Source organism: Coregonus clupeaformis, chromosome 27 (assembly GCF_020615455.1).
Source record: "Coregonus clupeaformis isolate EN_2021a chromosome 27, ASM2061545v1, whole genome shotgun sequence".
NCBI classification, from domain to species: domain Eukaryota; kingdom Metazoa; phylum Chordata; class Actinopteri; order Salmoniformes; family Salmonidae; genus Coregonus; species Coregonus clupeaformis.
The window spans coordinates 38,483,824-38,543,498 of NC_059218.1; the positions used below are offsets into that span (position 1 = coordinate 38,483,824).

At 39.2% G+C, this 59,675-nt stretch overlaps 2 protein-coding genes across 3 annotated transcripts; one reads left to right on the forward strand and one right to left on the reverse strand.

The window, feature by feature from the left end:
* Positions 1-460: 460 nt before the first annotated feature.
* Positions 461-3,427, reverse strand: tex55 (testis expressed 55). The gene is made up of 4 exons (XM_041850234.1): positions 3,332-3,427; positions 2,890-3,030; positions 2,721-2,783; positions 461-598 (listed from the first exon to the last, which is right to left on the reverse strand). Exons 2-4 carry the CDS (start codon positions 3,028-3,030, stop codon positions 539-541), a joined length of 264 nt encoding a protein of 87 aa, XP_041706168.1. The 5' UTR covers positions 3,332-3,427; the 3' UTR covers positions 461-538.
* Positions 3,428-5,500: 2,073 nt separating this feature from the next.
* zbtb20 (zinc finger and BTB domain containing 20) lies at positions 5,501-45,719 on the forward strand. 2 transcript variants are annotated; one of them, XM_041851344.2, is made up of 5 exons: positions 5,501-5,638; positions 9,038-9,158; positions 34,723-34,908; positions 38,272-39,801; positions 45,042-45,719. In XM_041851344.2, the coding sequence occupies exons 4-5, from the start codon at positions 38,292-38,294 to the stop codon at positions 45,569-45,571; spliced, it is 2,040 nt and encodes a 679-aa protein (XP_041707278.1). In that variant the 5' UTR covers positions 5,501-5,638; positions 9,038-9,158; positions 34,723-34,908; positions 38,272-38,291; the 3' UTR covers positions 45,572-45,719. The 2 variants fall into 2 exon arrangements, with proteins under 2 accessions (XP_041707278.1, XP_041707277.1); XM_041851343.2 differs by having other exon boundaries at positions 9,052-9,158.
* The last annotated feature ends 13,956 nt before the right edge of the window (positions 45,720-59,675 follow it).

Consider the following 59,675-nt stretch of genomic DNA (forward strand, 5'->3'; position numbering starts at 1 on the left):
TGTGATGAAATAAATAAAAGCTGAAATAAATAATTCTCTCTACTATTATTCTGACATTTCACATTCTTAAAATAAAGTGGTGATCCTAACTGACCTAAGACAGGGAATTGTTACTAGGATTAAATGTCAGGAATTGTGAAAAACTGAGTTTAAATGTATTTGGCTAAGGTGTATGTAAACTTAAGACTTCAACTGTATTAGTTTTGTATATTTCTGTTGCATTGAAGTTATTCTGCATTTGCGATATCAAAATTGTATCACAAGGTTGTTTGTATGTCTGGTCTTGCTAAATTGTAATTTGGACTGTAAGATAGCTTACTTCACAATTGCCATTTTACTAAGACTTGATCTATAGATTCCTGAGGCAGTTTATAGTGTAACATAGTCTATGTGTATTCCTGTGAATGGCCTATGCTAGCTGGTGATTTGAAGTCCCCCCGGAGATATACAGACAACACTGTGAGCATTGAATTACGATTTACTCATGATTGAATGATGCGGTTGTCTTCTGCAGTGCATGGTAGAACAGGCTGCTAGCCTACTCTCTTTTCTCTGGTTTGCCGTTAGATTCTTCTCTGTTTCGAATCATCAATTGTACCTGAGCAGGAAAAAGGGGGACTTTCCATTACTGAGCAGTTATATACAGTGGGGGGAAAAAGTATTTAGTCAGCCACCAATTGTGCAAGTTCTCCCACTTAGAAAGATGAGAGAGGCCTGTAATTTTCATCATAGGTACACGTCAACTATGACAGACAAAATGAGAAGAAAAAAATCCAGAAAATTACATTGTAGGATTTGTAATGAATTTATTTGCAAATTATGGTGGAAAATAAGTATTTGGTCACCTACAAACAAGCAAGATTTCTGGCTCTCACAGACCTGTAACTTCTTCTTTAAGAGGCTCCTCTGTCCTCCACTCGTTACCTGTATTAATGGCACCTGTTTGAACTTGTTATCAGTATAAAAGACACCTGTCCACAACCTCAAACAGTCACACTCCAAACTCCACTATGGCCAAGACCAAAGAGCTGTCAAAGGACACCAGAAACAAAATTGTAGACCTGCACCAGGCTGGGAAGACTGAATCTGCAATAGGTAAGCAGCTTGGTTTGAAGAAATCAACTGTGGGAGCAATTATCAGGAAATGGAAGACATACAAGACCACTGATAATCTCCCTCGATCTGGGGGCTCCATGCAAGATCTCACCCTGTGGGGTCAAAATGATCACAAGAACGGTGAGCAAAAATCCCAGAACCACACGGGGGACCTAGTGAATGACCTGCAGAGAGCTGGGACCAAAGTAACAAAGCCTACCATCAGTAACACACTACGCCGCCAGGGACTCAAATCCTGCAGTGCCAGACGTGTCCCCCTGCTTAAGCCAGTACATGTCCAGGCCCGTCTGAAGTTTGCTAGAGTGCATTTGGATGATCCAGAAGAGGATTGGGAGAATGTCATATGGTCAGATGAAACCAAAATATAACTTTTTGGTAAAAAAGTTCGCCCGGACAACGAAGGAGTGGCTTCGTAAGAAGCATTTCATGGTCCTGGAGTGGCCTAGCCAGTCTCCAGATCTCAACCCCATAGAAAATCTTTGGAGGGAGTTGAAAGTCTGTGTTGCCCAGCGACAGCCCCAAAACATCACTGCTCTAGAGGAGATCTGCATGGAGGAATGGGCCAAAATACCAGCAACAGTGTGTGAAAACCTTGTGAAGACTTACAGAAAACGTTTGACCTGTGTCATTGCCAACAAAGGGTATATAACAAAGTATTGAGAAACTTTTGTTATTGACCAAATACTTATTTTCCACCATAATTTGCAAATAAATTCATTAAAAATCCTACAATGTGATTTTCTGGAATTTTTTTTCTCATTTTGTCTGTCATAGTTGACATGTACCTATGATGAAAATTACAGGCCTCTCATCTTTTTAAGTGGGAGAACTTGCACAATTGGTGGCTGACTAAATACTTTTTTTCCCCACTGTACTTAAGCAATAAGGCATGAGGGGGTGTGGTATATGGCCAATATACCATGGCTAAGGGCTGTTCTTAGGCACAATGCATTGTGGAGTGCCTGGATACAGCCCTTAGCCGTGGTATATTGGCCATATACCACAAATCCCCAAGGTGCCTTATTGCTATTATAAACTGGTTACCAACTTAATTAGAGCAGTAAAAATAAATGTTTTGTCATACCTGTGGTATACGGTCTGATATACCACGGCTGTCAGCCAATCAGCATTCAGGGCTCGAACCACCCAGTTTATAATGTTGGCTACATAGTGAGGCGGATTCATGGTGACATTACAGGGACCCAACAACAACCCACCACCTCTGCTAGCTCAGCTGGTAGAGCACGGCGCTTGTAACGCCAAGGTAGTGGGTTCGATCCCCGGGACCACCCATACAAAAAAAAAATGTATATGCACGCATGACTGTAAGTCGCTTTGGATAAAAGCGTCTGCTAAATGGCATATTAAATATTTAATTAAATATTAAATTTAATTAAATTTAAACAACCCATCGCTCACCCTCTGTTTATATGTGGCAATACACACAGGGTAAAAAAAAGAGCAATGAAAGGATTTTAAAGGGTTCAGATTGCCTGGGCAGTATTGCTGCCTTGTTGCCAAGAGGCTAGGCAAAACGTGCAATAGGTTATTGTATCTGTATGGTCTCTAGGCCTTTATCTAAAAACATAAAGGAGTCATCTAACCTGTTCTAACATGAACTGAAGAGGATCATCTGGCCTGTCAAAAACCAGGTTCTCAGTAATCTCCTGTAGAAAGATCACACAAAAATATGATTATACTGGAAACACTGTATGCCCATGTTTCATGATCATCAACTTTTCTTTCACTTCAGAAGTAAGGTGCTTTTCTCACCTGAAAGATCTGAAGAATTTGATGGCTTTCCATGTATTTTACAGAGCGCTCATAGGGGTCCAAGTAGGATGGCACAGAGCATGAAGACAGTTCTGAAGTCTCTGTTAAAAGCACTTTGTCTGTTGTTGCTGGGTCTGCCATCTGAGCAGGGAAATTATTACATTGTCATTTTTCAATACTGTATGATATGACACTCCAAAAACCTGTATACAGGACTAGGAGGAGTTTCAGTGATGCAATTGGCATGAACAATGACCTCTGAGGAATGAAAGAGTGAAATGGTCTGGCAAATCCATACCCTGTTTTTAAAAGTGACATGTTCTGAGAAATGAAGAAAATCGAACATAGGTTTCTCATTGCATCTGCTCTCATTAGCCTATATCAGCACAGAACTTTATGAACAGTAAAACGAAATGACTGAAATTAATTCACACACACCAACCTTTTCGTATGACAAGGGGTTGTTTTTCCTCAGTTACTACAAAATGTCAATGCCACTGATCTTTAGGCGCAGTGGTGGCTGAACGTGAACCTCCCCAGGGCGGGAGTTAGACGTTTCCCCAGCAACTGTAAACAAGAGCTTTTGTGAAGTCATTTATACACCTTTCAAAGGTATAGAAAGGCACCCAGTAGTGAATTTGAGCCAGTGCAGAAGACACAAGTCTGTCTGGTAGTAGAGAAGTGCTGGATACGGGATACCTTAGCAATATTCTCCCAATATCATATTTTCTGTGGAACAGAATCATTCATCAATCATTCATGGAACAGCTACAAATGCCACTTATTGCTGAAATAATTTTGTTCATTGCAATAATAAATGGTGCTGCGTTTAAAATAATAAATAACTGTAGAAACGATTTAGACTAGATGCATCCATAAATATGCCTGCTGTGCCTAATAATATTGATTTAAAGTGTTAGGAAATGTATTCAAAATGTTCAAAAGAATGATCGTTGTATTCAGTTGGTGTCATGTCTACAACCGAATATTGTTTTTATATGTAGGTTAATAGTCTAACAGTTAGCAGCCTCTGTGACACCGAGGGTGTCCGCCCCTGAACCTGAACCCATAATAAAATGACATACAAATATCCGCCAGATGGCGCTCGTAATCAACTAAAAGCATACGTCTCACAATATCCGTAAATCTACAAATCGGGATGAACACTTAGGCTACTGCCATGAGAAATGGCGTTTGTTTGACGCGACACCCAGCCTATACTGTACATTGGTTGTAGTTATGAGATTTGTCTTGCTGGACAAAGCGAAATAGGAAATACGCTTATTTGATTTTTACTGGGCTACACTTGCTCAATGGTTCTCTAAATTGTCTTTCATAATCTATTATTATAGTAGGCCGAAGCACGCGTATTATTGTTATTATGCTATGACACACGTAGCCTAATTATCCTACAACATAGTTTTATTCATGAAACAGAACCTCCTGATAAGCATAATTCCGTATGAGAACGTAAATGATACTTGGGATTTTGCAGATACGTTCAACATCTCGTGGTGTTGCCTGCAACGAATAGCCCACGATGTTTAGAATATACAATAAACATTAACTTCAGCTCAGTCTAAGGCTGATTATTGCAGTCTAGACATCAGACAAGCGCGCGCACGCGCGCACACACACACCTGTCACTGTCTAGACAAGGAGGGGGCACGAGGAAGGGGGGTCCCACACGATGCACTATTTCTTTATTTCTTGCCAGTCAGAACATACTGTACGTCTATATGTGAACGCATTGGAGAACAACATTTTTTAATATTGCTTTACTCAATCTGATTGGCCAGCTAAACCGTCAGCATTTTTTCCCCACTTGGCTTGAGGTCAGCTAGGGACGTTGAAAAATAAATAAATGAGAAAATAGAAATGCGTAGAAAGTAAAAGACACGGCAGGCAATCTAGCTTGTTGGTACAAAAAATGATAGGCAGCTACGTCATCCAATATAAAGCTGCAAACCAATCGGTAGCGGTTACTGACAACGACTTTGTCCAATGCAAAGTACAGACACATGATCGACATAATTCTCAATTGACTGCCCTTTTGATCGAGAATGGAATATTGAGACTTGAGAGAGTACTTCTGTTTAAATTATAGACCAAGAGCCATACTTCCAATATAGGCCTGTTTCATTATATTTTCGGATAAAAGGTTTTAAAATGAAATTAATACTTGATGACCTGTATAAAAATGATTTGCTTAAAGAACATTGTGCGAACAAGACATACATTCTGCATGGATGAACATTTGAAGACCCAGAGAGCAGAATTTAATTATGAAACTACAGCCTTCGGTTGTCCATATTGGATCAAACAACTTCCCCGTCTGCGTAGGAGGAACATTTACTATTTCAGAGCCACAATGGAGCCAGTTTCACCGTCCCACTGCGCTCCGTAGAGAGGGTGTACGACTCAATGATTGGGGCAAAACCACGCTGACCAATATATCTTCCAACCTACACCGCTCAAGAGATGGCTCTCTGTTCCAATCGTAAGTAAAAAGGCGTGTCTGTCCAAAATATTCAACGTATAGTTAAAAAATGGGTGGGTACATTTGAACTCGTTGAGGTCCTCTATGAAGGTAGGCTGCAGCGTGTGTTTATTGATGAGATGAAAGAAGATGGAAGTGAGAAATGAAACAAAGTAAGGGAAAATATTAAAAAACTCGAAGCCTTGCCGGGGAAAAACCGGGGAAGCTGCGAAACGCTGTCGCCACTGGAGAACAAGCTTAGGACAGCAGGTAAGAAATAGGAAAAGTGAGGGAAGGGGCGGGTGTTAATTGTATCTATGTTAGGCTATTTATGAGAAGAGAAACGACAGTTATGCTCAATATATGAGATATACAAAACTTAATAGTAAGTGAAGCTTAGAACATAGCCTACGGAACATTTTACGCTGAGTTCCATTGCCTCCATTTCTTGATTTCCCACCTAAATATACAGCAGAATCAAAAACTTTATTTAATTCCAGCATTCCAGAGGCTCGTTGAATTAGAACTTAAATGCAGAATGACATATGATATTGTGGGGTTTATTGATTGCAGACAGTCTGGTTTTACAATAGCCTAGTCCATTTACATTACACCCGACAAAAAAGACGCGCTGCACACTGTCATGACGTCCCAGGTTGTCATCTGTCATTATTCTCAACATCAATGCTTATTTCCTTAGTTTCACTCCTTCCGATTTTTGACAGAAATATGAATTGTGTTGACTCAGTTCTACTTCTGTCTGTTTGAAAACGTCATTATGAATGAGACGCCATGGTTAAAAATGGATGAGACAAATTAGACAAAATAAGGATAATTTGCTTGAAACATCTGGAGTCCAGTGCAGGCGGTGTAGTAAGTAAAGCGGGAATAAACACATTTATAAGGGTGTTTAATTTGTGAATGAGAAGGAGCGGGCATGCAACTTAAAACCATCATGTAACTCAGTCTGTTGGCTATTTTCTCGAACTATGCCCAAATTTGTCCAACCTTTATCAAGTCAACACTTGTTGGCACGAAATAGAAGTAACATTGCAATAAAACCCTCAAAAAAATGTTTTGGCACATGCTGTACCAGAAGTTAAAATTAGGATGCATGGTGTCTGACATTTGTCAAATTAAATTATACATTAACATCTGCCTGACACAGAAAGGTAGCCTACATTTTGAGCCATTATCCTCCGCTAAAAGTATGAAAGACAGTGCTGATTTAGTTCACCGATAAAAGAAAGACTGTCCATCTGCTCTGGATTTTGGTGCCATGTTTTACAAAATGAATGCCCTCTTTTATTGTCACGATCTGTGTTGCGCAATTCCAGCTAGGCTACTATATTAACGCACATGACTGTATAGGAAATTAGAAGAGGGACCATTTAAAAAATATTTTCATCTAGAAAGAAGATATCAATAGATATGAGTAGTTTATAATCTACTTCTCACCATTTCACCCATAAATTTGGCCTTTTGAGACACCGTCCGATTTGTATAATAAATGACAGCACATGGGTGCTTGAGACAGTGAATTGGCTCATCAAGAGGTTGTCTTATCCACTGAGATGTGTGCCTACCCTCGAAAACACAGTTTGATTAATTTTAACAATTTTAGTGACGGTTGATTAGACAGTTGATCAGGCAAAACATCCAGTCCATCTCTCAAAGTTGTTGAGACTATTGCCTCTGCGCCGCATGTGGATTTCAGCACCAGACTTGGTCAACAAGGTTAGGAGTATAGCCTATTAGAATGAAACGCAGAGAAACGTCATTCTTCAAATCTTTTGAGGTGATTGCAAAAGATAGGACTCACACAGCACCGGTTAGGGAGTTGACTGCACATTTGAAACACTCAAAGAGATGACCTTGGAGGCATGATTGACTCAGTATGAGCCCCCTCGGTAGGCCTATGTGTTGACTTGCTCAATATTAGACCAAACTCGGACTAAACTATATGATCATATCTAACATCTACATTTTTTGCGCTGAAATATCAGATTTTCCATAATGGTGCAAATGTTGCAGGTTGGAGGGTTTTTGGGGTGAAGAATAGGCTACTGTACGGCTATATCACGTCGTTCATTATGTCAAACTTTATTAAATCAGTTACGAGATTGTTCACGATGTCATTTTCGGATAATTAAATTTTTAAGTAGAACTGTTTCGGTTTGTCTTGTATCCCATTCACCCCCTTGCAACAGCCTACTAATGGTCATAAACTACTATTGAGGCTTTTCTGTCCTATAGGCTATATAATAGGCCTACTTTATATAGCTTGATATACCGGTAACTCCACAACAGAAACTTTGCTTGGCACTGTGAGTTGTGATGGATGACCGGCCACATGTTTTGACCGCACATGTTCACCGGCTGCTACTGACATGTGTGTTGCGTGTCGCATCTCCTCCTAAGTACATGTAATTTGGTCGTTCTTGTGACGTCATAGACCACACCCAATGAACGTTAAATTGCGATTAGATGTTTTGTGGATATAAGAAAAAAATTGGGCCCAGAAGTAGCGTATCACTATGGATGTTCAATAATTATTATTATTGAGGGTGCCATAAATTGCTCATATGCGGTCTGTGCTTTCAGAGAGGTGTTAAGTACTAAGCACCTATAACTCTGTGATTCTCATGTGGTTAATGTAGTCGACAGGTGTAACCTAAATCTTACACAGGCCTTTATGAAGTGAAAACGTATTCTAAATAAATTCACAGCCTTTGGACTGATGCCATCATGTCTCACTGTTGGGCCTATACTGTAAACTTTGGATAACAATCCCTTCACAAAATCCTGAAATTGGTATAGCCTTCCATATGGCTAATAGATCTTCACTAAATGATGGTGTGAATCATAGGCTGTTTTCTATATACGTCATGAAGAATAGTATTATGTGTGTTGAATTGTAGTATTGCAAACATACATTGAGGTATCCTTTGTTTGAAATGCCTGTTGACAAGGAGTCTACTGAGCAATACACATCTTGAGCTAAAATAAAACTCATAACTGAAATGTACATTATAAAGAATAATTGTTCCCTCCAATTTTTCTGTATCATGCTCCATTTTCCTTTTGATGATGAGATAGAGAGATGCTGTTTTTTGTTAACTTTTGGTTTGATATGGCAAGTTTGAACTGAAAACATCCACTATTGTAGTGATTGAGGGTGTGTGCAGAGTATGCTATGATGGATGAAATTGTAATTGTTGTAATAAGTGCCAGTATCGTGAAGTATTGCAATTGAAGCCTGTTTGCTGGGACATTTAGGCCTATTCTTTAGAGAGAGAGTTTGGCATCCAACATCCATCTCTGCTGTTCCATTTCAGTTCAATCTGATTTTCATACAAAGTTCATTAATTGAACCACAACAGATAGTAAACAGGCCCAGTTGTCCATAATTGTCAAATTGTCATTGTAATAACAATAACAGTGTAACTACATGCACATCGTTACATAGTACCTACAACTATTAAAACTTATTTTCAGGTTGTGAAGGAAAAACCTGGTTATTCAGGCTACAATTCAGAGAGACTAGCAGAGTTGAAGGAGTTTGTTTGCAAACCCATGTCTTACAAGAACTCTTCATATGAGCAATCACAAAACAAAAACGATTAAATGCAAGATGTCAAGCTTTCATTCATATAATAATTGATTCAGTATTTTGTCCATAGCGATAGGTCTGGATTGACTCATGAAGGCACTGCCAGGACATCAAATGTGATCTGGGATGTCATTGCCAGGTGGGGAGGTTTCGGAGGTATCCAGTTTAAATTGAAAGGTAAGCCATGTAGCCTATTTGTGCTAACAGAACAAAAGTATGATGAAAATGTAATGGTATACCCTTCAGCTCTCAAGGGTACGACTGCTTTATTTGTGTGGTTAATTCCATAATCAAGCAATGGGTTCCTTGTTCAGAGATGTATTTGTTAATGGATTGTAACTATTACAAAGCTAGAGGAAAAACAATATTTGCAGTTTTAATATGACTTCCTCTCCTCTTTTGCTCAAGCACATAGAAAGGTTTCAGCCTCTCTGTTTTCATAGTTCCAACGTCCAACCAATTTAGGCCTGATGTTCAATCAAAGCTGCCCCCTTTGCAGAGAGTGTGATCTACAGGGTTAGCAAGCCCAGCTGTCAGCTCTCTGGCAACTGGTCACTCAAATATTTACATATTGAGACATTTGTAAATGGAGGACCCACTCTTATAGTGCCTCCCCTCCGCAGAACGCTAGGGCCTCCCCTTCTCTTCAGCACAGCAAGCCTTTAAACTGAAGACATAAAAAAACCCTCAATTAGCTAAACAACAGCCGTGTTGTTCTCATTGGCTGAGTAAATCAGTAAGTGTGAAACTGAGGCTCCCCGACACATTATGTAATGATATTTGAACATTAGGCTATAATCAACTAAGAAACGTATAATGGTGTGTAATCTGGGGCACGGATGACAATATTGCAACATTTTTTGAAAGCCCATTATAGGCCTTTCAGGAGCACGCTGTAAGATGTCATGCTGCAAACAGCTCATTTTATTGCTGAAATATATCCTGACAATTTGAAGAAGATGTGTAAAATGGAGTAACAAGTTAACATTACCATATCATGTCCTCTTAATGATACTTCTAAAATAAAATTGTATTTGTCACATGCGCCCGAATACAACTGGTGTAGACTTTACAGTGAAATGCTTGATTACGAGCCCTTCCCAACGATGCAGAGTTAAAAAAATAAAAAATAAAATAGTAACACAAGAAGAATAAAATAAAATACACGAGAGTGGAGCTATATACAGGGAGTACCAGTACCAGATCAATGTGCAGATGTACTAGGTATTTGAGGTAGATATGTATATGAAGGCAGGGTAAAGTGACTAGGCATCAGGATAGATAATAATAAGAGTAAAATAAAGAACAGAGCAGCCCTTTGGTATATGAACATGTAAAGAGTAGCCTATGCCTAAAGTTCAAACAGAGGGGGGAAAGTGAGCTTAATATATCTTATTCAGTAGTAATTGTCTGAGCATATCCTCAATGTGACACGATTTAAGCTTTTCCCTAGATTGTGTGACACAGATTTCTCTTACATACCTAGCCTACATGCAGAAATGTGGCCACACTCTGCTACATATAAGTTGGTGGACTTGTATTTTGGCTGTTGATATGATTTGTAATTATTTGAACATTCCTAGTTTTGTATTTGCTGTTTTAGAACTTTGGTACTTAGCGTATTGTAGCGTCGTTGCCACTAGCAACCATTCTTTGACTACTGCCAAGGACGTATACCTAGTAGGCCAAGGAGGTAGCAAGGCCATCCTACCGTGTGTGCCTACGTCATGTGAAAGTATTGGAAAGAAAGTTGAGGGGTATGTGCCTTCCATTGCTAAGTGTACTACAACCACTGCTAAGTGGATTACTCTATTTTCACAGGAAGAAGAGTTGTTAACGCATGTTACTGATGGAAAATGTAGAGGAGGGTAAAACCACAACACTATTTGATCACTAGGCTTGATCATTTATTTGACAAACTATTAAACTTCACAATAGTGACAAGCTTGTAAACTACCAAACTCTGGTAGTTGACTGGTTAGTTGGCGAGCAAGCTATCTGAGCAGATCGCCGGCATGCTGTTAACATTCTTACCCTGTGACAGTCACTTAGGCATCTAAACCTGACTTGAGAAATGTTCATATAACTCAAATAGTAATTGAGATGGCAAAACCCAACTGGTTCATCAAGGATAGGTTTTAGCACAAAGGTACACAGTGTATGCCTATAGGCCTACCTCTAACAGTCATGATGAACTGTGTGATTAGATTGCCACTCCCTTTCCAATGAACTAGTTTAGATTGCAGTTATATAAAAAACAGGTAGGCAGTATAATCTCTCTTGGTTTATTTATTTGCCAGTACTCTGTCAGTCAGTTTTCTGTGCCAGATCTAACGTGACTGCTTCTTACAATGTATAGTGAATCAGCTTGATCGTCAGAAAGTTAGGGTGAATTTAATCAAACCCACACTGCAGCCAAGCTGCACCATGGAAAATAAAATGTCATTTTTAATGTAATGTGATTTGTTAAATACCTCAGTGGGGGTATGATAGGAGTAGCTAACATAGCACTAACACTTGTTAAAATATTTAGTGAACTTTAAGGTAGATTGTCATTTCTCTCATGTGTAGATCTAAGGACTTTGTAACCTACAGCCGTTTGTTCTTTCAGAATCTCTTTTAGCCTGTACAGTAGTCTCTGTACTTTCTTTGTCAAACGTATTGTGCTGTGCTTGAATTCCTTGAACATATATTTTATTTGGGCAAAAGACAGAGGCATGTAAATACTTTAGTCTCCATCTTACTCTTTAAACATACACGAGCGCTCAGGCATTTCACTGATGCGAAAAATGTATCTTGGTTTCTAATAGGGAAGTTGTATGTTTGCCAAGGTGCATGTGTGTCCTCAGCTAACCCTGCTACCCATATGGTTTTCTACAAGTCATGGTTAAATCACTGTGTATTCAAAAGGAAAAGTATCTGGAGATGGTTGAAGAAAATAAATAAAAGAGTCTCTTCTGTAACTTTTTGTGGATAATGCCAGAGTAAGTTTATATTCTATTTGTTTACACCTAGGCCTCCTGAAAAGCCTTTTAGGCCCCATGCTAGTGAAAAACACTTTTAGTACAGTGGCCAAAACTGTATGATGGACTAGCCTACATCCCATTAAAAAAGGCACAGTGACATTGGTGTGCAATGGAAAAACCTGAGACGTATTATCTACACAATGGCATTTGTGTTATAAAGCCAGAGTTGACCCACAAAAGTAAAGGCTATTAGGACTTTCCACACCTCATTGTTACTTTATTATTAATAGGGTAGCAATTCGTTTTTAGGAAATAGCTGGCAGTCATATCTTTAGATGTTTTGTTTTACCCATGAAAACAGTTAGACCTGCTTTTATTATGAAATCCTTTTGGTTTATGCTCAAACAAATCTATCTTTGCCTAATGAATATCCACTGAAGAAACAGACGCTCTCCGATTTTTGCATTATTGCTCTTTACAAACACTTCCTGCATGAAATGGATCACGATTATCAAATTATACTGATCATAGACTCTTTATAGAAGCTAGCTTCCCGGTATTATTTTTAGAAGGTGTGCTGACTGATTCAGACAATTTAACATCTAGGTAGCTAACATTTTAGGGAGATATTGACAAGTGTGCTTTCTTGTAAAGGTAAGAGAAAACAGGTAACAATGGGGATATGGCCTAGCGATCCAGACACACTGTTATTCTTCTTTCAAGTAAAACAGATTTGTTTGTTTCTAAGAATTTCTGGTCTCTACTTGCCTTTACATGTTGTATCAGCTTGCATGTCAATCACAGTAAAAGTAGCTTGTCTTACGTGTTGTTTAATCTTGGTTGGATTGTTATGCTGTGTGGGATAATACATGGCTATATGTTTATTCAAGCTATGGTGGCCTACTGTACGACATTTTACATTGAAAAGGACAATTATCAAGGTATCAGAATTACATTTTGCCCAAGGAAATATTTGGCAGAATGACATATACAGTTCCTTCAGAAAGTACTCACACCCCTTTACTTTATTGTTTTGGAATTTCTTTACAAATTCATAAAAAATGAAAAGCCGAAATGTCTTGAGTCAATAAGTATTCAATCCCTTTGTTATGGCAAGCCTAAATGAATTCAGAAGTAAACATTTAGATTATTGTGATTTTGCTCTCCATTGTAAATGTTTGTAGACTTATGTAGCCAAATTGTATCTATGATCTTATGCTATCCATTCATGCTTTTTATATGTTCTATTTACACTACCGGTCAAAAGTTCTACATTGTAGAATAATAGGGAAGACATCATAACTATGAAATAACACATATGGAATCATGTAGTAACCAAAAAAGCGTTAAATCAAAATATATTTTATACTTGAGATTCTTCAAATAGCCACCCTTTGCCTTTATGACAGCTTTGCACACTCTTGGCATTCTCTCAACCAGCTTCATGAGGTAGTCACCTGTAATACATTTCAATTAACAGGTGTGCCTTCTTAAAATTTAATTTGTGGAATTTCTTTCCTTCTTAATGCATTTGAACCAATCAATTGTGTTCTGACAAAGTGGGGGGAGTATACAGAAGATAGCCCTATTTGGTAAAAGACCAAGTGGCAAGAACAGCTCAAATAAGCAAAGAGAAATGACAGTCCATCATTACTTTAAGACATGAAGGTCAGTCAATACAGAACATTTCAAAAAATGTTGAACGTTTCTTCAAGTGCAGTCGCAAAAACCATCAAGCGCTATGATGAAACTGGCTCTCATGAGGACCGCCACTGGAATGGAAGACCCAGAGTTACCTCTGCTGCAGAGGATAAGTTCATTAGCGTTACCAGCCTCAGAAATTGCAGGCCAAATAAATGCTTCACAGAGTTCAAGTAACAGACACATCTCAACATCAACTGTTCAGAGGAGACTGTGTGAATCAGGCCTTCATGGTTGAATTGCTGCAAAGAAACCAATACTAAAGGATATCAATAAGAAGAAGAGACTTGCTTGAGCCAAGAAACACGAGCAATGGACATTATACCGGTGGAAATGTGTCCTTTGGTCTGTAGTCCAAATTTGAGATTTCTGGTTCCAACCGACGTGTCTTTGTGAGACGCGTTGTAGGTGAACGGATGATCTCCGCATGTGTATTTTCCCACCGTAAAGCATGGAGGAGGAGGTGTTATGGTGTGGGGGTGCTTTGCTGGTGACACTGTCTGTGATTTATTTAGAATTCAAGGCACACTTAACCAGCATGGCTACCACAGCATTCTGCAGCGATACGCCATCCCATTTGGTTTGGGCTTAGTGGGACAATAATTTGTTTTTCAACAGGACATTGACCCAACACACCTCCAGGCTGTGTAAGGGCTATTTTACCAAGAAGGAGAGTGATGGAGTGCTGCATCAGATGACCTGGCCTCCACAATCCTCCGACCTCAAACCAATTGAGATAGTTTGGAATGAGTCAGACCGCAGAGTGAAGGAAAAGCAGCCAACAAGTGCTCAGCATATGTGGGAACTCCTTCAAGACTGTTGGAAAAGCATTCCAGGTGAAGCTGGTTGAGAGAATGCCAAGAGTGTGCAAAGCTCTCAAGGCAAATGGTGGCTATTTGAAGAATCTCAAATAAAAAATATATTTTGATTTGTTTAACACTTTTGTGGTTACTACATGATTCTATATGTGTTATTTCATAGTTTTGATGTCTTCACAATTATTGTACAATGTAGAAAATAGTAAAAATAAAGAAAAACCCTTGAATGTTCTAAAACTTTTGACCGGTAGTGTATATCTGTAAATTAACCAATGAAATCAAGCAACACCCGGCCATGATTACAGACACCTGTGTGTCCTTTGAAACTATATAAACTAGTGACCCGCAGTGTTTGTCATTATACCCTGATAAAGACAGCTTGTCTGTCGAAACGTTATTAAATTATTGCATCTGAGCTCCTTTTCTTTTTCACTAGCCAGCACCTCACCTAAACATGTGTGCGTTTCTTTCGCCTCCAGTAAGAATTTGCTTAACAAGTCACATAATAAGTTCCATGGACTCACTCTGTGTGCAATAATAGTGTTGAACATGATTTTTGAATGACTACCTCATCTCTGTACCCCACACATACAATTATCTGTAAGGTCCCTCAGTCGAGCAGTACATTTCAAACACAGATTCAACCACAAAGACCAGGGAGGTTTTCCAATGCCTCACAAAGAAGGGCACCTATTGGTAGATGGGTAAAAAAAAAAAAAAAGCAGACATTGAATATCCCTTTGAGCATGGGGAATTTTTTTATAATACTTTGGATGGTATATCAATATACCCAGTCACTACAAAGATACAGGCGTCCTTCCTAACTCAGTTGCCGGAGAGGAATGAAACCGCTCAGGGATTTCCAGATGAGGCCAAAGGTAACTTTAGAACAGTTAGAGTTTAATGGTTGTGATAAGAGAGAACTGAGGATTGATCAGCAACATTGTAGTTACTCCACAATACTAACCTAATTGACAGAATGAAAAGAAGGAAGCCTGTACAGAATAAAAATATTCTAAAACATGCATCTGTTTGCAACAAGGCACTAAAGTAATACTGCAAATACTGTGGCAAAGCATTTCACTTTTTGTCCTGAATACAAAGTGTTATGTTTGGGGCAAATCCAATACAACACAGTACTGAGTACCACTCTCCATATTTTCAAGCATGGTGGTGGCTGCATGTTATGGGTATGCTTGCAATCGTTAAGGACTGGGGAGTTTTTCAGGATAAAAAAGAAACGTAATGGAGTGTGACAGAAATATTAACATGTAACATGTTTACCTGCTTTGTTTAATATTAATAGTTAACAATTCTAGACTGTTCTACTAATGCTGTGTTTTTGTAAAGGGATGGTGTCTACTCCAGCTCCCTGCAGCTAGTCTAGGCGTGTGGTCAAGGACATGGGTTTCACTTGAGATAGGGGTATCTGGAGCTGACAATTGATTTATGAATGGTTTGGTGATAAAACCTACAGAATCCATTCCATAGAATGAATTGGTGTTTGTGTATAATGAGGTACCAGGGAGAGATGGCTCGGGTATGGATAATGATGAGAGGAAGCTTGTTTTGGGTGCCAAACTCTGATTTCCATACAGTAAGAACAGGCTTCATAGCAAATGCTATCTGGCTGGGGGATACTCCTTTCTCATACAGTGAGGGAAAAAAGTATTTGATCCCCTGCTGACTTTGTACGTTTGCCCACTGACAAAGAAATGATCAGTCTATAATTTTAATGGTAGGTTTATTTGAACAGTGAGAGACAGAAAAAATCCAGAAAAACGCATGTCAAAAATGTTATAAATTGATTTGCATTTTAATGAGGGAAATAAGTATTTGACCCCCTCTCAATCAGAAAGATTTCTGGCTCCCAGGTGTCTTTTATACAGGTAACGAGCTGTTATTAGGAGCACACTCTTAAAGGGAGTGCTCCTAATCTCAGTTTGTTACCTGTATAAAAGACACCTGTCCACAGAAGCAATCAATCAATCAGATTCCAAACTCTCCACCATGGCCAAGACCAAAGAGCTCTCCAAGGATGTCAGGGACAAGATTGTAGACCTACACAAGGCTGGAATGGGCTACAAGACCATCGGCAAGCAGCTTGGTGAGAAGGTGACAACAGTTGGTGCGATTATTCGCAAATGGAAGAAACACAAAATAACTGTCAATCTCCCTTGGCCTGGGGGCTCCATGCAAGTTCTCACCTCGTGGAGTTGCAATGATCATGAGAACGGTGAGGAATCAGCCCAGAACTACACGGGAGGATCTTGTCAATGATCTCAAGGCAGCTGGGACCATAGTCACCAAGAAAACAATTGGTAACACACTACGCCGTGAAGGACTGAAATCCTGCAGCGCCCGCAAGGTCCCCCTGCTCAAGAAAGCACATATACAGGGCCGTCTGAAGTTTGCCAATGAACATCTGAATGATTCAGAGGAGAACTGGGTGAAAGTGTTGTGGTCAGATGACACCAAAATCGAGCTCTTTGGCATCAACTCAACTCGCCGTGTTTGGAGGAGGAGGAATGCTGCCTATGACTCCAAGAACACCATCAACACTGTCAAACATGGAGGTGGAAACATTATGCTTTGGGGGTGTTTTTCTGCTAAGGGGACAGGACAACTTCACTGCATCAAAGGGACAATGGACGGGGCCATGTACCGTCAAATCTTGGGTGAGAACCTCCTTCCCTCAGCCAGGGTATTGAAAATGGGTCGTGGATGGGAATTCCAGCATGACAATGACCCAAAACACACGGCCAAGGCAACAAAGGAGTGGCTCAAGAAGAGGTACATTAAGGTCCTGGAGTGGCCTAGCCAGTCTCCAGACCTTAATCCCATAGAAAATCTGTGGAGGGAGCTGAAGGTTCGAGTTGCCAAACGTCAGCCTCGAAACCTTAATGACTTGGAGAAGATCTGCAAAGAGGAGTGGAACAAAATCCCTCCTGAGATGTGTGCAAACCTGGTGGCCAACTACAAGAAATGTCTGACCTCTGTGATTGCCAACAAGGGTTTTGCCACCAAGTACTAAGTCATGTTTTGCAGAGGGGTCAAATATTTATTTCCCTCATTAAAATGCAAATCAATTTATAACATTTTTGACATGCGTTTTTATGGATTTATTTGTTGTTATTCTGTCTCTCACTGTTGAAATAAACCTACCATTAAAATTATAGACTGATCATGTCTTTGTCAGTGGGCAAACGTACAAATCAGCAGGGGATCAAATACTTTTTTCCTTCACTGTATATCAAGTCTCGCCTTGTGACCCATTTCATACATCTGTTATTTGTCATGTAGACTAAGAGGGTGTATCTTTGCTATAAAATATATTTGTATTCTTTGTGTCGGGGCTCTCAGCACAACAGTCAAGACTGTTGGGCGGACCAGCCTCACTTATTACCTTATTAATACGTTTTGAATAAAGTAATATCCTGATTGGTGATTGACCCTGTCTCCGTATTATTGATTAGAATTTCCACTACAGGAGCTAAGCACAGGAAACATTCTGGAGGAAAACGTGGTTCAGTCTGCTTTCCACCAGACACTGGGAGATGAATTCACGTTTCAGCAGGACAATAACCTAAAACACAACGCCAAATGTATACTGGAGTTGCTTACCAAGAAGACAGTGAATGTTCCTGAGTGGCCGAGTTACAGTTGTGACTTAAATCTACTTGAAAATCTATGGCAATACATAAAAATGGTTGCCTGCCAATGATCAACAACCAATTTGACAGAGCTTGAAGAATTTTGAAAAGAATAATGGGCAAATGTTGCACAATCCAGGTGTGGAAAGCTCTTAGAGACTTACCCAGAAAGACTCACAGCTGTAATCTCTGCCAAAAGTGTTTCTACAATATATTGACTCAGGGGTGTGAATACTTATGTAAATGAGATATTTCTGTATTTCATTTTCAATCATTCTACAAACATGTTTTCACTTTGTCATTATGGGGTATTGTGTGTAGATGGGTGTGAAAAATGTTGAATACAGGCTGTAACACAACAACATGTGGAATAAGTGAAGGGGTATGAATACTTTCTAAAGGCACAGTACATATGACTGGTCAATATTTTATTTGTTCACTGACTATTTGTGTCTGCAACAGCCTTACACAGTATCCAGTGGTTGTGCAAATTATTGTTTTTTACTACCTAGCCTAAATCATGAAGTCACAAAGATGATGCAGTCACTCAAATGTATTTTCATTAAATGTATTGATTGAAGAAATACAGTACATTTTACATGTCGTCTTGTGAAGACGATAGCAGCTAGGCTTTAACTATTTTATAAATTGGTTGTTGCACTTTTCTTGACAAAGTTTCTGTTGAGCAACAACAAAATATTTGTGATCACGATTAGCCTACATACCTCTTTTAATATATATATTTTTTTATTTTACCTTTATTTTACCAGGTTGGTCAAATTTTTCTAATTTAGGGACTTTTTAAGAGTCCCTCTGTCATTATAAATTGTAATATTGAGACAACGCCAAATGGTTTAATGGATAAGTACACTTTTAATACAACACTGTAGTCATCACAGAATATACAGTATGTTTGTCTCTTGATAGTTCACCTTTGCTATTAGCCTAAATCACGTTGCTATTTTCTGAAACAAGCAATGAGCTTCTGGCTCATGGCTTCATTATTGTGAAATGGCTGGCTTTCTTAACAACTTACCCTAGCAACACAGTTATTAATCTATGGGTCAAGTTTATAAAGACCTTATATTTTCAGGTTGTCAGTTTGCATCTACCCCTTCTGGATTAACAGAAAACAATACCTTTGTTTCCTGAATGACAAATACTTTATAAATACTTGGTATAAGTGTATGTTTGTGTGTGTATGTGTGTTTTTTAATTTGATCTATCTCTGATGCAATGTGTAATTGATAACTAAACTTTTGTAGATCATTACAGTAGCTTCATGAGAAACTGGCCAGCAGGCCACTGGCACCGAAGTAAGCTTGAGATTTCATCTGCCAGCATAACAATTATAGAGAGGTCAAAGGTTATGAGAGCTAACAAGATGTATTTATTTATTTTATTTTATTTAACCTTTATTTAACTAGGCAAGTCAGTTAAGAACAAAATCGTATTTACAATGACGGCCTACACCGGCCAAACCCGGACGACGCTGGGCCAATTGTGCGCCGCCCTATGGGACTCCCAATCACGGCCGGTTGTGATACAGCCTGGAATCAAACCAAGGGGTCTGTAGTGATGCCTCAAGCACTGAGATGCAGTGCCTTCGACCACTGCGCCACTCGGGATCCCATACAGTGATACTGTATCTCTTTCATACAGCATACCCATCTTCAGAAATCTATGTTTTGAGTGTGGTATGGTGTAAAGCAATGACAGCGTGCTTTGAATGTAAAATCTATGATTTTTTTCTCCAGATTCCTCACTACGTCCTACAGTACAAGTGATTTACTGTTCCTCTTGAATATCTATTTTCATTTTTTCCCCCTCCAAATTTAGCAGTTGCTATGGACACCTGCCGTGCCTAAATAATAAGACTGTGATTGTGCAAATATCCACTTCTGGGTTAAAGCATTTTAAAGACTGTCCATGAATGGTCAAATGGTTAATCTTTTGAATGACTTTGTGAAACATCAAACCCAATCAAATTAGCATATTGAAAGGCAACCAATCATGGGATTCAAACAGCATCCTGATATTGACTGCTTTTACTAGTACTGTATGTAGTAAGCCTACTGCAAGATGAACTTGGTCAATGGTTTGAGAATAAGTAATAGTTGAGCCTCAACCTTGTTTTGAGTTCCTATCTTAATTATTGTTAAAATATTCAAGACAATTGAGATATGCGTAAGTATTTATGATAAAACCGCTGTAACTGCTAAACTGCTTACTGACTATACACTGTAACGTTACTGTAACGGGTTTACTAATGCCTTAGTTATATTAGCTATGTTGACTATAACGTTATTTGAGCTAATATGGTGACAACGATGTAGGCTGTGTGTAGTCACATGGTCACATACATCTGATGTGTTGTGTCCACAAGTCCACAAACGAAGGGACAAGGTGAGAGGAGGAGAGCGCATAGATGCGAGAAGGAATACAACGTGGCTGCTATGAAAGTAAACTGTGTTTATGCTTGATCAGGGGTGTATACTCTTGACCTGTGTGCACCTACGTTGTAAACTTTAATTCATAGGCTAGGTTGTAGCAACCTCATGATGGGTATAGGGAAAATTAGAGTCTCATGTAGTAGCCTAAACCTATCGATGTTACATTGAACTGGGTGAATGTAATATGAATTACATATGCTGTAATAGAAATAAGACCATGCTCATTATTATTTTTTTGTATAACTTCATATAAATAGCCAAAACTATTTTAAAATACTTATTTCCAAATACATTATTTGTATTTGAAAATACACTTGTCTGTGTATTTGAGTATTTTCAAATACATGCCAATATTTTCCAAGTGTATCTACAAATACATTCCAATATTCAACTACTTGTATTTTCAAAGAAGAAATGTTTAGTAAAATCAGATTTGTATATATTTTGCTTTTTTTTGCAGCATGAAATTTAGAAGTTGTCCTTTTTGGGTGGTGAATAATTTTTTTCTAAATGCTAACTACCATTTGGATAAGCTTGAAATCGATTGGTGGAAGTTGCACTCTTTTTTAAGTATAATGCAGGTATTGGGGACGACATCCATACAAGCATTATAATCTTTATAACCCAACATAGTGTGAAATACACATATAAACAAAATCCTTAATGTGGGTACATTTTGATAGGCGGCAATGAGGAGATTCTGGGGAAGCTAGAGAGGAAGAGGCGAAGCGAGAGGGCTGACTCTGCCCCAAAATCTGTCCACCATGAAAATAAAGCGTTATCCAGTAGAAGTGGGGATTTTTTGTATTTCAGGTCAATGGGAGTGTGTCAAATTTTGTCATCATAAAATTGAATTGCTAATTTGCTACATGAAGCTTATTTGATCGAATAGAAGTTTTGTAATGTTTAGGTTGCAACTTTGTGCCTGTTGTTCACATGCGAATCTGCCCTCTCATTGGCTAAAATGTTCCCGCCTCCTCCCGCCTGCCTTCCGCCTTTGCGGAAATGTATTCCAGTCTATTGTCAGTATATACAATAGATGCTCGTTTTGGTCGAACTCCGACCTAATCTATGTGCTTTTAAAGGGATAGTTCACTACAATAGCCTATCTGTGTCACGTAATCATTTTAGTATTTTCTATATTTTCCATCAGTTCTGTACCTTTTATCTTGTTTTTCTTGCAAACAGACAACATTTGCATTGGTCATTGGTGGAAGAAAACAGCAAAATCTGCTATTATCTAGCTAATTTTAGCAAATTAACCATACAGTAATGGTGGATTGGAGACTAAACTGTAATTACGGAAAATTATTCAGCAATACAGACTTATCCACTTCAGGGTGTAATGTAAAGTTATTAAGTCATTCATACGACTTCATTGTATTGAAGTGCTTTTGAAGTTGGAACGATTTTGGATCAATGAGATTGACAATAACAGTGAATTAGCCAGCTAGCTGAGGTTGGTTAAAGAATTAGCCAATCTTCTCATGAAACGTCACAACTTGTAAACTAGGGGCACAAAGATGATACCAGATTCTCTCACTTGTATTTCCGACTTGGAAGCTCACGTGAACAGTTTTTCAACGTCAGACTGATATTTCTGATAATTCCGATAGCACATGAATGCAGCAATATATCCATCGCAAGTAAGAGAATTCAAACGAATGCTACTTACGTAGCTAGTTCTAGTTGTCTTTGTGCTGGGAATTAGTCCAGTGGTGGAAAAAGTAACCAATTGTCATACTTGAGTAAAAGTAAAGATACCTTAATAGAAAATGACTCCAGTAAAAGTGAAAGTCATCCAGTAAAATAGTGCTTGAGTAAAAATTCTAAAAGTATTTGGTTTTAAAAATACTTAAGTATCAAAAGTAAATATAATTGCTCAAATATACTTAAGTATCAAAAGTAAAAGTAAAAGTATAAATCATTTCAAATTCCTTATATTAAGCAAACCAGGCGACATCATTTTATTTTTTATTTACGGATAGCCAAACAAAGCATGTGTTTAGTGAGTCCACCAGATCAGAGACAGTAGGGATGACCAGGGATGTTATTTTGATAAGTGTGTGAATTAGACCCCTTTCTTGTCCTGTTAAGCATTCACAATGTAACGAGTACTTTTGGATGTCAGGGAAAATGTATGGAGTAAAAAGTACATAATTTTCTTTAGGAATGAAGGGAAGTAAAAGTAAAAGTAGTCAAAAATATAAATAGTAAAGTACAGATACCACCAAAAATGACTTAAGTAGAACTTTCAAGTATTTTTACTTAAGTACTTTACACCACTGAATTAGTCCTATCCAATAGTAGGGTCGGCATGCGGAGGAACAAGTTGATCAGGAAGAACGCTTACGTCCACTTTGAGTTTGAGTAGCAAGTCACATTGGCTACACTGCCCCCTGGTGGAACATCGAGTGTTGACGTCACTACAGAAGTATTTTGAGGCCATTCAAACAAACTACTCTTTACCTTTGTTATCTCAAGATCGTGGGAAACTTGTTGTGATCACCAGATAAGTTTCTCGTTATCTCAAGATAAAGAAAAAATATATATATTTTGTTTCAACAGCCTTTAAAGACTTTCGTACGTTAAACATTTTGGGATGCACATTATTAACACAACCATGACTCAAACAAATGGCATATTAACAAGCAGGGTGGGTTCTTGTGTGGCTATGTCGAAGACACTCATTACTAAGACGCTGGATTGTTAGCATTTCCCATAGGAAAACATGTCACACTTAGCCGGTATGCTAATACTAGCTGGGCATGTGTAATTGTACCGGATAGCTACGATAGTGCCATAGACGAAGAAGAACAGCCTTAGCTAAGCATCTGCATATTGCACAGGGGTTTCCCCCGCTCTGAACGATGGTATTCATGCCCTGTGAGTTGCACCCCCCCCCTCCCAAACACTTTTCCTCATTACAGCTAATGCTAATAAGTGGACTATTGCTAGACAACCATTTTCAGGTCTTGCCATATATTTTCAAGCAGATTTAAGTCAAAACTGTAACTCGGCCACTCAGGAACTTTCACTGTCTTCTTGGTAAGCAACTCCAGTGTAGATTTGGCCTTGTGTTTTAGGTTATTGTCCAAACATAACACTTTGTATTCAGGACAAAAAGTGAATTGCTTTGCCACATTGTTGCAAACAGGATGCATGTTTTGGAATATTTTTATTCTGTTCAGGCTTCCTTCTTTTCACTGTGTCAATTAGGTTAGTATTGTGGAGTAACTACAATGTTGTAAATCCATCCTCAGTTTTCTCCTATCACAGCCATTAAACCCTGTAACTCTTTTAAAGTCACCAATGGCCTAATGGTGAAATCCCTGAGCGGTTTCCTTCCTCTCCGGCAACTGAGTTAGGAAGGATGCCTGTATCTTTGTAGTGACTGGGTGTATTGATACACCATCCAAAGTGTAATTAATAACTTCACCATGCTCAAAGGGATATTCAATGTCGGCTTTTAAAACATTCCATCTACCAATAGGTGCTCTTCTTTGCGAGGCATTGGAAAACCTACATGGCCTTTGTGGTTGAATCTGTATTTGAAATTCACTGCTCGACTGACGGACCTTACAGATAATTGTTTGTGTGGGGTACACAGATGAGGTAGTCATAAAACATTTTTTAAACACTATTATTGCATACAGAGTGAATCCATGCAACTTATTATTATGTGATTTGTTAAGCACATTTTTACTCTTGAACTTATTTAGGCTTGCCATAACAAAGCGGTTGAATACTTATTGACTCATGACTTTTAAGTTTTTAATTTGTAATTAATTTGTAGAAATTTCGAAAAACATAATTCCACTTTGACCTTATGGGGTATTGTGTGTATGCCAATTTTAAATTCAGGCAGTAACACAACAAAATGTGGAAAAAGTCAATGGTTGTGAATACTTTCTGAAAGCACTGTCTGTCACAACCAAATGGGACCTTTTAACTTAAGGCAACATATCTTGCATTCGGAAAGTATTCAGACCCCTTGACTTTTTCCATAGTTTGTTACGTTACAGCCTTATTCTAAAATAGATTAAATAAAACATTTTCCTGTCACGATCGTTATGAGAAGCGGACCAAGGCGCAGCGTGATAGGCGTACATACTTTTAATAAGTGTACACAACACGAACAAAAACAACAAAACGATACGTGAAGTCCTAGGTGATACAACAAACCATACGGAACAAGATCCCACAAAAACTGGTGAAAACAGGCTGCCTAAGTATGGTCCCCAATCAGAGACAACGAGCTACAGCTGTCTCTGATTGGGAACCACCCTGGCCAACATAGAAATAAACGATCTAGAACAAAACCCATAGAAAACTAAACATAACAAGTCCACACCCTGGCTCAACATTTAAGAGTCCCCAGAGCCAGGGCGTGACATTTCCTCATCAATCTACACACAATACCTCATAATGGCAAAGCGAAAACAGGTTTTTAGACATTTTTGCAAATTTATAAAAAATAAAAAACAGAAATACCTTATTTACATAAATATTCAGACCCTTTGCTACGAGACTCGAAATTGAGCTCAGGTGCATTCTTTTTCCAATGATCATCCTTGAGATGTTTCTACAACTTGATTGGAGTCCACCTGTGGTAAATTCAGTTGATTGGACATGATTTGGAAAGGCACACACCTGTCTATATAAGATCCCACAGTTGCCATGAGGTTGAAGGAATTGTCCGTAGAGCTCCGAGACTGGATTGTGTCGAGGCACAGATCTAGGGAAGGGTACCAGCATTGAAGGTCCCCAAGAACACAGTGGCCTCCATCATTCTTAAATGGAAGAAGTTTGGAACCACCAAGACTCTTCCTAGAGCTGGCCACCCGGCCAAACTGAGCAATCGGGGGAGAAGGGCCTGGGTCAGGGAGGTGACCAAGAACCCGATAGTCACTCTGACAGAGCTCCAGAATTCCTCTGTGGAGATGGGAGAACCTTCCAGAAGGACAAGCATCTCTGCAGCACTCCACCAATCAGGCCTTTATGGTAGAGTGGCCAGACAGAAGCCACTCCTCAGTAAAAGGCACATGACAGCCCGCTTTGAGTTTGCCAAAAAGCACCTAAAGGACTCTCAGACCATGAGAAACAAGATTCTCTGGTCTGATGAAACCAAGATTGAACTCTTTGGCCTGAATGCCAAGCGTCACGTCTGGAGGAAACCTGGCACCATCCCTACGGTGTAGCATGGTAGTGGCAGCATCATGCTGTGGGGGTGTTTTTCAGCGGCAGGGACTGGGAGACAAGTCAGGATTGAGGGAAAGATGAACAGAGCAAACTACAGAGAGATCCTTGATGAAAACCTGCTCCAGAGCACTCAGGACCTCAGACTGGGGCGAAGGTTCACCTTCCAACAGGACAACGACCCTAAGCACACAGCCAAGACAATGCAAGAGTGGCTTCGGGACAAGTCTCTGAATGTCCTTGAGTGGCCCAGCCAGAGCCCGGACTTGAACCCGATCGAACATCTCTGGAGAGACCTGAAAATAGCTGTGCAGCGACACTCCCCATCCAACCTGACAGAGCTTGAGAGGATCTGCAGAGAAGAAATGGGAGAAACTCCCCAAATACAGGTGTGCCAAGCTTGTAGCGTCATACCCAAGAAGACTCAAGGCTGTAATCGCTGCCAAAGGTGCTTCAACAAAGTACTGAGTAAAGGGTCTGAATACTTATGTAAATGTGATTTTTCCATTTTTTATTTTCAATACATTTGCTAAAAATTCTAAAAACCTGTTGAGGGAAAAAAACAATTTAATCAATTTTAGAATAAGGCTGTAACATAACAAAATTTGGAAAAAGTCAAGGGGTCTGAATACTTTCCCAATGCACTGTATGTTATAGATTGGTGCATAATGTAACTTCTCAGTAGTGCTTTCATTTCTGAGATGCTATGGCATTAGCTTTCTACCATTTTTGGTAAGTTCCTTACCTAAAATGTTGTAATTTTACTGGAACAACAGTCAGTAATTTCAACATCCTGACCCTGCCACTTCCTTTGGTAATCTGAGGGATGGACTAGGGACATGTAACCATTGGCACTTTCATAGATATGGATGCAAGGACTGACATTGCTACTGTAATGATAATTTTTAAACAATTTTTTGAAGCTATACATTGTTTTCAAAGACTCAAATGACCAAAGAACATTAAGAATGGAGTAAGATGACCTTAGATTAGAACATGACCTAACCCTCAGGAGTCCTCTTTTTGTTGGGGGGGCAATGTTTATCATCTCATTTATCATGTATGAAATCATTCTCATGTTTTGAGTGGTGGTATTGCTTTAACTTAAATGGACTGTAGTATTGGCACGTACTGGACCAATTACTATACCTTTATAAACATGCCCATCGTGTATGTTTCAACTTCGTTTAGTCCAACACATTACTAAAATTAGAAAAATGTGTAAGGAATGTTAGACTACACAGCACATTATGACAATGTGGCCTTTTTTTGGGGGATTTTATATATTTGAAGCTGTGTAGGTGTTTTGTTAATGTTGTTTTCAAACGTGATGGATTTTCTGACATCAGAGTTCATATGCAGACCAAAGGTTAATCAATTAAAACCTGAGATTGAGTTGTTGTTTTCCAGTATGGGTGCATTAAGTGTATTATCAGGTAATTTCCATGTTTATAGTTAATAGCACAAGGGCTTGATTTTAGAACACTCAATGGTAATAAGAGATGTAGTACTGTATATTGCTCATTAATTTAATTACCCAACAGAATGTTGTTGGGAGAGAACTGAACATTCAATTGCCCAATAATTTATTCAGATCAGAGTGGCATTTGCAGTATTGTTCAATTGTGGTATACAAATTGTTCAGATGTGGTATACAAATTGGTGAAATGATGTGCAATGTAGCTCCTTGCAGTGAATGAATAGATGTAGACCTATGTGTATTATGTTATTCAAGTTATTCAAATAATTTTTCGAATGTATGTGAAATTATAGAAATGCTGTGATTAAATAGTAGGCCTGCTGCTACAGGGTTTGACCTCTGTCAAACTGTCACAACAATACTGTAACATTTGTTTTTAACGTATAAATCACATTTGCTACTCTTATGACATTTGTGACTATAATTATTTCATCTGGTGTGAAAAGGTTTTTGGGGCAATTTCATCAGTGTGCAAATACTTACCATTCATTCATAAGTGTTGAAAGCTGACCCATTTTCTTATGCTTAATTTTTGGTAGTATAAATAACAATCGTGATGAAATGATGGTTGAACCAGATTGTTTTGACAGATTTTATAGATTTCCCTTTACTTTACAGTTATTGATAGTATTCAGGTGCAACAACAAAAAGTAGCAAAACACTGCATGCTGCGTTAATGTCTGTTTGCTATTAACACTAAATAGAATCAGAATAGGTCTGAATATCCTTCTGAATGGTACAGTATGCACAGTATGCACAACACAATACACATCACAGATTATTCATCGCCCAAGGAAACAAATGGGTTGGTTCATTTCCATTAAAATCCCTTGCCCCGTCCCTCTGTAGGCACACATGTATCAAGGAGAAATATATGCTTGTGGTGTGTATTGTAAGTAACATTTGCATATTCAAGATGTATATTATTCACATGGCTAACATCGTCTCCTTTCACAAACCCGCCTCTCATCTCTGTCCTCAACCCCATCCTGCACCCCCACCTTTTTTTCATTTTCCCACTAGATTAAACTGATTTCCAAATTTGGCGCAGTGTTCTTCATGAGGTTGCCAACTAATTAAGGCAGGCTAGGCAGCTCTGACTAACCTGGAGTCAGACTGGTGATGCTGCTCTCTTCCCTTCTCTCCTCCTTTTTTTCTTCCTGTGGTCTTTGTTGTGGCAGCAGGGCATGGCACTGGCAGTCTGGAGCATTGTGTCTGATTTCTAGCAGACGAACTGACCTCTGGGGACTTATTGACAGCTATCTCTACAGAGAGACACACAGTGCAGTGCAGGGAGAGAGAGAAAGGGAGAGCTGTGGAAAGGCTTGGGGAAGATCAATATCAGACACATAAATGCATTATAATAGTATAGTTTGATTCCCTTTGAACAGGGACGAAAATACAAAATTATACAGATTTGGCAGAGGCATAAGTAGTGGAAGAAAATGGCTGCCTCCAAAAAGGATCTAATTAATTTTGAAGGATCATCATCAGCCCCTTTCGTCCAAGGCAGGGGAGGGAGGGAGACCCCTGGACTGATTAGCATTCACTGCAGGTAGGAGCTGGCTGCTGCTCACCCACTGTGTCACAGCTAAAATGGAATCACTGTTGTGAGTGGCAGTCTGGAAAGCAGAAGTGTGCTTCCCTTCGTCTGCTCCTTTGTGCCCCTATTCACCTCACTATTCAACGCTCAGCCAGGTGGATTTACATGTCTAGATTGCAACTGAGACTAGGGAGGAAATATATATGCTTGTGTTGCCTAAAACTGGCCATGCAGAGGCCTTTGTCATCAGGTCACCATAGAATGACACTAACCTAACGTTACCACACTATTAAACCTGCATTTGCTGGCTTTTGTAAGCTAGTGTAAATTCCCTCTTGATTTCAGCACTTTGTGACACTTTTAAAAAATAACTAGAAAAAGTTAATTTCCTCAAGTTAAAAGTGAGTGAGGGAGTGCATACTGTGTGTGTGTGTGTGGTGAATGGTCAATTTCTATGACATTCCTTATTATAGAATGTACTATTGTACTTTAATTCAAATTATATAGATATAGGTCTGACGTTTAGTTACTCAGTGTTGGGCAATGGGCATACCGAATAGGCAATGTACGTACATAGAGGTTAACCAGTGACTACGGTCCTGGCAAGTGTGCTTACATATTAAACTTGATCAGGGGTCCGCAAGGGTAGCTGCTGGGACCTTATTGTGATTGTATGGATTATTAGGGGTCAGAAGACAATTGAGGGTGTTGCATTGGTTTGTTCCAGCTGTTGCCACACAACACTCAATCTTTTCAGTTGCATAGCAATTAGGGGTGTGAATGTTTAAATGTTTTAGGGTGTGAGCGTTTAAACGTTAAAACATTTAAACGAAGTTGGGATCCTTAAAGTTAAGAAAAATCCCTAACCGAAAAACTATGTTTCTTTCCCACACATAATTAAAATCACAGTGCAGTTATCACGAAACATTATTTTCCGTGTTATAGCCTAACTAGACTATATGGCTATAAAAGCCTGGGGAAAGTTGGGTAGTTTAAATAGAACCAGAGAGGAAGAGGCGAACTTTAGGCTACTTTGGTGAATTTGCGAGGCATGTAATACAATTAAGACATTGTGAGATGCAGATTACCAAGACATATGCGCACGGTTCTGCCTGCCCCTCCTCTCTCTCCCTCATGCTGGCCGGCCTGCTCTTTCTCTTAGCTAATGACACTAGTGTGTGTTCAGTCTTCGGTCTGTTGCGTGTAGAATATCCTAGTTTAGGCTATTCATGGGAATGATGTTGCCTGGATACAGTATCTTCGGGCCAGTCTTGTGAGCACGGGGTAGGCTACTCTTCGTTGCAGAGTGGATGGGGGTGTTTTTGTCTCCTAATATGAAATTACAGTAGGCTACCGGTATAGCCTGTATCGATGACCCTTTTCAGATATAATGGTATGTGCCCCCTTGAAAGCACCTCGTAGTGTAGCCTGCACCCTGTAAGGGCAGGCTACACTACGTCTTTTTAAACGCTGACACAAAAACTTTTTTAAATTGTCTGAAAAGTGATCAATTATTAACATGCTACTGTAGCTGTGTTCTATGTCTGTAAAGGGTTGTGGTAGATATAACTTCATTGCCCGGCCCTAGCAGTCATACATATGTAATAGGACCATTATTCTGCATTGTGAATTGATGTGGAATTTTGTGATTTAAAGGAAAACCGATAAAACAATTGCAGTTTAGACGTTAAGAAAAATCCCTAACAGCAATGGCTTCAGACTTAGTTCTTAGCATCATTGGAAGGTATTTTGCTAAGTCCCTATATTAAAATAATATGGCTGGTGGCGTAGTTGGCAAGGCTAACTAAGACTTGTTTCTGTTGAGCTGTTTGACCTAAAACCACAGCAGTGGCTCGTTATGGAAACATGGTGCCATTTTGTCCAAGATGGAAAACAAGCTGCAACACATGCTTACAGCTATATTTACTGTGCCTCAAACTATAATTCAATAAAACGATAGGAGGGGCACACAACTGGCATAGAGGTGATGCTGTATGTCCATCTTCTGTAGTGTAACCACAGGCATTTGGTTGTTAGGAAGCCGGTTAAAGAGGTCCACTTTTTTTTATTTGACCTTTATTTTAACAGGGAGTCCCATTGAGACCAATAATCTATTTCGCAATGGAGCACTGCATGTATCCAGGTAGAACCCTTTTGGTTCCAGGTAGAACCCATATGGGTTCATTGTACTGTAGAACCCTTTCCACATATTTTTTAGTTTTTCCAAAGGTTGTATGTGACTGCTTCTGTGCATCTACAGATGTAGGATCTTAATTTGATCACCCTGTTGCAGGAGAACATCTGTAAGTGTATTTGAGGTTTAAAAAGGGTTTCTGAAGTTTGTAACCCCGCCCCCCAATAAAAAAAAAAGAACGTATGAAAAATTTATTAACACAACAAAAATGTCCAATCATTATAATCCACATAATAATTCACATTTCCTGTTCCAGCAGGATAATTTTCCTGCTGTAGCATACTGGCTCAAATTAAGATCCTACATCTATACAAAGCAGTGTTTAATTACATTAATCTGGCTGGTCTGCCAGGGGCATAGGCCTACTAATACAATGGAAAGTATGCAAGGATAAATAAAGCCCTTTTTAGAAAAATAAATATCTGAGCTCAGAGCAGACTGGGCAAGATAACCAAAAGCAGAGAATAAATCTGTTGAATAGATAAATGACATAAAGCATTTATGGAGACAATTCAGTATTCATTACCGTCACATGCTATGTCTTGTTTGTCTGTTGTAGTTATTACCTTTTGATTAGTCTCTCTTAAAGTTAATACAAGTTGTGTTACTTGATGCCAGTATATTTTCCCAGAGTCAAATATTTTTTGGCTCCTTAGAAATATTAAAATGGTTGTTGGTTGCCCAAATACCCCTCTACTAATGTTTACAGTTTAATCAAGCTTAGTGCTTTAGCCCAGGAAGAGTAGCTGCTGCTTCAGCAACAGCTAATGGGATCCTAATAAAATACCAAATACATGATATTCCTACAGTATAGTGTATGATCATATTCATGAAGATCATTCAGTAAGTAGATTGCAATAGATGAAAGACACATGGCAACAAATGTTTAATATGGGAAGACATTTGTTTGTATTGTACTATAGGCACTGTCCACCACAAAAAAAGAGGAAACCACAATGGAATGGTTCAAAGCAAATATGGGTATTTATCCTTTAGCCAACTTCATGATATATTCAGGTTTATTTGAATTTGACATATGGACATTTCCTCCATTTTGTGAACAGTTGTGAGGACCTACAGGACCTACGGTTGGCCTTTTACTGTTTGTACCCATGCATACTCACATGTATAGCATCTCTGTAAACCTGAGAATCACACGCTGGGTGTAGTTGAATGCCTTATGTGTTACTTATATCTCAGTTGACTGTTACTAAACGTAAGGTCTGACTATGGTGCGCCATAGTAACGCCATTTTGTCTATTTTAGTATTGATATACAGTACCAGTCAAAGGTTTGGACACACCTACTCATTCAAGGGTTTTTATTTATTTTTACTATTTTCTACATTGTAGAATAATAGTGAAGAGATCAAAACTATGAAATAACACATATGGAATCATGTAGTAACCAAAAAAGTGTTAAACAAATCAAAATATATTTGAGATTTGAGATTCTTCAAATAGCCACCCTTTGCCTTGATGACAGCTTTGCACACTCTTGGCATGAGTAGGTGTGTCCAAACTTTTGACTGGTAGTGTACAAAAAACAGAATAGCGAGCTATAGAGATATAGGAACTGGGAAAAACATACATTTGAAATCACATTCAGTACTGCCTTGGCACACACATACATACACACATACACACACACACTGTTGGAGTCCTTCATATTGGAGAACAATCCTTTCGCCATTGTTGCAACCTTTTATTCAATTAAATCAAGCTCCTGAGTCCTCTGTAAGTCCTCTCAAGGCATGTTGTAGAATTTTCTGGTCTCTCTCAATGCTTTTTTGAGAAGTCTCTGAGATCTTGAGTATATGTACAGTGAGGGAAAAAAGTATTTGATCCCCTGCTGATTTTGTACGTTTGCCCACTGACAAAGAAATGATCAGTCTATAATTTATTTGAACAGTGAGAGACAGAATAACAGCAAAAAAATCCAGAAAAACGAATGTCAAAAATGTTATGAATTGATTTGCATTTTAATGAGGGAAATAAGTATTTGACCCCCTCTCAATCAGAAAGATTTCTGGCTCCCAGGTGTCTTTTATACAGGTAACGAGCTGAGATTAGGAGCACACTCTTAAAGGGAGTGCTCCTAATCTCAGTTTGTTACCTGTATAAAGGACACCTGTCCACAGAAGCAATCAATCAATCAAATTCCAAACTCTCCACCATGGCCAAGACCAAAGAGCTCTCCAAGGATGTCAGGGACAAGATTGTAGACCTACACAAGGCTGGAATGGGCTACAAGACTATCGCCAAGCAGCTTGGTGAGAAGGTGACAACAGTTGGTGCGATTAATCGCAAATGGAAGAAACACAAAATAACTGTCAATCTCCCTCTGCCTGGGGCTCCATGCAAGATCTCACCTTGTGGAGTTGCAATGATCATGAGAACGGTGAGGAATCAGCCCAGAACTACACGGGAGGATCTTGTCAATGATCTCAAGGCAGCTGGGACCATAGTCACCAAGAAAACAATTGGTAACACACTACGCCGTGAAGGACTGAAATCCTGCAGCGCCCGCAAGTTCCCCCTGCTCAAGAAAGCACATATACAGGCCCGTCTGAAGTTTGCCAATGAACATCTGAATGATTCAGAGGAGAACTGGGTGAAAGTGTTGTGGTCAGATGAGACTAAAATCGAGCTCATTGGCATCAACTCAACTCGCCGTGTTTGGAGGAGGAGGAATGCTGCCTATGACCCCAAGAACACCATCCCCACCGTCAAACATGGAGGTGGAAACATTGTGCTTTGGGGGTGTTTTTCTGCTAAGGGGACAGGACAACTTCACCGCATCAAAGGGACGATGGAGGGGGCCATGTACCGTCAAATCTTGGGTGAGAACCTCCTTCCCTCAGCCAGGGCATTGAAAATGGGTCGTGGATGGGTATTCCAGCATGACAATGACCCAAAACACACAGCCAAGGCAAGAAAGGAGTGGCTCAAGAAGAAGCACATTAAGGTCATGGAGTGGCCTAACCAGTCTCCAGACCTTAATCCCATAGAAAATCTGTGGAGGGAGCTGAAGGTTTGAGTTGCCAAACATCAGCCTCGAAACCTTAATGACTTCTCCAAGAAACGTCTGACCTCTGTGATTGCCAACAAGGGTTTTGCCACCAAGTACTAAGTCATGTTTTGCAGAGGGGTCAAATACTTATTTCCCTAATTAAAATGCTAATCAATTTATAACATTTTTTACATGGGTTTTTCTGGATTTTGTTGTTGTTATTCTGTCTCTCACTGTTCAAATAAACCTACCATTAAAATTAGACTGATCGTGTCTTTGTCAGTCGGCAAATGTACAAAATCAGCAGGGGATCAAATACTTTTTACCCTCACTAGCCTTTGACCTTTGACCTTTAATTCAGAACGAAAAAATATGATACAGTATGAGGAGTATAATATCTTTGTTGGTAAATAAGACTGGAATGTGGAAGGATCTCCTTTGGCAGGGTGTGGTTCACTGACCAGTAGTTTAGATAACGACTGAAAAGAGATTTGGCCCTGTGACCATGTGATTTCTAACCTTGACATATAATTGGCGGTCAAGTGTCCACTAGAGTAAACTGCCTTAAATTGGTCTAGAAGGTCCACTCACTCTTTATCTTAGAAATTATAACATATCCAGATTGCATTGCTCGCTTCGGTCTCTACATATCAAGGTTAGACACCTATACATTTATTTCTCAGAATGACCATGTTGATTTATGAATTCTCTTTTTCCCCCAGGGTGGTATTGAAGAGACCACTGTGGCCCTGTGGCAGAGCGACCTATGATAGTGGCAGTAGAGAGGACTGAAGGGATAGCCTAGCACTGGTCTTTCCACAGCCACCTCCACCAGCAGCCTGTAGCAGTGTGCCCTGTGCCTCATCACCAGCCTCACACACATCTTCTCAACAAAGAGTCATCTGACTGTGAGTATATTTCTGTGGTCGGTCAGTTGGTCAGTCGGTCAGTCGGTTGGTCAGTCTGTCGGTGGCACCCATAGTTAGGCTACTCTGGCCACTGTATCTCTAGCTGCATGGGTGTGTATCTAATTTATTAACAGACATTCAATATGGTTTTATAAATATATACCAAAGCTGTCCTGCTGTCACGGCATGTTGCAATCATCCCTTTTTTCTCTTTCTGATTGTATTAAGCCTACTGGCTGTGATTTGAGGATGTTTGTTTTAATTATTTTTTCATTTGTTTTTCCATTTTTATTTATTATAATTATTTCAATCATTTGGTTTCCCAAGAGTAAATAAAACTAAATGGTGTTCATTAGTTCTTCCCTTGGTTTTGATAGCATGTCTTATATAAAACATTAAAGTAAATAGACACATGCTGTAGATTCAAGGCTTTTATTTTCTCTGGCAGATGGTTAAAGGTAATCACTTGAGCTAAAAGCAAGGCATGGCCATGAGTATACATTATACATTATCTAGGAAGATCTTGATGATTGTGTTAAACATTAAAGGGAAGATTGCAGAATTAGGTTGCTGTTAAACATACTGATTGATTTCATCCTTCCAACTAAAAGTCCCAATACAACATATCACTTTACATTAGAATTTTGGGAGAAATGTATATTTTATCCGAATTTGACCGAGGTCATGTCGGAAAAGCGTTCGGAATAGTGACTTCAAGAGAAGGACACAAGTGAAGCCACAATCCACATAAGACGGTAAAGACCCCCATCATACCGAGTCCAGCATTTCTCATACTTTTACACAAAATCAAGATAAACATTTACCATCATAGTAGATATTGAACGTATATAACCAAACTGGCTAAAACTCTGTTGTTGGCCGATGGTAGCTATTGCTAGCCACATGCTAACCTGAGTGCTAACGTTACTAGCAGTAGTAACAGTAAATCCAGGGATAATTGCTAACACAAACATTGGCTACCATGATATCCTGCAAGTTATATCGGCCAATAAAGGTCAGGCAGTTCAGAAAAAAAGACATACCTTGAAATAAACAATTACATTAAACCGATAGGTATTTGACTATTCATTTCTGCAAAACGTGCAGTGTTGATGAGGTTGTTGTAGCTTGCTTGCTTGCTAGCTAGCTAGCTTATTCCACCCCCAAACACCATGTTAGATCTGAGTGGGCCAATTCGTTTTGCCTGGCCCGGTGCATTTAAGATAGCTGGCTATATTATTTTTAAAATAATCTACTAGCAACATAACATGACAAAACTCTTTGAGCACTTTAGTACCTACTTACCTGATTGGCCTCCATCACCAAAGCCACCAGCAGGCTGTTCATTTCTTGACGTCAAAGCTGCAATGTATAGTTGATATAGGAGTTTTTTATAAATGTAATTCAAATTGCGAAAATGTTTTATACACTTTTGCATAAAGAACGTTTTAGATGGAATATAATCAATCTACGTTGTTAGATTTGTGGAATATACTGTATATCGTGCCACCTTTCCTTTACGATTGCATAGGAGAGAAGCCTGATTTCATTGTATTTTTACAGCTGTTGCATATGATAATTACAAGGGTGATGGTAGTGAAAGGGGGTCAGGTGCTATAAGGATTAACTAGCGTACAGGATGTACCCAGAGGGTAAAGGGGGAGGTACTGTATAATAGCAGTGGTTTTAAGAACCCCTGTGCTCTGGGTGTGGATTATGTGGATGAATGAATTTATGTAAAACGTATACGATTGTATGAACAGCTGTTCAGTCTTACAGAAAAGCCATTCATGTTTTTTTAGGACAGTATAACGTAGAGGCTGTTTGCTGGAGGGCTAATGCTAAATAATATTTAGGGATTTGATACTTTTTCTGCTATCAAAGTGGTTAATAAAATATGTTGTTAATGGTGAAATGGTAGAAAACCAAACACCACATTGAAACTATTTAATGAATCTAGATTCCATGTGTGGAATGACAAAGCTATTGGATGTATTTAATTGTCATATCCAGTCTTTTTCAACTGATCTTCAAATGTCAGCTAGAAAAGTCAAGCATTATTCAACAAGTCAGTTGTACATTGTCTTTGTAGCATTTTGTTAATACTACATTTAGATATCTAAGAGGAGCTTTAACAATGCATGAATTGAGAGCAATACTGTTACGCTTGAAATATCATGGCGCCATCTCTGAATATATATTTTTCGCAGCTGAGCCAATTTGTAGATGTGAGTTTATCATTTACAGTTTGTGTTCAGGGCAGGCACTACTCCATTTGTGAGGATGGCCTAAACATTGTCAGACCAAATTTTAGCAAACGAGTCGGGCGCAAATACCAGCTTAAACACTGCTTAGTTGTGTAACGTCCCGAAATTGGGAGAGCAGAGGGTAGGATAGTTAGGGAGCACCATCACTGGGAGAGCAGAGAGTAGGATAGTTAGGGAGCACCATCACTAGGAGAGCAGAGGGTAGGATAGTTAGGGAGCACCATCACTGGGAGAGCAGAGGGTAGGATAGTTAGGGAGCACCATCACTGGGAGAGCAGAGGGTAGGATAGTTAGGGAGCACCATCACTGGGAGAGCAGAGGGTAGGATAGTTAGGGAGCACCATCACTGGGAGAGCAGAGGGTAGGATAGTTAGGGAGCACCATCACTGGGAGAGCAGAGGGTAGGATAGTTAGGGATCACCATCATTGGAAGAGCAGAGGGTAGGATTGTTAGGGAGCACCATCACTGGGAGAGCAGAGCGTAGGATAGTTAGGGAGCACCATCATTGGGAGAGCAGAGGGTAGGATTGTTAGGGAGCACCATCACTGAGCACGCGGGCGGACGGGTGATAAACTAAGCCTATTAGTCTAAACCCAGAGCACCACCTACTGGGGGTTTAGAGTCTCTTAGAAAATATACCACCAGGGCTTTTAAGATGGGAACAAAACTAATGGGATGGGGATCCATCTTGATTGTCTCTTTCCCTCTATCGCCCTACAGATCCTTTGTCGTGCAGTTTTGTGCAGAAATTCATCCAACTACTAACCAGCTAGCTAGTTTACCTTTGACTGATTTGATTGTTTCAATATCAAATGCCAACATCTTATGAAAATAAGATCACCACCGAAATGTGAGGAAAGCACATGGGGTGGATGGAGAAGGTCATTTGTTGAAGTGGATTAAATGTGGCATTTCTGTGCTAAATATCCTGATTATATCCCTGCAGTGCAGCTGTGTTCCATCTCAAAATGTATTTGATAATCATTATCCAATTTTTTTTTATTAGATAATGCTCATCATGTGGCCCACATTTAGAATTTCTAAAGGTTTATTCATTATTTAAAATGTTTTGTGTTTTTTTTCTTCTGTGTCCAGGTGACATCTGTTGCAAGGGGATGACCGAGCGCATTCATAACATCAATCTCCACAACTTCAGCAATTCTGTACTTGAGACCCTCAATGAGCAGCGCAACCGCGGGCACTTCTGTGACGTGACTGTTCGGATCCATGGAAGCATGCTGCGAGCCCACCGCTGCGTGCTGGCCGCTGGGAGCCCCTTCTTTCAGGACAAGCTTCTCCTGGGCTACAGTGACATTGAGATCCCCTCTGTGGTCTCGGTGCAGTCCATCCAGAAGCTGATAGACTTCATGTACAGCGGGGTCTTGCGGGTGTCCCAATCGGAGGCTCTCCAGATCCTCACTGCTGCCAGCATCCTGCAGATCAAGACGGTCATCGATGAGTGCACCCGCATCGTGTCCCAGAATGTGGGCCTGGCCGGTCCAGGGGGGTTCCCTGTCAACCCAGGGGACTCTGGGCAGGAGACTCCCCGGGGCACGCCTGAGTCAGGCACCTCTGGGCCCAGCAGCGATGCAGAGTCAGGGTACATGCAGGCTACGTCCCAGCAGAGCCTTGAGCGTGCCTACACATCGCTGTACTCCTACTCGGGCCTCTCACTGCAGAATGGAACCCGTGAGCGCTCCCACTACGTAACCAGTATGACAACAAGCTACGACCCAGCCCTCAGCACGCAGAAGGACCAGCACGACCAGGACCCGCCGTGGATCACCCGCATCCATGAAAGGTCACAGCAGATGGAACGCTTCCTATCCACCCCTGAGACCACCCACTGCCGCAAGCAGCCCCGACCGGTACGCATACAGACAGGAGGCATGCACATAAAGCAGGAAGTAGAGGATGAGTACAGCTGCTATGGTATGGATGAGTGCACAGAAGACACTGACCACGTTGAGGGTGTGGAGACTGAACCGAAGGGTGAAAGCTTTGACTCAGGGGTAAGCTCCTCCATCGGTACTGAGCCAGACTCCGTGGACCAGCACCAGTACCCGGTGGGCTTTGGGAGGGAAGGGGGTGGAGAGGGGACCCCACTGCAGATCGAGGTCGATGACTCCTCCCCAGAGCAGATTCATGAGACGGAGGAAGGGGGTACATCCCACAGCACTAGCGACAGTAACATGTTGCAGCCCCTGCCCAACCCAATCATGGCCCAGTCTCTGCCAAGTGCCCTACTCTATATGCGTCAGGCCGAACCTCATACCAGCAACCTGAGGATGCCGCTCACCATGACCAGCAACACCCAGGTAATGGGCACGGCTGGCAACTCCTACCTGCCCACTCTGTTTGCCACACAGTCGGCCAGCAACAACAAGCCCTTCCTCTTCAGCCTGCAACAGTCCATGGGAGGCCAGCAGCCCCAGTTTGTGTCCGGGCCACCCCCTAGTATGCCCTCATTCCCTCAGCAGTTGACGGTACAGCAGCAGGCAGCGCGGGAACAGCAGCAGGCGGCCCAGATGGGACCGGGGGAGAAGAAGCCCTATGAGTGCACTCTCTGCACTAAAACCTTTACTGCTAAACAGAACTACGTCAAACACATGTTTGTGCACACTGGTGAGTACACTGGCTCCTCCTACCATTCTGCATGTGACACTAGTATATTGCCATGAGTGGTTGGGGTTTCAAATCATTTCCCTATACATTTGCAAACATAAAATACACAAACACAATGAATAATTATTTTAATTTAGATGTAGCAATGGATTTTTATTTAACTATGCTGAGACCAAGGTCTCTTTCACAGATGAGCCCTGTATACACCTCAATGTACACTATATACATCAATATACACATAGCTATACACTATACAAATCAATATACACATCACTATACACTATACACATCAATATATACATTAACATACACTATGGTCCTCTGTAGCTCAGCTGGTAGAGCACGGCGCTTGTAACGCCAAGGTAGTGGGTTCGATCCCCGGGACCACCCATACACAAAAATGTATGCACGCATGACTGTAAGTCGCTTTGGATAAAAGCGTCTGCTAAATGGCATATTATTATTTATTATTATTACTATACACATCAATATACACATCAATGCACACTAATATACACTATACACATCAATATACACATCAATATACACTATACACATCAATATACACTATACACATCCCTATACCCATCAATATACAATATACACATCAATATACACTATACACATCAATATACGCTATACACATCATTATACACTATACACATCAATACACACATCAGTATACACTATACACATCTATATACACATCAATATACACTATACACATCAATATACACATTAATATACACTATACACATCAATATACAAACCAATATACACTATACACATCACTATACACTATACACATCAATACACACATCAATATACACAATACACATCAATACACACATCAATATACACTATACACATCACTATACACATAAATATACCCATCAATATACATAAGGGATAATCAATGAGGGGCTATGCGTTCTATGGAAAATCTTTTTTTCTTAAATCTGCATTGTTGGTTAAGGGCTTGTAAGTAAGCATTTCACTGTAAGGTCTACACCTGTTGTATTTGGCGCATGTGGCAAATAAAATTGGATTTGATTTGGAATGAATGAGGTGGAAGGTGTGTTCCACGACACGCTAGCGGACTGGAACTGACCTTCCACAGAGTTGCTTTATTTTCCAGAGAACGCATAGCTCCTCTTTGATTATCTCTTTTAACACATTTGCCACTAGACAGGTGTTCAACATCCACTGAAGTAGCTAGCAAGTTTACTAGATAGCTACAGTAGTTGCTGTGGTAACCAAACAAACAGACTTGTAGCTTGCTATTATGAAAATCGAATTCAACAATACCAATACTATTTTCAATTGGACTTTGGCTTTCAAAAGCAGCTAAAACAAAACATGTAAAAATGAACTAAGGCACCTCTGGGGTTTCTGGTATATGGCCAATATACCACTGCAAAGAGGTGTTCTTAGGCACGACGCAACTCTGAGTAGATTGGCCATATACCACACCCCCTCAGGCCTTATTGCTTAAATATACACTATACACATCAATATACACTATACACATCACTACACACATAAATATACACATCAATATACACTATACACATCAATATACACTATACACATCACTACACACATAAATATACACATCAATATACACTATACACATCAATATACACTATACACATCAATATACACTATAAACATCACAATACACATCAGTATACACATAAATATACACTATACACATCACTATACACATCATTATACACTATACACATCAATATACACAACAATATTCACATCTATACATGAAAAGCATCAACGCAATCATAGAAAACAAACAGATCTTCAGTACAAAGATCCTCAATCAGCCTTTTGAATTGCCTCCTAATAAATGTGTATTTTGTTTAGTTGCTTGACGTATATAGGCTATTTCTTGATGGATGGATGGATGGCTAACTATAAACTATTTTACTACCATAATGAACATTACACAGGTATATATCTGTTTTCTGTTTATGAAAGAAGTAGTGATTTTCAGGGATTGACATTAAGGGTTGTCTTACTGGCCAGGCAAGTGAACTTTCTGGTTCCTTCCCTTATGGAATGAATGGCAGTCGGGCAAGTTGCGCCTTCTCTGTGGTTTCCCCATTGGTCAGGTGAAAACAACCAAACTGTCCAGTAGCCTAAAATGTATATTTTTAGTTCCTCCCAATTGTTTAAGTGAAAGAGAGACAATCTATGGCACTTCATGGCCCTAGCTGTTTGCATACAGAAATTTCATAAATTGTCTTTCACTTAAACCACGTGTCAAACTCATTCCACGGAGGGCCAAGTGTCTGCGGGTTTTCACTTCTCCCTTGTACTTAAAGTCACTAATTAGTAAATATCTCCCCTCACCTGGTTGTCTAGGTCTTAATTGAAAAGAAAAAGAAAAAACCCGCAGACACTCGGCCCTCAGTGGAGTTTGACACCCCTGACTTAAACAATGGGGAGGAACCAGAAATATCAGTTTTAAGTTACCTTAATGTCAATCCCTGGTTTTGATTCAGCTGAGTTATACCAATTAGTTATAAGGCTCTGTCACATTGAAAAGTGAACTGTGGCTACCTGCATCATATAGCTGATAATATGTTTTTGATTAATATAGTGGGTGATATGTAATGCCCTGTATGGTTGCCAATTAAGCTTGTTCTATACGATACCACACATTGATTAGGTACTATTTGTAATTTAGAGTTTTATCAGTGGGTGGTTGGTGCATAAATATTAAACGTAAAAAGAGAGATGGCAACACCAAGCAGGATGTTGATTAGTTTAGAATATATATCCAAACTGAGATTTGTGTTTTTTGGATGTTGGAAGAGGTTCTAATGTGACCTTAATTCATAATTGGGCTCTACATGTCCCGGTTAAGAGCAGAATGAAAGAGCAATGAATATTGGCACATGGTATTGTTTTTGATTAGTTTAGAAAATATATTCAAACTGAGATTTGGACCCCAGAAGCTACTCTTCTTGGGGTCCAGCAAAATTAAGGCAGTTATACATTTTAAAAACATTACAATACATTCATAACAGATTTCACAACAGATTAAGTGTGTGCCCTCGGGCCTCTACTCTACTACCACATATGTATAACCCAAAATCCATGTGTACATGTATGTACAGTGAGGGAAAAAAGTATTTTATCCCCTGCTGATTTTGTACGTTTGCCCACTGACAAAGAAATTATCAGGCTATAATTTTAATGGTAGGTTAATTTGAAGAGTGAGAGACAGAATAACAAACAAAAAATCCAGAAAAACGCATGTCAAAAATGTTATAAATTGATTTGCATTTTAATGAGGGAAATAAGTATTTGACCCCTCTGGAAAACGTGACTTAGTACTTGGTGGCAAAACCCTTGTTGGCAATCACAGAGGTCAGACATTTCTTGTAGTTGGCCACCAGGTTTGCACACATCTCAGGAGGGATTTTGTGCCACTCCTCTTTGCAGATCTTCTCTAAGTCATTAAGGTTTCGAGGCTGACGTTTGGCAACTTGAACCTTCAGCTCCCTCCACAGATTTTCTATGGGATTAAGGTCTGGAGACTGGCTAGGCCACTCCAGGACCTTAATGTGCTTCTTCTTGAGCCACTCCTTTGTTGCCTTGGCCGTGTGTTTTGGGTCATTGTCATGCTGGAATACCCATCAACGACCCATTTTCAATGCCCTGGCTGAGGGAAGGAGGTTCTCACCAAGATTTGACGGTACATGGCCCCGTCCATCGTCCCTTTGATGCAGTGAAGTTGTCCTGTCCCCTTAGCAGAAAAACACCCCCAAAGCATAATGTTTCCACCTCCATGTTTGACGGTGGGGATGGTGTTCCTCGGGTCATAGGCAGCATTCCTCCTCCTCCAAACACAGCAAGTTGATTTGATGCCAAAGAGCTCGATTTTGGTCTCATCTGACCACAACACTTTCACCCTGTTCTCCTCTGAATCATTCAGATGTTCATTGGCAAACTTCAGACGGGCCTGTATATGTGCTTTCTTGAGCAGGGGGACCTTGCGGGCACTGCAGGATTTCAGTCCTTCACGGCGTAGTGTGTTACCAATTGTTTTCTTGGTGACTATGGTCCCAGCTGCCTTGAGATCATTGACAAGATCCTCCCGTGTAGTTCTGAGCTGATTCCTCACCGTTCTCATGATCATTGCAACTCCACGAGGTGAGATCTTGCATGGAGCCCCAGGCCAAGGGAGATTGACAGTTAGTGTTTCTTCCATTTGCGAATAATCGCACCAACTGTTGTCACCTTCTCACCAAGCTGCTTGGCGATGGTCTTGTAGCCCATTCCAGCCTTGTGTAGGTCTACAATCTTGTCCCTGACATCCTTGGAGAGCTCTTTGGTCTTGGCCATGGTGGAGAATTTGGAATCTGATTGATTGATTGCTTCTGTGGACAGGTGTCTTTTATACAGGTAACAAGCTGAGATTAGGAGCACTCCCTTTAAGAGTGTGCTCCTAATCTCAGCTCGTTACCTGTATAAAAGACACCTGGGAGCCAGAAATCTTTCTGATTGAGAGGGGGTCAAATACTTATTTCCCTCATTAAAATGCAAATCAATTTATACAATTTTTGACATGGGTTTTTCTGGATTTTTTTGTTGTTATTCTGTGTCTCACTGTTCAAATAAACCTACCATTAAAATTATAGACTGATCATTTCTTTGTCAGTGGGCAAACGTACAAAATCAGCAGGGGATCAAATACTTTTTTCCCTCACTGTATGTTATCGTGTGTTTGTATGCATGTGTCTATGTTGGTGTTGCTTCACAATCCCTGCTGTTCCATAAGGTGTATTCTTATCTGGCATGAGTTACCTGATGTGGAATAGAGTTCCATGTAGTCATGGCTCTATGTAGTACTGTGCGCCTCCAATAGTCTGTTCTTGACTTCGGGACTGTGAAGAGACTGATAATATGTTCATGAGTAAGAGGGGAATATTGGTGCCTATTCAAATGTAAAGAATCAGACACTGGAGGATGAGCGTGCCCATCAACAATGGCTGCTTGGCAGTGAGTTCATGGACTGAGGTGTTGGGTTTAATGTTGTTTTGTGATCGGCACCGTCCTCGTTAATTAGCAAAAATCATGCAACATTTTCAAGGCTACATTGGAAGAATAGAGTTTCACTGTCAGTCACAGTGTCCTTTGTTGTTTTGCAGGGTTTTGTGTTTTCCTGTCTCTCCTTTTTCCTCCTAATGACTGTGACTTCTGTGTACATCCAGGTGAGAAACCACATCAGTGCAGCATCTGCTGGCGCTCGTTCTCCCTGAAGGATTACCTAATCAAACACATGGTCACTCACACAGGGGTACGTGCCTACCAGTGCAGCATCTGTAACAAACGCTTTACCCAAAAGAGCTCCCTCAACGTCCACATGCGGCTGCACCGTGGAGAGAAGTCCTACGAGTGCTACATCTGCAAGAAGAAGTTCTCTCACAAGACCCTGCTAGAGAGGCACATGGCTCTGCACAGCACAGGGGGCGCCGTCACGGGGCTGTCTGGGTCAGCAGGCACCGGTGGCCCCGTCTCCATTCCCATGGCCGTGCCCGAACCTGGCGCTGGAGTGGTGGCCCTCGCCATGCACGTCGGTGGAGGCGCAGGAGTAGGGGGTGGGGTCGGACCGGGAGTGGGTGTGGCTGCGGAGGCAAGCTGCCAAGAAAGGACCACCTACGTGTGCTCCGTCTGCCCTGCCAAGTTCGACCAAATTGAGCACTTCAATGACCACATGCGAATGCATGTCTCCGATGGATAAGTACAAATAGATACACTTCTTTAAAAAATATTACATGAAAAAGAAAAATGGCACTAGATTTTTTTTTTTTTTTTGAGGCATGAAGAGTAATGAGTATAGACACTGGCACATTAAGTTTCCCAGAAAGGAGTTTTTTTTTTTTGTTATTCTAAAAGAAAAACAAGATGGTGGCCTTAAGGCTTTGTAGTTTGATATTGATCCACTGGATGGATCCTTACTACAGGCCTCTAAATGTATGCTTTCCTAAAATACTGATTTATGTGTTGAACACTACCGAAAGGCCTACGAAAGAAACACACACACATACACAAATTCAAACTCACACACCTATAGATATATCTTTGTATGAGTGTATGTGTTAATCTGTGTATGTGTGTACTTGTGCGTGTGTATTTGTATGTGTGCGTGTGCGTGTGCGTGTGTGCGTGTGCAAACATTGCCATGGAATTTGGAACATGGTAAATGTAACCCCATATTGACCGTTTTGGACACTATTAGGAGTCCAGGCTTACTGTGCTAGAATTTTCACAAAAAAAAAAAAAAAAAAACATCTGGCTTGGGCTAATGATTCCCTCTAAAAAATATTGTTGGTCACAAGTTTGCCTTCTTATGTCGGATAAGAAAAGGAGAGTAATTAATTTGACACTGGGTTTTTATTTATTGTTATTATGGTATTGAGGGATTACAATACAGCTGTTGTGAAGGTACAAGTTGATATTAACAATTGTACTGAAATGTAACTTCCTGTGAGTTGGTATAGAAATGGGTATTTAGTATATGTGTTAATGTCCATGCATTTTGATGGTTCAGGTTAAGTTTACAAAATTAGGGTTGTTGATAAGACAGTATTTGAGCAAAAATATAATATTGTTAGGAGTTTATTTCATTTGCATACACTGCCACTAATATCTTAGAAGACTGTTAAGGCTATTAGACCTCTTCCATTAAAACATGTGACCTAACAAAAGACAAAAGGTTCTTCTTGACATAATCAGTTTATCAATTATTGTTTAGTTCTATGAAGAGGATTTTACATGTGCAGTTGTAGCAGGCTTGATTGAGTATGCTACCAGACTCATCGTGACTGCTGCTTCGCAACTTGCACCAGACTGTTATCAGCTGTAGACTACAACATGATTTGTCAATATTACTATTAACATTTAAATTAAGAAACTAAAATATATTATTTGATAATGGAATGGTTTACCAGGATAGTTTAAGACAGCTGTCAAATAGATTACCGGTAAATTGAGAATGATTCTGTGAACTTGCATAGGACAGAAATATAATCGTGTGACCTAAATCTCTGTATATCCTGTTCCTACGGACATGACACAGCTATTTGAGCAGGTGGAGAAACTAAAATGCACTACTCCTGAAATGTTAGCTCCACCTGGTGGCCCAAATGGCATGTCATGTTCAGGCATTTATTACAGACACGAGACAGGAGGCAAAATAAACCACAATAACATATACCCCGGGTCAATAATTACTTCATAATATAACACAACTTGCAGATGGACTTCCAAGACAATAAGATACATTCCTCACGGATACCTAGACACAGTGTGTACAGAATAGATTGATTTGGGAGTAAGGAGAGGGGATGTCATTCAAGTGTCACATCACTCAAAGGCTCTGCTCTGATATTTGGCTTGCTGTTCATGCATTTTATCCAAAATAAGACAAATATGTCTGCCTGCAACTGCAATCTGAAGATTTTGCTCATTTCTTTGAGTAGACACACCTTTTTAGTTACAATGACGAGATAGTAACTTACCACAGATACAGTACAGTCTGAAAACAATATGTTGTAGATAAAAGCAAAGTGCTACTTTGCACATTTTCTTCAAATGCCTGTGCTTAATATTTAATTGTTTTACTTAATAAAATAAATTCTATTATTTTCATTTTTTCATTTTTAAAGGAAAAAATCTTTCTTAAAAGCTTAATAAGAGGACTGCGTTATTTTCTTGCATAGCCTATATGTTGCACTGCTTAAACCGATAAGTGCACTACTGTTACCAGAGATATTATAGTTTTAGAGAAAAATAATCATTTTTTATCTAATAATTGGTTGTAGAATTCACGTGTTAGAATAGCTTTGTTCCATTTTACGATAAGGTAATTTAATGTTTCTTAGCTTTTGTTATCGCTTGCTATTATATGTATTTACTTGTGCTGTGTTTGTGCAAGCGTTTATTTTTATTTAAATGCAATCCATCGTGTGAGCTTGTCTCTGTTTTCACCCTTTTAATGTATTCTTTTCAAGAGTTTAATCCCCTTTAACAGCAGTTATCGCATTGCATACATTAGAACAGATGCTGAATTTTCATACAAAAGCATTCATGCCAAACGAAATCCCCCCCCCCCCCCCAAAAAAAGAAAAAAATATTTTATAGTGTCCGTGGACATAAATTATATGTGTTTTTTAGAACAAGTTTCTTTAGGAATTACAGGGTGGGTGGGAGATTGTACACAGCTTATTTGCTATTTGTAAATTGTACACAAGTGTGCGTCTCTTGTGTTTGTCTGTGTGAGTGTTTGTATGTGTTATATAATCAAACTGTTGGTGTCCCAAGTGGAGGTGTAATACCTGAACTGTAGGGCTTCCTTTGCAATATGCAGTGCAGGTACTATGAGACGCAGCTTTAGCTAACCCTCTTGGGCTAATAAACACATTTGTTGTGCACATTTACAAATACATCTATTGATCAAATATTGATACTGGTAAATACATTGCCCCGATTGGAAGAAGTGCATGGCATTTTGTGCCTAGAGCTTTAGTTATCTTCAGCTGGTTGCTATTTGGATAAGGCCTACCTAATAATACTCTTCTATCATCTTCACTGTGTTCTATCTTTGTCTCTTTCAAATTGAAAACAAGGAAGTGATGAGGGCTATTAGTTAGTAATCAATCCCAGAGTTTCCTCATATCAGAAACAACGTACTTACTGTATGCATCAGAGAGAGGGCCTTGTGTTATGTTTCATAGAGTTTCCATCTGGTCACTGAAATAGCATGTGGTTGTCAAGTGAAGGGAACAATATATGTGACTTGTGATTGGGCCGCAGTTTGTTATCCTCTGCTGCAGAGGTCTCTATGGGGAACATAAGCCTATAAATGCTTCTACTGTGTAGCTCCTATTGCTACTCTGTAAGACAAGGAACACTGCATGGCTGCATACAAGGTTCATTGTGTCTGTAGTCTTAGAGGACTCTAGTCTTATGTTTGATGAGACACAGTCCTTAACAGATGGCTGCAGTATGTAAGGAACTGCTGAGATCTATTTTGATTACATTTTATTGCTCTGGCATACAGTTGTTGATGGTGGTAGAGGTAGTGGTGGAGGTGGTAGTGGAGGTGGTGGTAGAGGTAGTGGTAGTGGTAGTGGTGGAGGTGGTAGTGGTGGTGGAGGTGGTAGTGGTAGAGGTAGAGGTAGTGGTGGAGGTGGTAGTGGTGGAGGTGGTAGTGGTGGAGGTGGAGGTGGAGGTGGAGGTGGAGGTGGTGGTGGTGGTGGTAGTGGTGGAGGTGGAGGTGTTGCTTGTGGTGGTGTCTGCTCTATGGAATAATATATAAGTGGTCAACCAGCTAGGCAGAGCAGTACATTCACCAAGTTAGTCCCATTAAACACAGTAAGAACCATGCACTGTGAACTAAGTCCAACTTTCAGTTTCAGAAACAGAATAATGAAGGCTAAACAATGAACCATCACTTATTTCTAATGAAACCAAGACCAGACTATAGTTGCTTCCAAATGTATTATCAATGAGATAATCTAGCATTATTTTGACCACTTGCAGTCTCTTACAGTCAGCCTAAAGGATATTTATGTAATAAATGAATCAAATGCACTATTGACTGTAGATGTTTTTCTAAAGTACGTCATTTTCTCGTTGTCATAGGTTGTGGAAAAAGATAATAGCAAGGGAATAGTTTGATGTTGGTTTTGAGATATTTCAAGAGTGGATTTGGGCTACATAAGTCATCCATATTATCACACAGCTCATGAGAAAGGTTCATTGGAAACATGACATCATCTTTGACAATACTGAGGTATAGGCTTGTTGGCTCTCCCCTGCCCATAGACGGTTGACCTCACTTACACCTGTGTGTGACTTACAAGCAGACGTTTAGCATTAGTATCATCTTATGATACTATAAATTGACATGACATAAGAACTACCCAGGAGTTGTTTTCCAACAGCGCCATGTTTTGTCGGCAGTCCCTCCCTGGCATTTCTTATCATGTCTCTCTTTTGTTTTATTAACTTGTACCAGTGGCTGATGTCATTGTGTTCAATTAATAGTCAGTTAAAAAGTTGTGAAAACATGCAATGCAACCCTGAAATACGCCCCTGTCGTTGTTGTCCTTGGTCTATATAACTATACAGTCAAGAAAGAGTTGAGAATGTATGTTTGTAAGATTGCTATAACATAATGTATTTTTCAGCTATACAATATATTCACAGGTATAGAATTACGTAGAATTAAGCCTACAGCTTTTCGTTTGGTGTTTTAACTGTCATTTTCTTATATTTCACGTTTTTACTTAAGTGTAGAGACACAGGATCAGTTTTGCAGTGTGTTTGAATCATCTGAGTGCTTGTGTGTTCCAGGGCTTTCATTTGCCCGTTTTTCTTGCAACCATTATGTACCGGTGCATTTGTAAATAGTTTTTAGTTAGTGGGCAAAGGATAGACAGCCATTGAGTAAGACATCACAGCTTGTCAGAAGCGCATATCTTCTGGTTGGACATGAACCCTCTTTTCAAATGGGAGATACTGTACGTTCAGTTGAAAACATTTTTGGAAAATATAACAAAAGTAGTGCTAAGACTAAAGTGATGTGATCAGTGACTAGTATAGCTCTTGTGTCTTAGCAGGCTTTTAGAGAAGTACCCATGCTGTTTATCTTGCAGCTCCCAATGACTTTCCTTCGGTGTCTTCACATTCATTTTATTCACTCAGATACAGTAGTAACACATAGTAACTCGGATAGAAACTAACAATTACCATGACAGTAAACCTGCTGGCATACATTATGTAGATACAGTCCAACTACATAATATCAGTTGAATCTATATATAAAGTATATATACACGGTTTTTAAATCAATATCTTCTTCATCAACAACTTTAACACATATAATAGAACATCTTTGAGATACAGACAGAACTGCAACTATAGGAATCTGCTTTGAGGGATATAAGGAGTATGCCTATCTATCAAGTGCCTATTTGTACATTACTATACTAAATCTTCATAAAGTAGTTTTGCTCTCCTACTGTACATTTTCCAAATATATACAGTAGTTATATACACATGATAATCTATACACAAATGATAACAATATTTATACTACTATAACAACAATGTTGGTCATAGTCATAACACAGTGCATCCTAAGAAAGCCCTTTAAAATATCTTTATTCGCCTCAAATCTTCTATTTATATCAGATAGATTTGTGTTATTATTTCCCGCTGACATACTTCGTTTTTTTACATAAGAGAAAACAGCTAAGATAATCAACTTGAGTTCATTAACTGTAGTAAAAATGTGCTTTAAGGGTCCTAGTCATGAGGCATTCATCCAACTCTTCTTCATTAAAACAATGAGTGAGCATGTACAGTAATATGATATAGTAGCTAGTCCCTATCTTCATATTTGCCATTACAAAAACACAACATTGTTTTGTTTGTCTAAAACTATATGATCCGAAAGATTTGACATAGTTTTGCGTAGTTTGCCCAGGTTTGTAAGCACACCTAAATTGTCATGACTTCTGGCTTATCAGCACTAGCTATCATTCTTCTGCCACGCTGAACTTCTATAATTTGGGGGGGATTTGCTGATAAAAGAAATATAGAAATAAATAGTAGTCACTAAAACACTTATTTTCTTACCTTTTGATGCAAAATGCCTACCACAATCAAATGTTGTCCTTAGACATAGCCTAGCTGTTCTCTCAGAATACAGTGATTACGATCTCACTTCAGACATGCAAGCCATTTGAGCACATTCTGTGTGTTTGTTCTCTGGTTGTAGCTCATATTGATGGATTACGTGTATACTATTGTCTTTGTGCTGGTCGGGATGTTTCAGACCTAGCAATCAATGATGCTACTCGGTCCCTGCAGCTAGCTACACGTGCGCCTACGTTACTGTACTTGATCAGTGACATCAGTGCAGTGCTATATTTGCTTCAGCTACTGCAGTCTACAACACCACAGCAATACCAGTTAGAAGTGCAATCAAGTTTTACTTGAAGAGTACCAAGCCTTTGTCTGAGTGCTAGCTGTAAATAAAAGTGTCCTTGTAAACCAGAATCAGACAGCTACCACTTATCTTCAGCAGTCTTGTCATAACTATCGTTGTATGAGAGTGTTACTCTAGAATATGATTTGGAATCAAAATTCATCATTTTTGTGTCTCTACCTTGAATTGATAAGGAAAGTTAGTGTCATAAATAATTAGGACCCAATACCCGCAGCATTTCTGAAATATGCACATTCCTGTAATGTCCAGAACATTCCTGTACCTAGTCTGGCCTCTATGTCGTCGATTATTTCAGACTCTGTAACAAATGATGTGACCCCAACAGCCTTACTAGGACAATAGATCAGTTACTTTCTTTTCACTACTCGCTGGTCTGCTCTGCAGGTTATTTTGTCATGTGACATTTTCCCCTCTTAAGTTGGTTTACGTTTAGTTGAATCTCCGCAATAATCACCCTCATATTGATGTTTATTGTAGTGTCACTGGCTTGCTAAACTGTATATGATTGCAGATCTGTCTCAGAAAAGCACTGCCTAGCATCTCTGGCATTGATGGTCCCATCATTGGATTTCTTTATAGCTTCTAACCATAGTGCAGAATATGCCCCTGCGTAAATGAAAATGGCCTGCTTGTAACCATGGTTTGCTCTTCTGGAACATGGTGTGCCCTTCAGCCTATCGGATTGTGTTTCATATGCAATATATCTCAAAGTCTCCCTTAAATGTTGTCTCTTAGTTACAGAGAATACTGAGTCATCCAGAAGATGTGGAGTTTGAAAGGTGCTGAATAAAAGAGCCTGAACAGTAGCTTGCTTAGCACCTTGAATAATTGTCTTGGGGCTTTCAGCGGGTCTCTTGCACTTCTCACATGTCCAAAAGATAATTTATGTCTATGGTGAGACTAAGCAACATGCACTGCACTGTATTACCCATATGTTTTTCTAAGTTTGTCTCTCTTTCACCTAATAGGTTCTGTGAACATATTTCTGCCCACTTTCTGCCGTGTTCCACACGTACTTGTGGTCTCAATCAGCATGCAATCATTTATAATTAGTTTGGACATGCAGAGCTTCCATTACAATACATTGCTTTGTGTTGTTGAAGGTGTCGGTGGTTGTAATGATTTTTGTCTGTTGTGATATGGAACCAAGGAAACCATTAGGGGGCTATTGAACATGTTGGATGACATATGCTTGTTTCCGTGAACACCAAAGAATGATAAGAATATCACAGTGTCTGAATTTCAAACAGAAAGAACATTATCTGTTGCGATAACAAAGACTACCAAGATGTACGTTCCTATAAATTTGTATGCGTTCAAATCTGGCTAGATGGCTAAAATTATATTTTCTTTTGATACTCAAGACAGGGTGCTTGTGAAAATGCGTTTCTGCGTTTTGTCCTTTGATCACTATTGGTAGACTGTCGTTTAATTGTTGTGTTAATGTGCCTACTGTAGACCAAAATAGCTTTTCTAAAGAAATTCAGCAAAACAGAAAAATTTACCTGACACGTAGTAGCTGTGGTGTTAAACTATAGCATGTTATAACATGAATAAGATTGTAAATGATTGCATTGTTCCTCTGATTAAAATTAATACTCAATATCCATTAGTTATTTTTTTAACACACACTTAGCAAATTGATTTAGGCCTTTCCAATATACATTTTATTTTGTTTGATTGATCTGTTTGTCTTTGTTTAATCCATTTGTCTGTTATTCCAGTTTTCAGTAGTTGATTTCTTCCTGCGGTATTGTTGATTTCAAAGCTTTTATTCTCTGATAAACAAAATGCACTGGATTAGTGGAAAACTGATACTAAATTGACATGCCATGCACAATTTATCTATTTGTCTGACTAATATTCAAAAAAATGTTATTCAAGCATATAGTGGAAGATCCATACTGAATTTTGACAGTTTTTTCATACTTTGAGATGGACCAAGCTATTAGTTGCTTTTGCACATACTTGTTTTGCAATGTGTTGATGCCATTGAGTAAAAGAGTAGAAGGTATGAGTAGATTAAACTTGCCGCTGCCCATAACAACCAAACCAAGCAACACAAAGAGGCCTAAATCTGATTTAAGGGCAAATGTTTTATCCCACAATACGATATTACAACATTTTGATGGCATACCTAGAGCCTGCTATAGATACATTTCCCCCAGAGAGCATTAAACCCAAAAGCCAGCTGATATTTTATGAATAATTAAAGAAAAAACAACAAAACGGTGTAAAGATATTCCTATTAATTGAGTTGTATTAACATCTTGATGAGTTGGACCAAATTTCTTATCAGTTGGTAGCATACAGTTCATGACATCGATTAATACATTTTATATTTGTTTTAATATGAATTGTTCATATCAAAGAATGTAACCCCTTTGAAAATGTGTATTGGTAATATTTTACTTATTGTGGAGGTATGACATAATTTGAAGCTTTTTTTCAAGCTGGATGTTTGAAATATGAAATATGATTCGTTATTTGGGCCAGTTGCATAAAGTCAGTGTCTACATTGGACATTGTAAGATCTACTCAGTGATGAATCAGAAAGTCAGTATGCTCCCACAGTACATGTGTAGATTTATGTTACAGAAAGCTTAGGTTTTTAATCAGATATTCAAGCTTTTTTTCTGCCATATCTTATAGCTGTTTATTTTATTTTTTATGTACCTGCAGTGAAATATAAGGTGCACATTCATAATATATATATATATATATATATATATATATATATATATATATATATATATATATACATATATATATATATATATATTTAATTAAGAATCTTTTGTTAGGTTTTGATGCCTGCTTTGGCTTGCGATTTCATTATCTTCCTGATCAAATACTCCTTCTATATTAGAGTAATGAACTTGGCAGAAGTGGAGCTGTTGTAGTAAAGGTAGTTAACATCACAAATAAGCAACCCTGACTTATATGCTGCAGTAATGTTGTTTTTTCACTTTGTTTTCTTTTATGTGTGTTCCAAGTTGGTTTGTATTTTTATTACTGTTATGAAACAACCTTGTTTGAATTGTTTGACTGCTGTTTTGAAATAGGTGATAAGGGTTTTTTAATGTATGTAGGCTACAAGGAAGTTTCATACTTTGACTTGTCAAACACTGGATTGGAGTGAGTTTTCCAACATTTCCAAGTTGAGAGCTATTATATGAGACATGACCTGACTGCACAGATACAGCCTTATCACACCCATTACCAGACTGACAGAGTGGGTCCACCTTGCTAGAGAAGGAATAGTGACTTCTCTGATCTTTAGTGGGGGGGGCTCATAAGCTTTCAATGGAAATTGGAAATTGGAAATTATATTTGCACCATTTAAATCGATAAGGTGCTGATTATATCTGCTAAAATGTTGCATTTGTCAGGCTTATAAAATCTGTCCGTCATGATTATACAATAACGATTTCAAAATTCCCTGTTCTAACAAAAGACTGTTCTAATAAGTAAATGCTAAAATATCAAAAGGGATACCACTTAATAGCAATTCATGAATCAAAAGAAACCACTCGGTATATGTTGTCTTACAATGTCAATCAAACATGAAGATTGAGCCCTGTAGTGACCTCACTACCACTTATCAAACCAGAAAAGAGATTTGCACTAAACATATTTTGGACTTCGTTGATGGAAAGCAATACGACACAGAACAATTGACACATTCTACAAGCCACAGTATCTGAAATAAGAGAGCTGTCTGTGCACAGGGGTAATGCTGTGTAAAAGGTGATATTTGAAAAGTTTTTTTTTTTTAATTTTGTGTAAAGGTACAGAATGGAAACTTGTTGTCTTTGAGACGCACATTATGAACTTGGACACGCACATATTGTTGTTTAGAGTTGACAAATTTGACCAATCAGAAGTGTCCGAGTCTGAGGTGCATAGTTTCCTCTTGTGATTGTTTTGGACAAAATTAAACTGCTCTTACTAGCCCTAAATGAGGGACAGGAAGGAGAGGAGAGTTACAACATATTCCATAAACATGCACTCATTGTAAAATGTCCTCATCAAAAAGATAACTGAACAAAAGGTAATAAAGGTTTACGTTATGTAGACAATATTTTTTCTCAAATGATGCCAACATAACACATTAAACTTCCTCCATGTTAAAAATAAATTTATCTTCACTGATTTACTCATTTTTGTTTTAAAACACTCATATGATCTGTAAAGATTCAAGGTCAGATCTGAGTAAATTTTTCTGGGAAATTATTGATTAAAAAATATTATGAAAAAAAGACTACAACATTTCTGTAGTAAAACACTGATGGATGGGAAATGCAACTTTCCTTGTCAATTGTAACATCAGTTTAGCCATCCAAAGAATCAAAGTCCACCCACATATATTGTAATTCATAATTATCCATAAGAAAATAGACCGCAAGAGTAGTGGGGTGAAATATTGTTGAAGTCTAAATGTTCTTTATTGAAAATTATAAATCATCAATCATTTATGATAACAATCATGATAATTATGATTTTTGGTATCTGGAAATATTAGCTTTCCTGTTATTAGGCCTACCGCTTTGTGGTGTTGTTGGAAGATGTTGCAGTTTGTCTAAATATGTTGCGTGTTAGAGGAAGCATAAGTATGTGCCTTCTTGTAATCTCCTTGGTGAGCTTGTTATTATTGAGAAGCTGAAGCCAGCCAATAGTGTTTGCACTAAAACCAAATTGCTTTTGTGATGTAGGCTATTTAAAACGAGCTTGTTGCGTCACTTTAACCGTACAGTATGCATGAGGGTGAAATTGGTAAGTTCTAGGGCTAGAGCTCCCATCTGTTGAACTAGTGCAGCTTAGGGAATCCCCTGAACATATCAGCTTTGTACTGCGTTCAGTTTTTGATTCCATCTCATTCATTACTCTTCTAAATTATCACAGACACATGTTCCACAGTAAATAGCCTCTGTGGAACATCCATACTCTAAAAGATAAGTAAATAACATAAGAAATAAAATACAGCTCTCCTTTTTTTTCTTCATATGCCACAGCTGAACAGCTGCATTACTGTAGTAAGAGATATTCAACCATTCTCTCAACCCATGGAGATGCATGATTACAAGAGGTCGCCTCGAGACTTGGTCAACTTTATTTTGATGGTTTTTGAAAGTTTCTGTTTCTAAGTTATTTTTGTTTGTTGAAATCTAGAAAGACCTACAGTACATGCTTTGAGTCTTACAAATGCACCTTATTCATGTCAGTCTGAGTGGAAAATACTGGCTATGTAATATCTCTGGTTTATCACCTTACTACACAGCATGTTTTCACTTTATGCCAGTTTTGCTATTCCGTGCATATGATTTTCAAAATAAACCTTATATATTTTGTGAAAATGTTTAAAGGGATGTGCCAAAGTTTGGAGGCGATCTCCCAAGTTTGTATGCTAATTATTTGTTATTTCTTCCTTCTTCAGTTATCACAATGGTATGTCAAACCTTTCCTATCAATGTGTGAAAGCAAGTTATTTCAGCAAACAGTATCATTACCTGCCATTTTACAGTAAGCCCTGTATTTCACGTATATTTACCAGTGATGTGTATTTGTTATTATAAAGAAAAATAGCCGTAAAGCTTCATTATGTTACATAATATTGTGACTTTTTTTCGAAAAACTGTGAAGACTTATCTTGCATATACTTTATACAGAAGTATTAAGCCTTAATACAAAAGACTAAAAAAAGTGAGGAAGAATAAACTGATTGTTGCTAAGTAAGGATGATTTTTTGTAAATGTTACCAGCACTTTTTTTGTAATTTTCACTCTGAGGTATTGTACAAGTTCACGCTGTTTGTGAAGTTTGATTATGAAGGAATAAAAACTAGTACTTTCCTGTACTTCACAGAAAGTAATGTTATGTGTTTTTATTTAATTAAAGGATTTGTTTAGTAGACCAGCCATATGTTGCTACCTGTTGCTTCAATAATGCAAAGATCCATACTACATTAAAGCCACTGATTTCCAAACAATTTCAACTAGTGAAATGTACTCTGATGGTCAGCCTATGCAGTGTGGTTTTGATCATATAAAAAAAAAAAATCATCCACAGACCATAGAAGTTTATTTCTTTAGTTCTAGAAAAAATTACATTTGTATGATTCAAGACATTAGTTATTGTTGATTGCATTATCATACTTTCTAGTTGGCTATATATAACTGTTCAGGAAACTACATACCTCTCCAGAATGAAATGATGGCATTTATTCAAAGCCATCACATGGCTGTATAAATTGTTTTACCACACAAACTATGTACAAAATGAAATAAAACAACCAAAATATTGTAGTGATCCTCACCATATGAGCCACGTTACAATTCCCACCAAGTGGGTGAACCGAATTGGTGCGAACTTGCATATGGTGTTTGCATTTTACGCCAGTGACCCGGGTTTGCTCCCCACTCCCGCTGTTTGCTATATTGGTGTCAGATGTGGGATGGCAGCCATGGGCCCATCGGAATGCACAGCCCGGGACGTGTGAGGGGGCTGAGGTTAGTCAAAGCACAGGGACGTGCCTTCCCGTTTGGAGGTGGCAGTGTAGCAGTCCTCACTATACTTAGCCAGCAGCATACCACCATGCATCCCACTGCTGGCTTGCCACTGAAGCTAAGCAGGGTCGGTCCTGGTCAGTCCCTGGATTAGAGACAAGATGCTGCTGGAAGTGGTGTTGGAGGACCAGAAGGAGCCCTCCAACACCACTGTCCCAACACCAATGCCCCAGAGGCAGTGATTGGGGACTGCCTTTTGGGATGTTAAACGGGTGTCTTGACTCTTTGTGGTCACTAAGAGATAAGGTATTTATTGTAAGAGTAGTGGTGTTAACCCTGGTGTCTAAATTCCAAATCTGGCCCTCATACCATAATGCCACCTAATCATCCCCAGCTTCCAATTGGCTACTTCATCCCCCATCCTCCCCTGTAACTATTCCCCATGTTGTTGCAGTAAATTAGAATGTGTTCTCAGTCAATTTACCTGATGAAATAAGGGTTAAATAAAATATGACCCATGTTACAATTCCCACTGGTGGGTTTGCTGGAGATCCTCATTTACTCAAGTGTTTCCTTTATTTTGGCAGTTACCTGTAGACCAATACTTCATTGTCTTCTTAGAGGAAAATTGTTTCCACAGCCTCTCAGATACATGCAACATAATAGTCAAACACCAAAGCAACACACAATCAGATATAGATAATACAAAAACACAGCAGGACAGTGGTTGTGGAAAGCAGTGGCGACCCGTCATTCAGGGCTTATTTGCTTTCTAGAGTAAGGCAGCTCCAAAGGGGCAGCCAGCGGAAAATACGGAGCATAGGGGTTGGTAATGTTCTCTAGTTGCGATGTGATTGGCTCAGTGTTCTGTCACTCATGGGGACACTACGTCACCGCAAAATCTACAGAGAGCTCGAAAATTCAAGCCCCTTGGGTGCTGCCATATAGTTACATTAGAAGTGCCCATCCAAGAAGGCTCAAGGTCATTGGCCACAGATGAAATTACATCAAATCACGTTATATCTACCTTAGCTTTGATTGGACTGATCATGTTAACATCATACTTTCTAAATCTTAGCTAGCAAGCTAGACAAGCAGTCATCGTCATGAATCAAGTCTACAATCTACTGGCAAATCCTTTTCAATCCTTGTCATATGAAGAGAAATTATAGATAAAAGGTATCGGTGCTCATCGGCCATTGGATATAAACATTACACAACCAGTTGGAAATCGCAAATTCAACAATGAGTAGTTTGGAAGGAATCAGTGGCTAACTGCAAGTGATGGGGCGGCGCGCAATTGGCCCAGCGTCGTCCAG

Excerpts from the sequence above, each read along its gene's own strand:
- tex55 (XM_041850234.1), bottom strand. The coding sequence starts at position 3,030 with ATGGCAGACCCAGCAACAACAGACAAAGTGCTTTTAACAGAGACTTCA. Across the intron at positions 2,784-2,889 it reads AAATTCTTCAGATCTTTCAG|GAGATTACTGAGAACCTGGT; the intron begins GTGAGAAAAGCA and ends ATCTTTCTACAG. Across the intron at positions 599-2,720 it reads TTCAGTTCATGTTAGAACAG|GTACAATTGATGATTCGAAA; the intron begins GTTAGATGACTC and ends TTTCCTGCTCAG.
- zbtb20 (XM_041851344.2), top strand. The coding sequence starts at position 38,292 with ATGACCGAGCGCATTCATAACATCAATCTCCACAACTTCAGCAATTCT. Across the intron at positions 39,802-45,041 it reads ACACATGTTTGTGCACACTG|GTGAGAAACCACATCAGTGC; the intron begins GTGAGTACACTG and ends GTGTACATCCAG.